At 35.3% G+C, this 72089-nt stretch overlaps 2 protein-coding genes and 1 pseudogene across 2 annotated transcripts; all 3 read right to left on the bottom strand.

Moving 5' to 3' along the window:
* Window positions 1-10972: 10972 nt before the first annotated feature.
* LOC136064282 (carboxylesterase 1-like) lies at window positions 10973-18351 on the bottom strand (annotated as a pseudogene).
* Window positions 18352-30462: 12111 nt separating this feature from the next.
* On the bottom strand, window positions 30463-34385 carry LOC112012133 (uncharacterized). The gene is made up of 4 exons (XM_024044513.2): window positions 33322-34385; window positions 32775-33194; window positions 32635-32682; window positions 30463-32112 (listed from the first exon to the last, which is right to left on the bottom strand). Exons 1-4 carry the CDS (start codon window positions 34364-34366, stop codon window positions 30629-30631), a joined length of 2997 nt encoding a protein of 998 aa, XP_023900281.1. The 5' UTR covers window positions 34367-34385; the 3' UTR covers window positions 30463-30628.
* Window positions 34386-67163: 32778 nt separating this feature from the next.
* Window positions 67164-68330, bottom strand: LOC112012146 (transcription factor bHLH126). Its single transcript, XM_024044526.2, has 3 exons — window positions 68032-68330; window positions 67604-67891; window positions 67164-67491 (listed from the first exon to the last, which is right to left on the bottom strand). Exons 1-3 carry the CDS (start codon window positions 68206-68208, stop codon window positions 67411-67413), a joined length of 546 nt encoding a protein of 181 aa, XP_023900294.2. The 5' UTR covers window positions 68209-68330; the 3' UTR covers window positions 67164-67410.
* Between the last annotated feature and the right edge of the window lie 3759 nt (window positions 68331-72089).

Here is a 72089-nt window from a genome sequence, read left to right on the forward strand (position 1 = left end):
GTGAGATGCCAACCATGAACAGCAGCTAGTGCCAAAAGAGTTCTAACAATAACAAACTTGACCACAGGGGAAAAAGTCTTATAAAAGTTTATACCCTCAGTTTGTGTAAAACCTTTTGCCACTAAATGAGCCTTATACTTCTCTACAGAACTATCAGCCTTTAACTTGATTTTATAAATCCATTTACATCCAATTGGCACCTTACCAGGAGGAAGCTTGCACATAACCCAAGTATGGTTGGTGTGAAGTGCATCAATTTCAGCTTTCATGGCATCAAGCCATTTAGGATCAAGCAAAGCTTGAGCATAAGAATTAGGTTCCTTAGCAATAATTAAAGCAAGGGCAAAGGATTTATGGGAAGAAGAAAGTTTGGCATAGGAAAGAGTTGAAGCAAGAGGATAAAGAATACCTGTATCACCAGAAGTAGCAGTGGAATCATCTGATTGAGGAAGTGAAACTGTGGCAAACACATGTGCAGCTAGGTTGCAATGATAGTCTTAAAGATAACTAGGAGTTTTTCTAACTCTAGTAGACTGCCTAACAGGTTGAACAACAGGAGGAACATCACAGGATGGATTAGAAGAGTCAGAATCATGGTGAGCAAGGTCAGGAAACTCATCATGAGGAACAGCCAGATCTGATGATAAAGAAGGAGTGAACTCTGCAATAGGAAAAGAAAGACTAGACTCTGGTATGACAGGATGGGTAGGAAACGTGGAAGGACAGAAAGGAGAATGTCCTAAAAGTTTCTAATAAGGAGTGATATTTTGGAGGAGTGGACTAGGTGTTCTATTTATCAAATAAGTGGCAATGAGAACGCAATCACCCCAAACCTTATAGTTATTTGAATAACTAAACTGATGGTACACTACTTCCTTCGCTTCAAAGCTTATAAGGCAGCAAGAAGGGGGATTCGGAGGAAAGCAGGACTATCACCAAGCTCCTCGGACCGGGCCGAGGACAAAACTTTGAGGATAATTTCCATTCATCTATGTCGAATGGTGGCAAACGCTGCATTGGTCGTTGTCCGCTTGCGAGGACCTAGTTCTTGAACCCACTCTCTACAAATTCATTGTATTTGGCTAGCTGGGCTTGAGTCCACTCACTTAATAGTAGAAGTGCTCAAACCCAGTCCCTACAATTTTTTAGAATATAATTCCTCAAATTAAAGGATAATATTTAGCAATTGTTTAATTCAGAAAAAACTTATCATTAAACTTCAACAAATTTAAATTATATTCAAACTAAAAGCCTATTATCAAAAATTCTAAACTTGAATCCCAAACAACAACCTACATTTTCTTTCAAAAAAAAAAAAAACATCATTTTGATGTCTACTCCAAACAAAAAACTATTATCAACATTTTACGAATAATTAATTAGTAAATTAATTTATATTATTTTTTATGATATATTTCCTTAAATTAAGAAACAACATTTAACAACTGTTTAATTTAAATAAAACTAAAATTTTATCATCAAAATTTTCTAAACTTAACTACCACACGACTCACAGTTTTATTTATTTATTTTTTCTCTCAAGTTGCTTCTTATTAAATTAATATTTTATTAGGATATAAGCAAAACGATTCTTGACTAAGAATAAGATTTAACAATAATTTAATTTAGATAAAACTTTATCATTTAAGTTTTAGAAATTTAAATTCTACTCCAACTAATAGTTTATTATCAAAATTTTCAGAACATATATATATATATATATACACACACATGCTAAGTCATGACTTTTCGATATAATCACTCTTAACCAATAAAGTCATCCATATAATTAATTAAATCCCACATAATACACCCCATGTGTTTGTATTTTTTTCACTTTTTTCCCAAGAGGTAACTTACGCTTTTTGTTCATCACGCTTATTGTTTTAATTTAATAAATGTATCTTACTTATTGTTTGTACGGCATAAGTGTCCCCAAGCCCACTTGGGCCCTGAACTTCGACCCAACGGTATGACCCATGACCCTAACCACTCTGTCCTACTCCAGGCCCTAAGCCTTTTAGGGCCATAGGCCCAGGCCTTATGCCGGCCCAGAGCCCATTGGGTGAATACTCTTAATTTGTACACATCATGTTTCATCACCTGGGACTTGCCTGGTCAATTATATCCCGAACAAGACAACAACTGCTCGAGGTATCACCTCCCAGTTGTTCGGCAGTACCTTGGGGAGTATCGCTGTCGAGTGGCTTTTCTGAGGTGGGAAGCAGTTCTAATGTCACTCTTCCCACTCCCACCTAAACACCCACTTTGAAACGATGGAATTGGACCCCAATGCCCATTAATAACCTAAAGTAATCATAACCCCTCCACTAATCTAGGGCTATAAATAAGAGGCAAGAATGAGGAATAGGTGTTGGAAGAGATTCTGGAGAGAATATAGAACAGAGAGCACAAGGAGAGCAACAAGAGTGAGAAGGGGGAATCTGTGGGAATAGGAGTGTTCTGTATAGTCTCTGAACTCAAAACTACCCAAGTTAGGAAATCCAAAGCCTACATCACAAATAGATTGTGAGCCCAAGTAGGGACTAGCCCATCAGCCTCATTTTTGGCTTGCACAATTGGCGCTGTCTGTGGGGATCTCCTACAAAGCTGTGGTTCGACCGAGACTCATGACATAGAAATGTCCGAAAGATGTTCAGGGAGTTATGTGGACAGTGCTTCTAAGGGGTCTTTGTGGGGATCTACTAGGCGAGAGAGGAGGCACAAAAGGTGTGATGATAGGGATCGTGAGCAAGAAGAAGAACGATTCGGCCTTGGAGAATGGTCTTACCAAACACACCGGACAATGTCGAAAGCTTCAAGGCACGGACAATTTGACGAGCAAGATGAGGAACTTGAGCGGTTACGTAGGCTGGTGAGAGATTTGGAGTTGGAGGCAGGAGGTAGATGCCAGAGAAGGGAACAAGACGACCAAGAAGAAGGATCTGCTAGTGGGGGAAGTTGTTACAGAGTTGGCTCACATTAGTCTGGTTCCCATCAACACCGGGAACATTCACGATCACGGGAGTACATCGACCGAGACTCAGTATCTCTGGAAGAGCGACAGCCCAAGAATGCCGCCATGGACACTATGAACCGAGCCTTGTGCAGAGCTGCTCAGTCACCATTTTCAGATGACATTGAACGAGCCCCAATGTCGAGCAGATTTACATGCCCACCATTCAACTCTTATGATGGGAAGACGGACCCGATAGAGCATGTCAGCCACTATATCCAGATGATGTCTTTGCACACTCACAATGACGCGCTGATGTGTAAGGTATTTCCTTCAAGCCTCGGGCCCACTGCTTTGCGATGGTTTAATAAGTTATGGAAGGGCTCCATTCATAGTTTTGCTGAGTTGATCCAAAAGTTTGGTGTTCGATTTGTAACCTATAGCCAGGTCCCACAACCAGTAGACGCATTACTATCTATGAAGATGACAGTAGGGGAAACCCTTCGCAACTATGCCAGTCGATATTGAGAACTCTATAATGAGATTAGTGGGGGTAACGAGAAAATTGCAGCGAGCACCTTTAGAATGGGGTTTCCCGAGGATTATGAATTGTGCGAGTCACTAACGAGAAAGCGCCCTGAGGATATGAGGAAACTTGTAAGGCACATTGAGGAGTACAAATGCTTAGAGGATGACCAACTGCAGAATAAAGGAAAAGCCTCGATGATGAGTCGTACATGGCAGGATGGCTTCCAGTCAAGGCCCTGAAGGGATTTAAGGATTCTAGAACCAGAAGCACAAATGGGGGAAGTAAACGTAACATTCAAGAAGCCGGTGCATAGGATCATAGATCGAATTAAGAATGAGCCATACTTCTAGTGATCGAACAAAATGGGGGGTGACTCGTCTAAGAAGAACCAAAGATAGTGGGCACACTACCAAGCAGTGCCGGGTATTGAAAGATCATCTTGGGAAGTTAGTGAAAGCGAGGTATTTGAAGGAGTTTGTGGTGGATTCTAGGAACCGAGGTGCTCGGCAGGGTGCACAGTAGAGGGGGAATCCCCTCTCACCACTATTACGATGGGAAGACGGACCCGGTAGAGCATGTCAGCCACTATATCTAGATGATGTCTTTGCACACTCATAATGACGTGCTGATGTGTAAGGTATTTCCTTCAAGCCTCGAGCCCATTGCTTTGCGATGGTTTAATAGGTTATGGAAGGGCTCCATTCATAGTTTTGTCAAGTTGATCCAAAAGTTTGGTGTTCGATTTGTAACCTATAGCCGAATCCCACAACCAGTAGACGCATTACTATCCATGAAGATGGCAGTAGGGGAAACCCTTCGCAACTATGCCAGTCGATATTGAGAACTCTACAATGAGATTGGTAGGGGTAACGAGAAAATTGCAGCGAGCACCTTTAGAATGGGGTTGCCCGAGGATTATGAACTGTGCGAGTCGCTAACGAGAAATCATCCTGAGGATATGAGGAAACTTGTAAGGCGCATTGAGGAGTACAAATGCTTAGAGGATGATCAACTGCAGAACAAAGGAAAAGCCCCAATGATGAGTCGTACATGGCAGGGTGGCTTCCAGTTAAGGCCCTGAAGGGATTTAAGGATTTCAGAACCAGAAGTATAAATAGGGGAAGTAAACGTAACATTCAAGAAGCCGGTGCACAGGATCGTAGATCGAATCAAGAATGAGCCATACTTCTGGTGATCGAACAAAATGGGGGGTGACTCATCCCAAAAGAACCAGAATTTGTACTGTACTTACCATAAAGATAATGGGCACACCACGGAGCAGTGTCGGGTATTGAAAGATCATCTCGGGATGTTAGTGAAAGCGGGGTATTTGAAGGAGTTTGTGGTGGATTCTGGGAACCGAGGTGCTTGGTAGGGTGCACAGTAGAGGGGGAATCCCCTCTCACCACCATTAGGAGCGATTGAGGTCATCCACGCTGCCCCGAGAGGCGCTGCTTTGACTAAGAGGAAAGGTGTGTCGGTTGTAGTGCCAGTAGAAGATTGCTCGGGAAAGCAACTGTTTGAGAAGAAGATGAAGTTCACACGAGGCCCATTGCTTTCAACAATGATGACTTGGAAGGAACAATTCAGTCGCACGATGATGCGTTGGTGGTGACGACCAAAATAAATGGTTTCATAGTAAAGAGGGTGATGGTAGACCAAGGGAGTGGGGTCGATGTGATGTATCCGAACCTGTTCAAAGGGCTCGGATTAAGGAACGAAGACCTCTCAAAATACGATACGCCCCTAGTCGAGTTCGATGGCCAGGTGGTGATTCCTAAGGGGTAAATTTCCCTTCCCGTGAATATGGAAGGAAAAGAAGTAGTAGTAGCATTTATAGTGGTTTTTCTCCTTATACGGCAATCCTAGGAAGGCTGTGGATCTATGCGATAGGGGCAGTCCCATCCACCCTGCACGTGAAGGTTAAGTTCCACACCGAACAGGGTATTGCTGTAGTGAGAGGAAGCCAACAAGTGGCCAGACAGTGTTTAGTGGCCGCGGATAATTGGAAACACAAACAGGCCAAGCAGAAGGAAACATTCAAAGAGGTCCCTTTGTAGCAATTATAGGAGCTCCGAGGGGGAATGGGGGCTAGTTATGCCAAGGAATTAATTAGAGTAAGAATATTACCGGATGTTGATAGGTACTTTCAAGTAGGGGCAAGCATAAGGGATAAGGACAGGATAGAGACGTTACTGTTTCTTATGCAGAATATAGATGTGTTCGCTTGGAGCCCGTATGAGGTGCTTGAGGTGGATCTCGAATTTATAGTTCACAAACTTAATGTAGACCCATTATACCCTCCCAAAAAGTAGAAGCCGAGAAAATCGGCCAAAAAGCACGTCGAAGCTCTCAAACAAGAGGTTAAGAAGTTGAAGAAAGCTGGGGTAATAAAGGAGATATTCTTTCCAAAATGGCTTGCGAGCACCGTGGTGGTCAAGAAAAAGAATGGCAAGTGGAGGGTTTGCGTTGACTTCACTGATTTGAACCGAGCATGCCTAAAGGATTTGTTTCCCATGCCGAAGATTGATCAATTGGTAGATGCCACCTATGGGCATCCGAGGATGAGCTTTCTGGATGCTTTTTAGGGCTATCACCAAATTGCCCTAGCTATCAAGGACCAGGAGAAGATGGCGTTTATTTCTCCCAATGCTAACTATCATTATATCATGATGCCGTTTGGGTTAAAGAACGCTAAGGCCACATATTAATGAATGATGACAAGGATGTTTTGAGACAAGATCAAGCACATAGTTAAGGTAAACATTGACGATATGGTGGTAAAAAGTAAAAAAGAAATGTAGCACATTGACGATTTCAAGGAGGTGTTTGAAGTACTTCGAAAACACAAGCTGCGCCTTAATGCCGATAAGTGCACCTTCGAAGTGGAGGCTGGCAAGTTCCTGGGGTATTTGATCACTAACCAAGGTATAAAAGTTAACCCCGATCAAATTAAAGCAGTAAAACGCCTTAAACTGTCAACCAATCCAAAGAAAGTTCAAGTATTGACCGGTATGTTGGCTGCCCTTAACCAGTTTATCTCCGAATTTGCAGATTAATGCCATCCATTTTACTAGCTTCTGAGGAAATGGAAATGATTTCAATGGAATGAGGAGTGTGAAAAGGCTTTTCAAGATTTGAAAGTGTACTTAATACAGGCCCTTATGCTAACGACCCCCGAGCCCGGAAAAGACTTACACATGTACCTCTTAGTGTCTGAGCATGCTGTGAGCCCCGTGTTGCTGAGAGATTAGGGTGTGCAACAGCCTATATACTATGTCAACAAAACCTTGATTGATGCCGAGATGAGGTATTTACCCTTGGAGAAGTTGGTGCTGGTGTTGGTTCACGCAACATGGAAGTTACCCCACTACTTCCAAGCTTATACCGTTTATGTATTGACCGAGTATCCTTTACAATCGCTACTAAAAAGATCCAATTTCACTGGAAGAATAGCTAAATGGGAACTCGGCTGGGCTCTTTTGATATTAGGTACAGGGGTAGAAGCTCGTTGAAAGGTCAGATCCTCGCCGATTTTGTTGACGAGTTTTCCCCAAGGGGGGTAGATAAGATGGTTTGCTCTATTGAGGTGGTCCCATGAAGGTTGTTCATGGACGGTGCATCCAACAAATCAAGAGCTGGGCCTGGAATTGTAGTTATCACACTGGAAAGGGTAAAGCAAGAGCACTCCTTTAGAATGGGCTTTAAGGCCTCCAATAACGAATTCGAATATGAAGCCCCGCTTGCCATACTAAGAGTCGTTTCCAATCTAGATGCTAAAGAAGTGGAGATTTACTCAGACTCTTGACTGGTAGTCAATCAGGTGTAGGGAAGCTTTGAGGCCAAGGACCCCCAGATGATGGAGTATTTATAGCTAGTGAAACAAACTATAAACCACTTTAAGAAATTTAGAGTGATTCAGGTTGCCCGAGGGAAGAACCGGCACGCTGACTCCTTGGCCACCTTAGCGTCATCATTAGCCAAGGAAATCCCTCGACTAATAAAGGTGGAAGTGGTGGCAAAACCAAGCGTCAATGTGGGGGTTAATGTTTCAATGGTAGCAACGGTTAGGCCATGTTGGATGGACTCGATCATCGATTTTCTAACTGAAGATCAAGTGCCAACAGATGAAAGAGAAGCAAAAGAGTATGCGAATAGCATCTTGATATTGGCTATCAGCCGATATGAAGCTGTATCGAAGATCTTTTGATGGGCCCTACCTACAGTGTTTGCACCCCAACAAGGTTGAAGAACTCCTGACCGAGCTGCATGAGGGAATGTGCAGTAGCCAAGTGGAGGGATGTTCGTTAGCCTACAAGGCAATGACTCAGGAATTTTGGTGGCCATGAATGCAAAGGGATGCTACTGAGTATGCTAGAAAGTGTGAATAATTTCAAAAGCACGCCCCGATGATCCACCAACCGGCAGGAAGTTTAAACCCTATTAGTAGCCCTTGACCCTTTACACAGTAGGGGCTGGATATCGTTGGTCCATTTCCCCAAGCTACTGGAAACTAAAAATTTGTCTTAGTAGCTGTGGATTATGTCACCAAGTGGGTGGAGGCGGAGGCATTGGCAAACATCCGTGATGTGGACGTTAAGAAATTTGTATTGAGGAACATAGTGACGAGATTCGGGGTCTCGCAGTCACTAGTGTCAAACAACGGGTTGCAGTTTAATAGCAGGGCTTTCCATGAGTATTGTAGCGATCTCGGCATTGTAAACCGATATTCCACCCTAGCATATCTGCAAAGTAACGGCCAAGCCAAGGCTACCAATAAAGCTATTGTAAATGGGTTAAAAATGAGGTTAGAATGATCAAAGGGCAGGTGGGTAGAGGAGTTTCCTAACGTTTTGTGGGCATACCAAACAACCCGTAGGAGGTCCACAGGGGAAACCCCTTTTTCTCTAGCATATAGAGTGGAGGCAGTTATACCGACAGAGATCAGCTTGTGCAGTGCCCGGGTTACGAGATTCACCCCCGCCAAGAACTCGGAATTGATGCTAAAACAGTCGAATTTGTTGGAAGAACGCCGGGAATCAACAACTATACGACTAGCAGAGTATCAGCAGAAACTTGGTCGGAGGTACAACAGAGACATAAGGAGAAGGGAGTTTAGAGTGAGAGACCTAGTACTCCGAAAGGTGGTGGGGAACATGCGAGATATCAGCGCTGGGAAGCTAGCACCAACTTGGGAGGGACCGTATAGAGTTACCGCTATCGCAGGCGCATGGGCATACTATTTGAAAGATTTAGATGAAAAGCCACTTCCCCGACCTTGGAATGCCCACAATTTGAAGAAGTTCTATCACTGATCACCCTTAAACAGGGGTACAAGTTGAATGTAATCTTGAATGTACAGTTTATTGATTAATACGAAGGTGATGTTTGTCCATATCGGTGTATTTAATTCCTTCACTGTTAATTCGTTAACTTTGAACAACAAACATGAGGAAAATTAGAATTAGGCATACTATTCTAAGGACAAAAACTTGTTCCCGGTTCGATCATCATCACCGAGCAAGTGGAAATCTTGTGGTAAATTATTCTAAGGACAGAAACTTGTCCCAAGTTCGATCATCATCCCCAGGCATGTGAAAACATTATGGTGAATTATTCTAAGGATAGAAACCTGTCCCCGGTTCGATCATCATCCTAAAGACAAAAACCTGTCCCTAGTTCGATCATCATCCCCGGACAGGTGGAAACCTTATGGTAAATTATTTTAAGGACAGAAACCCATCCCCGGTTCGATCATCATCCTCGGGTGGGTGGAAACCTTATGGTAAAATTATTCTGAGGGCAGGAGGGAACCTTACGCTAGAAGCTATCCAAGGACGAAAATCGCTTCCCGATTCAGTCTTTACCACCGAGCAACTGGAGACCTATATTAAGCCATTCCAAGAATAGGAAAAGCCTCTTTAGCACTATTATAGCCTTCAAGCACACAAAGGATGCATCTAATCATTCAGGGGGCAGAAAAGTAAACATATATCAGATGTGGTTTTTATTACTGAAGAGCCAATTCTTTCTAGATAAAGATGATCCCTTTCAGACCGATCCTAGTCATCATACATGCCCGGATACAACCTTTACATTCGAAGATAAACGAGTAAGCAATTCCAATCACCGTTCAGAAGCAAACCGTTATTAAACCACCCGGTCACTAGGAGTATATATAATAAGGAGGAAATAAAAGAACGTGATGAAAGGAACAACTTAGTATCAAACATTCATAGATATAGCAAATATTCGGCAACAGTACCATAATCAAATAGAGCCAACACATAAAAACTAAACCAATATTTTGCCACCACCACCTGATGACTGTAGGAAAATTAAACCTGGAAAAATAATTGTTCTGTCACCACAACCCAGTGATGTAGGCAAGCTTAATGAAAATAAAGAAATTACTTAAGCCAAAGAAAAGGAAAAAGCATAAACTTAGTTTGGGAATCAAGCTGAAGGGTCTGCAGACTGAAATTGGGCAACGTCTTTGGGCAGCTGTTGAGTTGCTAAAGGTGGCTGAAGCTGAACATTCTCACTGGGCTGATCACTAGCACAGAGGTTGCTGGTGACTTCCAGGTCAACTTAACTAACTCCACGTGGGAGTCAATTGCCTCAACGAACTCCCTCATGCTAGGAGTTTCTTCCTTATCAATAGCACCAGGAGGGTTCTGCACGGCAGTAGGAGGATCTGGGAAGGGGATTTGATTGGGGTTCCTTAAAGGAGAATCCTTGGGGACCCCCATAACTTACAGGGCAGCCAACCACCCCTCCTCAAACCCAAGCTTCTGAGCCTTATGAACCATTGGCTCCACGAAGTTTTCCACGTCAGCAAAGCCTTCATTATACCATTTAGTTTCACAAGCCTCCAAAGCCGCTTTCAGGTCAACTAACTCCTCGGCCTAAGTAAGGTTTACGCTCTTGGCTTTCGCTAGTTTGAGCTTGGTCTCTTCAACCTTCGCCTTCAGCTTCGAGAACCTCTTTTCTGCCAATGCCTTGGCCTTCTTAGATGCAGCAGCCTTCTTTTTCGCAATCTAGGTAGCCTGTTCCTTCTCCTTTGCAGTCACCGTAGCAACCTCCTTAAGGGCATTTTCCCGCTCGGCGTCCTCTGAAAGCTCCTTCAGCTTCTCGTCAAGGACGTGGGTTAGTTAAGAGGCCCAATAAAGAAATAACGATAAGTACAAAAGCAAAAAGGATGTATGTGTATTGAAACAAGTAGGAAGCAAAGGGACAAAAGTTTACCGCTATGGTATGCCACGTTAACCACTGGGCCAGTGACTCATTAGTCCCATCCTCAAAAATGTGAATGTCTTTAGGCAAGAAAAGGCTTTGCACTAAACTCTGGGCAACGAGCCCCCCTTCACCTTGAGCCCATACCCTTACACTGGCTGATTCAGGAAGGGGCTTGTCATCGAATTGGAATGTAGGCTACCAATTTGCCTTGGATCAAGAGGTGGATGCCATATTCGTCCTGATTTAGGCTATTGGTTCTCGAATAACAATCCCCCCAGATGCCCAGGGGGAGTCCTTATGGGCACGTCGCTCGAACCTCCATGAGTCTGCTCGATCGAGCGCTGTCTCTTCCGAGAACGGCCAGAAGGAGAAGAAGGAGGGGGAGTTGGGTCTCTGCCTCTGGGTTCTTGCTGCTGCAAGGCTAGCCGGGGGCCGAGTACAAAGTGGCCAATAGTCATTGTACGTCTAGTAACCATCTCATCACCGGGATCAGCTTCGGTTCCTAAGGAGTTAACTAATTCGACCGCTGTCAACTCGGCTACCTAAATGAGGGTTTCGGGTTCAACAGGGGCTTTGGGCTCAACAGGCACGTGTACTTTATGATTTTAGGACACAAGTTTAGCCGAAGTGTCCCACATTGATGCAAGTTCATCCAAGGCTGTGTACTACGGGCCGAGACTGCGTGCTTCGCCTACGGTTAGTTTTAAGGGAAGGAAATTTGCATGCTGAACATCAATGTATGAGAGAAGTGGACTATCTACTAACAGAGCTTGACTAAACGCTTGCCAGGTGGGGTACACAAGGTCAATACCGAGGATTAGATGTGATGCTCGGAGTTGTCCATCCGAGTGAACGAAAATCTCTGACCTAAGCACGAAGTTTAGGTCCCGAACGTGCACTACTCTAAGGTTTAGTTTGAACCTTTTGCTCTCTACATAGACTATACAAAAGCTGGTTAATGGCCACTTGGTCAAAATAATCGTAAGTAAAGTACAATTAAAGGATGCTCAGTACAAACCAACATCACGTGGCGAGAGCGGGCAAGGGAGCTTATCGACAAGCTAGTTGCTGCTCACCCGAATGAATTCCCCAGCTGAGTTTCTATTTGAGTCAGGTAGGCATGATATGAGCCGTACTCGTATGTCCCTAGTCTTTAAATAATAATCTGACCTAATGTTTCCACATAAACTGTACATATAGTTGATGTCGTGATGGTTCAGTTGCAACCCGAACAATTGGTTCAACCTGCTAATGCAACTCACACCACTCGGTAAAAATTAGGGGGGAGTTGGTCGGGACAAAGGCCATAAAATCTAAGGGTGCTTATAATGAGAGGGTTAGTGGGGAACCTAACCCTACCCTCGAGGATAGCCATCAGGGGAAAGAACACTGTTTTTAAACCTTGGCGCCTATGGATGTTGATATCGCCTTCGTGACAGTAGGCAGTGTCAACATCTCCAGGGACGTTGTAGGCCTTTCTAAAGCTGGCCAAGGACACTTCTGAACATAGTTGTCAAAATGTGAATCGTATCATGAATCTATTTTTTATTTTTCCGTATCGTGTATTGTATCGTATCATGTATCGTAAGATACACAAACACTTAATAAAATTTATAAAAAAAATATACATATACATATATAAAGAGTATATTCATTATAAATTTTGAATATATTTAGCTAATTACTAATTTATTCATCACTAATGTAATAATATTTAACAAGCTAACTAAATAAATCAAACTAGCACATGTTTATAACATACACATTTAAATTGCTTAAATTCAAAAGTGATAATATATAATAAATGACCCAAAAATTAATTTATTTTCATCATATTGGCTAATCAACCTCATCTAAGTCAATACTATCATCATGTTTATCATTTTGCAAATTTATTTCTTCATTAAAATTTTCTTCATCGTCATTAACATTTACTATCTCTTCTTGTTCTTTTTATTTTAATAATTAAAAAAATTCTTCTTGGCATTCTAGTTTCTTGGACTTATAACAATAGTGAAAAAAATAATAATTATATTTTCAATTAATATCTTATTCATGATATAGAAAATAAATTTGTTAATATTAAAGTGAAGTGTAAGTGTGTACTATGTAGTGTAAGTGTGTACTGTGTAGTCCAAATTTTGTAGAAGAAAGAGAGGGAAAAAAAACTTATGAATATGTTATTTTATTAAATTAAATTAAGTAACCTAATAATTTTGTGTTTAAAACAAGTCTAATTACTTGTAAGATTCAAATAAAAGTACAAATTTTAACAAAAAATCTCATTTTAAAGCATTTGTCTATGTATCATACGATACGTAGGCTTTTACGATATGATACGATTTATACGATACACACACTGTATCGTATGATTCATGAGCACTTACGATACGTTGATATGATACAGAACTTTTTACACACGATATGATACGTATCGCGTATCATACGATACTGACAACTATGCTTCTGAAGATAGAAGATGGGAATAGCCCATTCCTAAACTAAGACTCCTGAACTAAGATTAAGGGAAAATTGAAAGAAGAAAAAAGAGTAAAAGGAAAGGCAGAGGGAACTTACTGTAGGCTCTAAGGAGAGAAAGTGTTCTGGGCCGGAGGATGAACGCACGAAGGAAGTATGCTTGGCAGAGAGGGAGTATGAAGAATGAAGAATGCAAAAAGTGAAGAAGAGATTTAGAGAGAACTATTTATAGGAGCCAACAGAGGAGTAAATAACATTTAATAAATGAGGGGCAGGAAACCATACGAATCCCCATCGTAACTGCCACGCACGCCTCCTTAGTTCACAAACCGTCAGATAATGATAACGGCTGAATCAGACAGCCAGATACAGCGCACCTTTTAAGGGCACATTAATGAGCCTTTCAACAGCCAAATATCTACCCGTTGGACTTCCCAGATAGTTTCTGTCTTTTAGTGTCCTTGATTTGTTCCCACGGACCGAGCATAAATCAACGGGGGGCTAATGTACGGCATAAAGGTCCCTAGGCCTACTTGGGCCCTGAACTTCGACCCAACGGTATGGCCCATGACCCCAACCACTTTGTCTGGCCCAGAGCCCATTGGACGAATACTCTTAATCTGTACACATCATGTTTTGTCACCCGGGACTTGCCTGGTCAATTATATCCCAAACAAGACAACAACTACTTGGGGTACCACCTCCCAGTTGCGTGGTAGTACCTTGGGGAGTATCGCCGCCGAGTGGCTTTTCTGAAGTGGGAAGCAGTTCCAATGCCACTCCTCCCACTCCCACCTAAACACCCACTTTGAAATGATGGAATTGGACCCCCATTCCCACTAATGACCTAAAGTAATCATAACCCCTCCACTAATCTTGGGCTATAAATAAGAGGCGAGAATAAGGAATGGGGGTTGGAAGAGATTTTGGAGAGAATATAAAACAAAGAGCACAAGGAGAGCAACAAGATAGAGAAGGCGGAATCTGTGGGAATAGAATGTTTTGTCTAGTCTCTAAACTCAGAACTACCCAAGTTAGGAAATCTAAAGCCCACATCACAAATAGATTGTGAGCCCAAGTGAGGAGTAGCCCATCAGCCTCATTTTTGGCTTGCACATTGTTCTTTACTTCTAAATTTGCATGAATGATATTATGCCAAAAAAAATTTACTATAAAGAAGCAAAACAATGTGCACCATTTAACTTCCTAATTCTCTTATGTAAGTTTTTTTTTTTTGTTTTTTGTTTAATTCTCAATTTTTGAACTCTTTTGTGTATATTTTGATTTTGGGTTTTGATTATTACATTTAATATGTGAGTGTGTGTGTGTGTGTTTTTTTTTTTTTTTTAATTAGACTATGACTAGGAAAAAAATTTGTATTGAGGAACTATTTTGTTTATTGTTATTTGTGTTTGCTATGGCATAACCCAAATAGGTAGGAATAATCTAACTCATTACATATGATAAACACTGATAATGTCCAAACTCTAAACAATCAGAACTTAAAGTAATTTTTTATATATTAAAATTACTTACTTATTTTAGAATTTATTATTATTTTTTATTTAATAATTTTGTTTTATTTTTATTTTTTAAATTTAGCTTACATATGAATTTTCATAAGAATTTATTATTATTTTTTATTTAATAATTTTGTTTTATTTTTATTTTTTAAATTTAGCTTACATATGAATTTTCATCAAGCCGGGCATCGCACGGGAATAATACTAGTATACTATAAAACTGAAGTTTTTGACTTTTTGTTGACTTTTTAAAATTTTGACCATAGTTGTCAATATCGTACGATATGCGATACGTATCGTATTGTGTACAAAAAGTTTCGTATCGTAAGGTTATATTATAAGTGCTCATGAATCGTCCGAAACATAGGTGCGTATCATATAAATCGTATCGTATCGGTGAATCGTACGTATCATACGATACATGGACATGTGGGTTTAAAATGGGTATTTTTGTTAAAATTTGTGGTTTTATTTGATTTAAACAAGTTGTTAGACTTTGTTAACACAAAATTATTGGGAAACTTGATTCAATCTAATGAAATAGCAATTCCATGAGTTTTTTTTCCTCCATTCTCTTTTTCCTACAAAATTTAGACTATACTCATAATACTCACTTTCATATGTGCAATTTATTTTCTATGCTATTAAGAATGTATTAAATGAAAATATAATTAGTTTTTATTTTGTTATTATTATTTTGAGTCTTAAAAGCTGGAATTTCAAGAAAAATATAAAGAAAAAACTATTAGAATAAAAAAACTAAAAAAAAAAAAGTAAATGTTGATAATAATAGAGAAAATGTCTATGAAAAAATAATTTTGCAAGATGCTGAAAATGATGATAACATTGACTTAGATGGAGTTGATTAGCCAAGATGATGAAAAGATATTATTATTTTGGTTCATATATCATGTATTACTTCTAAATTTAATCAATTTGAATGTGCTTGTTGTAAATATAAGTTAAATTGATTTATTTAGTTAGCTTTGTTAAATTTTATTACATAAGTAATGATTAAATTGGTCATTAGTTGAATATATTTTGAATTTATAATGAATATACATTTTCTATATGTATATCTATAATTATTTTATAATTTTATTAAGTGTTTGTGTATCTTACGATACACAATACTGAAAAAATCAAATATCGATTTACGATACGATTCACGATTTGACAACTATGATTTTGACACATCAGTTTTGCAAGCCTCACAAATTTACACATCATTATAATTTGTTTTATTTTTTAATTTCTTTAATTAGACTGCAATATTAGAGAGACTCACATTAGGATTAGGATTTAAAACCCTACAACCTAAAAAACCAACGTGGAACCAAAACTCAAAAACCATACATCCCAACAAAAATTAACACACAAAAATATTTTTTACAATATTATTTGAACTCTCAAACCTTTGTGACTCTCTTCCGCTATTTCAAGGGTCTCATGGCTGCCAACAATACCACTCCATAACCTTTGGAAAAAGAACAAGTTTGATTGGTTCGTATCTTTTGTTTGCAATAATTTCTAAGATTAGATTTTTTTTTTTTTTTTTTTTATTCTTTTGGGGGTTGGGTGGTGTTTCAAATCCTAAAATTACAATTTTTCGTCTGAATACTGAGTGCTTCAAATATTTATGTTTATGTATTTAAAATATATATATATATATATATTTGGACATGCCAATTGGATCCCAGAATTAGCAATGGTCAACTTGTCGGACTTGACTGTATAAACTCTCAATTCTGCTTTGTACTAGGATTTAGGAATTAGAGTGTTTATCTTTGTCTTTGACATGCAAAACAGTAACTAAGGTATATTTATGATATGTTGATGAATTGAAATTCAATTATTATCATGTTGCATGTTTTTTTTTTTTAATGGGAATTATGTTGCATGACTTGGTTAAGAACTATGCATGAACCGTATATAGTTAATTCCAACAAGTTGCCTAAAAAACAAGTTAGAAAACCTAATTAAGGTTAAAGACTTAGAGGTTAAGACAGTTACATCCTTACAATTCTAACTTGCTTCTGATAAAATTTGGACCATTGCTTTCATGGATATGATTGATTATTTTCTTGATTAACTTTGATATCAAATTCAACTTGCTTGCTTTGAAATAAGAAGTGTTCTCTTTCACCATGAGGTTCTAAGTGGTCTTGACTATTTACGATTAATGGCTAATTCTAATATGATTGCTCGATGTTGGATTATTTTCTTTAAATAATAGATGCAATTTATACAACTAGATATTTCATAAGATTTTTCTTAGCTGTTTTGTTCTTTTTCAACAATGAAAGAGCTTCTATTTAAATTTATTAAAATTGTACAAGTTCTATTCGTTTTATATTTGAAAATTTTTAGGGATTATATTTTTTATTTATTTATTTTCATAGTTTAAGATGATAGAAGCAACAAATTAAAAGAAACTTTTTATGCAAGTAATAGATGAAAAGGAAGAACTTAATCAAAAACCCAAAAACCTAGAAAGCAAACATGTAAATCAAAAACTCAAAAACCTAACGCAAACCAAAAGTCTTTGATTAGCTAAAAACAGATGTAAAAATAATTAACTTTTAGTACATGAAAAAAACAATTTTTTTGGGGTGTTGTTTCTATAATTTGTAGAGTTTGAATGTTTTGATTCTTTAATAAAATATTTTAAAAATAGAGTCATTAATAAAACTTTAAAATGTCTTCCGTAGTATGGCCTCCACAAAGCAAACCTTGGTTTTATGAAGTGGCTTAGGAACTCAAACAATGGACTAGCTTTTGTGGCATCCATTAGTTCCACCCCATTATAATCTCCTTCATTAAACTGCGCCTCGACAAGAACACCCTTCTTATTTAGCATCTCCACCAGTTTCATCTGACGGTCTATCAATGGGTCTCCATCACAGCCTATCACCAAAACCCACCAACCCAACTTTCTAATTTGATCAAAGTGATCAGGTCCACTACCCACCGTTGGATTGCAATACTCATGATCGCGGTCAACCCCATTGGCAAAGCCAATTTCCACTAAGATCACTAACACTTTGTGGCAAAACCGGATTGTTGGCCAATCTCAGCTCTGACTTAGTTCTCTGTGACCCACCAAAGAATGGGTGGTGCAAAACCAACCCTTTGATCGATCATCAACGGCTTAAAATCATCAACGGCTGTAGATGCACGTAGCCTTACCTGATAGGCTATATTGCACCCCGCACTAGTTCCCATTAGAAAACACTTGGAATAATCAACAAAGTCACGTAACAATTTTTCATGTGTACATTTTATCCAATGCAACGCTTCCGTTGCATCATCGTACGCCGAGCAGGAAGGCGGTGCTCGGGAGCGAGGCGGTATTTGACGGAGACGACCACGACGGCGAGTTGAAGTGCCATGTTGGAGCAAAAGTCATTCTTCATAGTGGAAGCAGCACTTGAAGTAATAAAGCCTTCACCATGGTAGTACACAATGAGAGGAAACTTTGTGATCTTGTTGGAGGTACTAGCTAGTGCCTGACTTGGTAGGAATATGCGGAGCCAGATGTTGTGATTGGGGTTGAGAGTGACATCTTTGGTGATGATAGGGGGGGGGGGGGGTACCAGCAATATTGTGATGATCAGTACTGTCATGATTTGGGACAATTTGGAGGTACTCANATTTTTTTCCTTCTGAAAGTTTTAACATCTATATTTTTGGTTTTTTTTTTTTTTTTGGCAATATTTGAAACTATTTGGTATAAATTTCAACAGTTATAGTTATGGATTATTTTTTTTAAGATAGTACATCTTTCTCTTATGTTTCTCTTTGTTGTGTAGTCACACACACACACACATTTATTTCAATCATTTCTAGTCTGTGAGTGAATCTTTTGATTCTTTTTTTTTTTTTAGCCTTTTGAAAGTTTTAATATCTAAATCTTTTAGGGTTTTTTTTTTTGTATGTGCAGATTTTTGCAAACCTATTGCACATTCAAACAATAGTTTCTTTATCAAAAAGTAACATAAAATATCGGAATAATTTATGCAATGGTATAGTTTCATAATCAATCTAAGATTTTATAAAATTTATTTTAGTTTACTACACAAACAGGTAGATTCATGTGCGTAGCATGGATTTACAACTAGTCTTCTTTATAAACTGTAATCCATATATACAAGTGGCATAGATTGCTATCGAGTAACAAGTATTTTATTTTTATTTTTTAAAGTACTATCATTTGTAACATAAATCTCTCATGTTTAACTATTTCTTTAACCACTACATTGAATTTAACATTCTCGGTCTCATTCAAGCATTTACAAACAATTGGAAAGTTAACAACAAATACAATAAAGGGCTTAGTTCCTACTATAAATAAAAAAAAATAAATAAAACAATCACTACAAAAAACGCGTTCAGAGGTTGTGTTTTTAAGCTGCGTTTTTTAAAAACACAGCTACAGGGGGTAATTTGAGCTGCGTTTTTGGAAAACGCAGCTCCACCCCTGAATGTATAGCCATGTTTTCTAAACACGGCTATAGAGCAACTCTGAAGCCACGTTTTGTGATGCTGAGGCTGCGTTTAACTGGAAAGGCCTTAAGCTGCATTTTTAAAAACATGGCTATAGACCCATCTGTGGATTTTTTTTTTCCTATATATCCCAGAGCTGCATTCAATAAACGCAGCTTGTAGGCCTGTCCATGGGTCGGTCCGAGTCGGGTTTGTGCCCAACCCGAAACTGACCCGACCTGATCGGGTCTCCCAAACTTGGACCTGCTGCCGACGGCAGCAGTTCGGGTGGTCAGATGTCAGTGGTTCGCCGGTCGGGTATCGGTCGGTTTCAGACTGTGTAAATGGTCACCGGAGTTCGCCGAAATCTTTGGTTTTTGCTAGATCTGACCAGATCTCGAAGAGATCTCGGTAGATCTCAACGAGATCAAGCTAATCTCAGTGTAAAATCGACAGAGAACAGGTTTTCCGGTCGGGTCGGTTGAAAATCGGGTTTTCATGCTCAAACCCGTCAACCGACCCGTCGATCTCGGGTTTTCTGGGCAGAGACCCGTTGCCAACCGTCACCGGCATCGGTTCAGTCGGTTTTTCAGCCGGGTCGGTCGGGTTGGGCAGGTTGGTCGGGTTCTAGGTCTACTTGGACACCCCTAGCAACTTGAACCTTTATAGAGTTGCGTTTGTTTAAACGCAACTCGAGATCTATTGGAGCTGCATTTAATCAAACACAGCTCTAGGTTTGCTATAAATTATAAAAATAAAATAAATAAAACCCTAAATTTCAACACTGTTGAAAAAAAACCCAAAATTGAAAAACACTCTCAACCTAGCTCCCTATCCCAAACTCGCTGCCGTGCTCTCAACCTCTCGCCGCCGTGCTCTCAAACTTATTATTCACAAGTCAAAACAAATACAAGAAGCCACCCAAGTCCTGAAGAAACAAAACTTGGGAGTTTAGCTTGGAACTCAACGTTGGCCCAAGAGAAAGAGAACAATGGCTACTACCTACTGGTGTATTTTCTTGCCGCAAAACAAAGAACTAGCCTTAGGCGGTTAGGCCTAATTTCAATATGGTCAAAATAATCACCTGCAATAATGGGTTAACACAAAAGAATTCCAACCACAAATTAATATATATGACTTAGCCAGCAAAAAAATTAGTATAAAAAAGGTCCAACGGTAAATAACTCAAAGAAGTCCTAATAGCCACTGCATTTCATTATCTAATAGTAAATCCACGCAATAGACACATTCAATTATGACAAATACACTTCAAGTAAGCTTTCTTCTCATCAAGACATGCTTAAGAAATTGTTGTATGGTGAATCATTCTAAGATTCTAAGAAAGCTGGGTTTTAGGGGGTTTGGAGAGAGGATTTTATGGAAGAGTTGAAGAGCAAAGTGTTTAGAGATGAATTCCACCTATTATTATAGCTATATGGTTTTCTCTCTTTTTCTATTTGTTGTACTTAGCTATATGGTTTTCTCTCTTTTTCTATTTGTTGTACTTGTGCTAATACCCTCATTTGGTAAACATGGAAGGACTCTAAACCAATGAGCTAGTCTTTTGCTAAAGATATAATAAGTTTGTTTTCTTCAAGCTATTTGGTCTCTATTCCTATTAGTTAAGGTATATGCAAACGGTCAAACAAAGTGCATTGTTTAGCATTTAAGTCTTTGTCCTATGGTGTGATTGGTGTCACCAGTCCAATTGTTAGCCAGTCTAATTTGATTTAAAGAGAAGCAAAACCAACATTAGCTAGTTCTTTCAAGACATCAAGTGGGCCATCGTAGTGGGCTGAGCTTCTTTGTTTCTTTCTGTAGCTTGAAGTTTTGGGAATGGGCCGATCTTTTATGGCCGAAGGCATTTTTCCAAGTGAGTTGTGTGCCTTACTTGATTTTCTTTGGGCTTATATGCCTATTTTGTGATGTGATGTGAAGGAAACGGTTTAGCCCATTAGAAAACACTTGGAATAATCAACAAAGTCACGTAACAATTTTTCATGTGTACATTTTATCCAATGCAACGCTTCCGTTGCATCATCGTACGCCGAGCAGGAAGGCGGTGCTCGGGAGCGAGGCGGTATTTGACGGAGACGACCACGACGGCGAGTTGAAGTGCCATGTTGGAGCAAAAGTCATTCTTCATAGTGGAAGCAGCACTTGAAGTAATAAAGCCTTCACCATGGTAGTACACAATGAGAGGAAACTTTGTGATCTTGTTGGAGGTACTAGCTAGTGCCTGACTTGGTAGGAATATGCGGAGCCAGATGTTGTGATTGGGGTTGAGAGTGACATCTTTGGTGATGATAGGGGGGGGGGGAGGTACCAGCAATATTGTGATGATCAGTACTGTCATGATTTGGGACAATTTGGAGGTACTCACAGCAGGGATCAATGGTGGAACTTGGTTGTGCAGTTTGGTTTCTGGACATGGTAGTACTGATTTTGTTGATGAAGGGGTTGAAGAAAGATAGTTTGACAGTGTAGATTATAGATGGTTCATGACTTCATGTGGTTTTTAATTTATTTGTGATACAGTTCTTCATGTCAATTTTGTATTTAATACTTTAGTGGTCTAGTGGATTCTTAGATATATTAGACTATTATTACTTGATCCATAAGTTTATTTAATAGCTAATAGCTAACATCACAAGTTAGGCCAGAGTGATATTATAAAGTGGGAGGCCAAGGCGGCAAGGCCTGCAATATTATTTGTTCAGAAAGTAGTTTTAAATTTGGTGTGGATGTGCTTGTCTAGATGATTACTCGAAGGATTATCATTGACCTCCATAAAATTTTAGTTAAATTATAGATTAAAGAATTTTTTTTTCCCTTGTTTTAGTTAGTCCATTTGTTATATAAACATGTATCCCACTCTTTTTTTCTTTTTCTTTTTTTAAATATTTTTTTTCTCCACTCTCTCCGCTTCTTTTACAACCACCCACATAAAGTTCGGCTTCTACCACCCAAAGCCATTGCCTCATCAACTATGTATTACTTATAGTTTTGAAATTTGGTACTGTTCCCAAAAAAAAAAAAAAAACAGTAAGAGGTTCAAGATTTTTGAAATCGGACTAGAGTTTGAATGTGGTTAAACTATGATGATATTACAAATAATTTTAAATAAATCTAGTCTTAATTGTATATAATTAAATATATTAATTATCCACTTGGCTGATAGAATTTTTTATTTTTTTGTGAATGATTTTACTAACAATAACTATCCAAACGTGCCCCTAAATACTTTCACAATTCTCACAGAAGATTGACAATACAAACAATGCAAGTCAGGTTGATGCTAGACTTGTTTAGAGACTAATGGCAGTTTCGAAGGAGACATGTATAGAAGTCACTGACGCTCATTTAAATTGTAGCAGGGCAAAGACGAAAGCTGTGGCTCTAAATTTGGAAATAAGAGGTCAGTGAAACATTTCTAGGACCACATGATTAGGATGAAGGACAAACTCATAAGTTTGTACCATAATCTCTTGCACTACGTTGTGTAACCATGTCAATTCAATGTAGGGGTGGCAAAATTAGACACGACTTATGAACTCGACACAATATGACACAAAATTAACAAGTTATGAGTTGAGGGTTAATAGGTTCGTGTCATATTCGGGTTGACATGATTGACCCGTTTAATAAATAAGTTGGGTTAGTATTCAACATATGGAACATGTTTAATCTGTTTGGCCCATTTAATTAAATGATATTTTACCAATATACCATTCAAACTCAAGATATATAAACTTATTAGTTGTGGTTTATTTTCTTTGATATATTGTGATTGATTATTTGTGATATTGAGATATATTTTAATTTTGAATGATTATTTGTTATGCATTTACTCGTTAGTTCTAAATTTTATATTAAAATATTTATTTGTTTGTTTTTTTTATATTTTTTTTTTTCATTTTGATAAAATCTAATAAATATGTCAACACGATTGACCCGTTTATTAAATGGGTCATGTTAAGGTTGAGGGATCTTGATTTGTTTAATAAACATGTCGAGTTAATGGTAACTCATATATTCGGCTACTCATGAGTTGACACAACACAAATTTAACACGCGAACACAAATTGACACCCCTAATCCAATAGCAAACTCATAAGTTCCAAAACAACCCAATGATGAATTGTTACCTTTACTTTCTTCTTCTTCTTCTTTTGTATAAAAAAATGGGTTTTTAGTGTGGATTCATTGATCCTGTGATAATGAGTAATATTATGTGTACGACCGAGACTTTGATACCACTATTATTATAGATACAACACATTCATTGAAGTTAGCTTTACTTTTCTTTTCTTTTTCATTTTTAAGAATACTAAATATTTTAATACACATACACAAAATGAAAGAATGTTTTAAAGAAACTAATAATACTAGAGTTATTATTACCCAATAAGTCTTGGATTTATTGGATTTCAACTTTTGAAGACCATAAAAAGAATCTTTTTTCTAGGCTATAGCAGGTGGGCCTAATATTGGGCTGATTTGGCCTTTTGCACTTTTTTATAATGAGATTGTCCAAGCTAGGGCACTAAGCGCATTAAAAAAATAAAAGAGAAAGCTACAAAGTCAGCCCTAATGACCAATATAGACTTTGGCCCGACTACGTTGTGTCTGGTACAATATTTTTACAGCTCTCCACGCACTTGCAGGCTTGCAGGAATTGGGTGCACTTAGCTAACTTTCCGACATTCTAGTGACTAGTGCACTGAATAGAAGCTGTGTCCATTTTTATGATAGTTGGATATGAGGAAAGGGAGGTGGACATAGGACACCATAAAAGCATCTGTAGCAGGTGTGGCAAATGTGCCAAATGTCAAATATTTGGCACATTTGCCACACCAAACACAAAAAACACCAACTATCATACGGGGCCAAATTTCATAATTTTTGCAACATATGAATAGTACCGTTGCAAACTTACAAAGGTACGGAATGAAAATGGTATAATTTTAATCCTTTTTTATTCTCTTTTCTCTCTCCTCTCTCTTCACTTTTTCTTTTCTCTTCTTTCTCAACGGTTCCCTCTCTTCTTAGCCACCGATTCCCTCTATTCTCCCTTTTCCCTTTAATTTAAGATCAGTTTGACGGTGGCCATTATCACCGGAGGCGCAAGCGGCATGGGCGATGAGTTCGCCGCACACGGCATTGATATGGGTTACGATGTGGGTTTTGGGTTGGCGTTGTGGGTGTGAGATTTGGGATGGGTGAAGGTTGATGAAGGTTGCTACGGATGATCTAGATCGGTGAAGGTTGCTGTTGGTGTTTGTTTGATGAAATGATGAATCGATGGCTATGTTTGTCTGTTTGAATTGATGGCTATTTGTTTGTTTGAATCGGTGTTGAATTGGTGTTGAATCGGTGGTGGTTTGGCATTTGCGTGGTAGTTGTGCTTGGTGATTGGTATTTGCTGGGTTTTTTCTTTTTCTTTTTCTTTTTCTTTTTTTTTCATGTTTTGTTGGTGGCTTCTGCCTTGTTGGGGTGTGTGTGATGGTGGGGTGGTGGTGGTGAAGTGGTGGTTGTGCTGATGGTGGCTGGTCAGTGTTGTTGCAGCAGTGGTAGATGTGCTGTTGTTGCTGATGCTCTTGATGGTAATGAGAGGGAGGAGATAATATATTATTTTAATGTGTAGTAGATATTATTTTAATGTATAGAATTGAATTATGATAAAACATCTGATAAATGAGATATTGTAAAATGGTGTGGTAAAATAATAAAATAAGCCTTTAGTGTGGCAAAATGACATAATTTTTGCCACAGCTACTGTGGATGCTCTAAAGGATGCTTTTTAGTATTATCATTGAGCTCTCTTTTGAAACTTGTTAACTTTTTTAATTTATTTAAACATATACTAGTAATCCATGAGATTCACCAGAGAGTTAATGAAAAATATTAATTAATAAGTATCAATAAAAAAAAAATAGAATATATATATATATATATATAAAGATTTTAATTTAAATAGAATTTGTTTAAAAATAACAAACATAATTTATTCACAAATTATTTTTGTCTTATGTTATTTTTGTCTAATACAATGGTGAGTTCTAATCGGTATGCAAAAATTTAACACTCTTTATAAAAAAATATAATTAAAAAAATTAAAAAAAAAATTAATGTAATGTTGATGTAGAATATGTCGGTTTTTAAAAGTTAAGTGACAATAATTAACATATATATATATATATATTATAATAATAATAATAATTAAGAATTTTAAAAACTTATATAAAGATATAATGATCTACACACAAAAAGAGCAAGATTACAAGAAGCACCATAAGTTTATGGTTCAAACTTCAGAGTACCACAAAAAAATATTTATTTTATTTTGGCTCAGACAAAGTAACATAAAACTCATAAGCTCATCGACTTGATTTCTGAATATTCTAACATATTTAAATAGAAAATAGAGTGATGCTATTGATATTAAAAAAATTTAAAACCATGTTACTAATTTGTGATAGATTAATCTTTCATAAATCTAACTCAAAATAATGTTCTCTTTTAAAAGAGACTATTTGAAGATTAATTTTTTAAAAATAATCTCCAAAAATGTATCTTAATTTTCTTGCTGTTTTGTGTTTTGTATGCTCCAAGAAGTAAAAATTATTTTGGTAGGACAGAGGCCAACAACGAAGAAAGTTAAATTATGCATTCAAAAGGGAATCCTCAATGTCAGCTGTCATATGTTGAACTTTTAAGATGCTCTGACATAGCCAGCCATATTTTGGCCGCATACCAATTCAGAAGCTATATGTATTATTGTATGGACTACGTGATTTATTAGCTGATAAAAGTTGCAAAGAAATCACGAACTTCACATAAAAATCCAAACCATGATGGCAAATTTTAAAGGCTTGAAAATGGTTGAGGATTTTTTGGGGCAGTGAAACCATTATGGAAACACGTTGGCCCCAACATGCAGGGCTACGGGGTATTGGTTAGCATATACCACACGACCGACTAATGTACCACTAGTGAAACATTGAAATATTTGCACTCGATCATGATTTATCATTCATACTAGTTAGACACCAACAATTAATACTTGATTTTCAAAAAAAAAAAGACTTCAAATCACATTTTATTTAACAATTTGGTAGAAATAGATCTTTGGCAAGTCTATGAACTTTGAAGATTCAATCTTAGAAATTGGTGGGAAATTTTTACTCTTGGGATGTGTTTTTGAAGTTGGCAGGTAATCATTGTTGTACTAAACTTTTTTTTTTTCCTTTTTTCATTAAAGAGGGTATCTATACTTTTTGAGTACTCAACTATTCTTTGAGTGCGTAGTCCCCCATCCCGCACATAAGGTCTTAGAGCACTTCTAAACAACTCCCTTTGAAACCCTAGGATAATGCTTGGGGCATTTTTGAGACATGATTTCCATTAATGTCACTCTTACCATGATTGCTTGGTTTTGGACTTTGGGGTCATATTATCGGTTGGTCTTTTAACTCTTATAGACCTTTTCTCTTATAAAAATAAAAAATTCTTAAAGATTTGTTCGAGTGAGTTATTCACTTGTCCTAGTCTACATAATATCATATAGGGTTTTACTAACATATGCCCTTAGGGCATACATTAGTAAATCATTCGTTCCAATAAGTTTTTCACTTGTCTGCATAAATTATTTTTAAAAGTAGATGATTAATATATGTTTTAAGGGTATACATTAACCATGACATATATTCGCTCAACAGTGCAGGAGGAGCATAACGCTCAACAGTGCAGGAGGAGCATAAGTTTTGACCTTAGATTACCTAAAACAAACGGATCAGGGACCTATTATTAACTGGGCACTTACAGGCTCGCGGGCTATATATTATTTTTGCCAAAATAAAACAGCAATGAAATAACCATAACAAAATATGTCTCAGCTCTCAAGAAAGCAAACATCTATTTGACTATGACATTTGAGTGACATGACAAAGAAGCATTCTCGTTTTTGAGTTTTTCCAACTCAAACAACTTTTGTTGGTTTAATTAGTTTCTATACGTTAAATATTAGCATTAATACACCATGTTGAATATGCTAGTATGGATGCGAAAGCGAAAACATAAAGTATAAAATACAATAACACATGAGGGTTACGTGGTTCAGCCTAACGGCCTACATCCACAGAGGAAACCCTGGCTACATCAATAATATATTAGAGTGTAGTACAAATCCTGTGTTACAATGAATCATAACATGTGTATATATAGTAAACTAAACCCTAGACTAATAGACTTCTAGTACAAGTAGGAGACTTGGCTTGCACACAAAGTAGAATTAGGTTTGGGCCTATACTAATGGGCTAATATATCTCTAACAAACACGAGATCTGGAGCCCAAAAAAAAAAAAAAATTCTAAATTTGAGAATTTTAAAGGCAACAATAATTTCTTTTGATGCATATATGTGACCAAGTTTTTGTTAAAAAAAACTGATAGATGATTAAAATAAATCATAAAATTTGTTTTGAATTTCTGGAAAATTTTAATAATTGTATTTTAATAATTGTATTTTAATTTAAGTAGTATTTTATATTTCTTAAACCAGAAATTTACCTAGACTAAATTATTTTAATAATTATAGAATCACATAGCGTTAATCTACTTGATGCAACTGTAGAAAGTAAATTTTATTGTGTAGTACATGATCATGCTCTAGCAATGAAGTTGAGGGATTCACACAATACACACTTTATTTCTTCTCGTTTGTAAATTCATGGCATTCATTCAAATGGCTTCCTAACAATTTGAAAAATGCATTTATGTCGTTATCCATAAAGAAAATAACTTACAAATCTGATCATGCATATTAATTCAACTCACAACCCTCACAAAGCTTTGAATTGGTCTGTTATCTAGATCTATGTCATGTTAAAGCAGAACTTTTAGACCAATTTTTGCATCATTGTGAGAAACTGATATTGAGATCCTGATTCATATTTTAGAATGTGATTTTACGAAGTAAACTGACTTTTATTTATAGGCACGATAATTTAGTTTAATAGGATAAACACCAAAGTTACCAGTGTTGAAAGTAAAGTTCAATCACAATTATAATTAATTAGGTATTTAAATTAGGAAATTCTAGTGGTTGAAGTTCAATCACACAAGCACCGGTTGGTCATTGATAATTCATTAAAACTAGCAAGAAAACCCTAGAAGTCATTAAGCCTTTAATAATAATTATGCAGCAGTTGATGAAGATCTAATTTGATGTAAGTTCTTCAAAATTCAATCTCTTCATATCATTCCTTATCTGTAATTGTCCTACTTCAAGCAAATCCAAGATAGAAAAAACACAATCAATTAGAGTTTCAAGAGTGTGCCCACAATTACAAAATCTCTATTAAGCATCTCTAACTTAAGATGTAAATGACTTTAGGGTTTTAGAATAGCATTGAGAAAGAAAATAAAATCAAAGAGAAAAAACTCAGCAATTTCAAATGTGTACATGAGACAGAGAGACAGAGAGAGAGAGAGAGAGAGAGACTCCATGGCATTGTGTTATGAAGGCAATAAATTGGTAAGAAAGGCTTAGAGCTTGTGAAACCAAGAATATTAGTCTCAAAACTCTTGAAAAGATTTAGGCGGTGATTGGTAAGGGTATTTAAACAACATTTTTTGTTGTTTAAACAACATAACACGTATTTTTATAACACTTTTTCACTCACACCTATTTCAAAAAACTTAAACAACGTTACTAGAACAATATTACCAAATGAGTCCTTATTATTTTGTATAAGTACCTTAAATTAAGGGGTTATTTCCTCACAAAACTTCATGAAATACATTAATTAATATGTGTGTGTGTGTGGGGGGGGGGGGGGGGGCTATTAACAATTTACCTATAATATTAAATTACAAATAAAGTATTTTCTAATTACCTTTCAATTTTATAATCCTAGCTTTGACTCCATGGTTGTCTATGCAGTCACTACAACGCATGCGAAAAACATTTAATATGCAACAATCTTGTAATAAAATGTGAGTTTTATTAACGGATATCTTAAGAATATAAGTTTAATAAAATAATTTAATAACTTTTTATGTAAAAGGAAAAAAAAAACGTATTTTTTATATTTTTCATAAAAATTAGTATAAAAAATTTAGTAACTTTTTATGTAAAAGGGAAAAAAAAAAAAAAAAAAAAAAAACACAAATAATTTTTAGACAGTTTTTTTTTTTTTTATATTTCATAAAAAATGGTATAATTTTTTTTAATTGGTTAATTAACAAATACCCTAAAAACACCCATTAATCAAACCATTAGAATAAATGTTAGAATAAAAATCTCATCTCAATTTTTTGTTCCACTTTATGCAAAAAGACTGTCTTAACAAGTGGCACAACTTTTACCACAATTAGCACAAGTTGAGTGGTGAAGACAAGTTAAGTGGTGAAGTTATGAACTCACAATACTATTTCCGAATCACTCACAACTTGTAAAGTAAGCTTGCAAAATTTGTGCCACTGAACCTTTTGGCCTTATGTTTCACTTCAACTAATCATAATTTGCCACATTTTTTTTAAACAAAAAATAACTAATTTAAAATGAAAAGGTAATTACATTTTCCTCTGTTGAGGTTTGAGAAAATGACACTCCGTCCCAAACTTAAACTGAAAAAACACTTCTCACTCAGTTTGACCAAACTTTGTTAAGTTAACATTAAAAATGTTTTATACTAACCTATATTTGGATTTGTTGTTGCAAAAATTTTGGTGTTTGATAAACTATGAATTTTAATTATAAATTTATAAGTTGTGTTTCTATAAATCATGGATAAACTTTGTCAAAGAAAAATTTTATAAAAATTTAGAATATTCTGTTATTAATATAAATCAAAAAGGCCAAAGGTCCGATTGATAATGTTGATCTAATAATATTATTTTTATTTTTTTAAAAATATATATAAATAAAAAAAATGTGTAAAAATAAATATAAAATTATTTAAAAACTTTTGCTTAAAATATCATTCGAAACAACCTTCAAGTATTCAAGTAAAAAAAGGAGTAATGAGCAAAAAACACTATTACAGTTGAGCATCAGTGTATTAATTGATGATTTGACTTGATGGAACAAACCCTACAAATCTAACAAATCTAGAACTAACTTTACCCGGCATCAGCCGCCATTTCTCCCCCAAAATCCCAGACACCAATGCCCCCCACCTTTAAAAGCCAGAACCTTCCCTCCATTTTTAAGGTATCAAAATAAAAAACAACAACCAAATATATTAACGCCCTCCAAAGCCACAAAAACAACATCTACAACAATCAAAAAGTAAAAATATATATTAAAAAAACCTACCCCACATCAATTAAATACCCCTTTTTTTTCTTTTCTTTTTTTTAATCTATCCACCTATCAATCATATCAGTAGTAGTAGTAGTATTCAGAGATTTATCAGTACCCTCCTCCAGAAGAAGCTGACAGAGATGACTGCAGCTGAAGCAGGTGGTGGTAACAGTCGGCTGCAGTTGGCCTCTGCTCTGGGTTCTGATCCAAGCACCGATTCTGAAGCTCTCTCAGCATCTTTGGGACCCCACCCACAACTCCATTGCCCCCTAACCCACTTGTTTTTACCAAATACCCTACACCCCACACGTCCACTTTCACACCATGCAGCCCCCTTCCCATCTCTGGCGCGTGTCTCCCACGCGCCGCCGCGTCTCCTATTCCTCCAGATGCCGCCGCCGCCGCCCCGTGCGGGTATATTTGTGGTGCGCCCACTGCTTCCTCGAACCCGCAAACGAACCACTCGTTCTCTCTGTCGCTTCGCCGCATCACTTTGTCCCATCCCAAGTCTCTGTGCATGAAAGATAGGTCGTGTAGTGCTACCAAGGCTTTTGTCACGTACTTGAGTGCCTCCACGAGTTGGTCACAGTTTGTCGGCTTGAATTTGCACCCTCTTGGCTTGAAAACCAATGCCAAGTCTTTCTCCGATGATCGGAAAATGAATTCCGCATGTGGGATACGTTGGTCAAGAAAATCGTAGATTTCCTTCACTGCAGTCCATCTTCTTTTGCTTGAGAAAATTCTGGTCACGGTATTTGGAGTCATTTCGATGAAATTTCCATTACCCAAATCAAGTCTCTCAAAATCACTATAAGCAAACAGCTGCTTGTAATTCCCACCACTGTTGTTGATGTTATTGAAGCACCGATCAGCTAGCAATGGCAAAAGCCCAGCAATTCTGTAACATGGGACTAGGGCTTTGAGTCTCTCCACCGGTGATGATAGGTCTAGTAAGCATAAATCTGTTCGGATAATGCGGTCTTGTGCACGGGTTAGTGCACAAATTGTTACCAAATAACCAACAGCATAGTAGCCCAAAATGTATGGAAGATCCCTGTACGTCCATAAAAGCTTTTCAGCAATTGAAGATGAGGGGTCCAAAGCTTCATCCCTTGATTTATCAGCTTCCTCACCTCTCCATAAGCAAAAATTTCTAACAAAACCCGTCACGTTAGGCCATTGATCCTGCAACATCTCGGTCGACGCTGAAGAGGGTTTTCTTATAACAACCATTTCAACTGAACAGAATTTAGACACAATCTTATTGATGCAATCATCCCAAATGCCAATAAAAGAGTCTCTACTTGTAAAAGTGGCACTGCTAATGCTAGGGTTAGTTCGGATAATTGGGCTCAGAATGTCGTATATGAAGGTTCTACAGTCTAATAACTCGGTAGAGATTGTAAAGAAATGCTCTTTCCCTAGAGGTAAGTCCCGATAAACATCTCTTCGCAGTGGAAAACGCAATTCTTCAGGTGGTGGTTCTTGTAAGTGTGATGAGAGCTCAAACAAGCTTGGTAGTGTTGGTGGTGGAACTCGCAGACACCCTACGTAATACTCAGTTGGATCTTGATATTCCCATGGAGGAATAGCTGCACCAACACGGACCGTAGAGCATATTGCACAGTGTCAAAAAAAAAAAAGTATATGTTTTGATGAAAAAAAAAAAAAAGTGTATGTTTTCTACGGAGAATGAAAAATCTAATAATATATAGCCCAGTCTAGTTTTACTCAAGGGCACAGAAAAATTCTTGATGCCAGGATACTTCCATAGTACCACATGGTATTTGATAAATTGGACCCCCCAATGAATGCGACCTACTAGACTTATAAAAGGGTCTCACCAATTCCTCAAAGAAAGTGCTAATGTTTACAGTTTTGATGGGACAACAGATGGGATTGATATCCTTCAATATAACATACTGAATAAATGTTTAAATTATTTTTTATACTAAACAAAACATGAATTTGTACAGTTGATGTAATAACATTTGAATAATCCTAGTATTGCTCTTTTTTTAGTCATATCTAATAACATGATACTATCGCTTAAGACTAAAATATATATTGGGAAGTTGAACATATAGCAAGTTAAGAAATTAAATTCCACTTACATCTGATAGAGGGTTCAGTGAAAGGAAGCTGGACTCTCTCAGTGAAGCCTGGCATGAGTAAGAGATTAGTTAGATTCCTAGATGATGTAATAACTGTAAAAGAGGAATAATATTTGACTAATAACAAATTTTATTTGTACCAGAATAAGCTGTAGAGGAAGCTTTCCTCCTGCCAAAAACTTTGACTTGTTGTCCAGAAACGAATCTATCTACAGAGAAGCCTTTAAGAGGCCCATCTTCAAAGGTTTCCATGTTGCAAGGGACCGTGGAATCGTCAAAGAAAGTAAGCTCATCTGCATTTAAAAAGCTTGAACCTTGGAGCCTCACCCTTCCTCTATGGTGCTCGCCTTCTTCAGCCCATAAGCTCACTGATTCTTCCCATGTCATTCGTATCTTTCCAATTCGACGGAGCTCTTTAGATAATGAAGAAGATGAAGCGCCTACAATGTCTAGAGGAGACTCAAACCCTAGTAAGGTCCCTCTGGTACCATGGAATAAAGGTTCATTACCACTGGTCATAACCAATTGTTTTGCCCGAGCTGCACAGATAACAAAACAGCCTTATTTTGTAGTATAGAACTGTAGAACCTAAGTTTTCATTGACAAAACGCATAATAATCCTGGAAACACGAACACGCACACGCACAATGGAAATTTATACTTGATTTTTCTATCGTAAATGCAAACCTGAGAGAGGGAGTTCATCGTCTTTGAATGGAGGAGGTGGAGGCAAAGCTCTTGTCCCAGTGAGAACTGTTCGACTATCATCCCCAGCTACAATTCCTAAGCTTCCTCTACTTTGAGATGATCTCATTCTAGAACCCATGAACTGTGAAAGCTCTTCAAAAACTTCTTCATCAAACGAAGCTGGCAATCGATGGAGCTTCCTTTCATAAGGAGAAAGCCTAAAGTAACTCTTTCCAACTTGCTCTCTCTCACCCCCTCTTTCCCACTCGTACACCTTCCTGAACTCCCCCAACATATTGTCCCACTTAGTCCCAGCAGTTTTAGCATCCCTATTGACCCCATGTCTTTGAAGAAAATCAGCTACTTCTTTATCTTTATCTGCTCTAGTTTTACCTCTACTTTGACCACTCTCTAATTGCTCTGCTCTTGAAGATGAGCCAGACCCTATATCAGATCCACCTTGGTATTGAATCCTCCAAGCTCTAGCCAACCACAACATCTCGTTTGGTTTCCAAACTGGGCTCACATATTTTCCTTTTCTGAATTGATGATGAGCTTGCTCTCCCTCTAACTTGTCTGTGTCTTGGCCAGAGGCAGCAGACATAGAAGGCATAGGAGAGTGAGATGGCGATGAGGCTGTGTCTGAAGAGGAAGCGGCTGTTGTGTGGTGTTGCTGGGTTCGTGGGTTGGTTGCGTGTGTGGTCGGTGATGGGCTTGATTCGGAGCTTAGCATAGCCAACTGGGTCTGTTTTTGTTGTGAAGTTGGAGAAGGTAGAAGCTTCCATTGCCCCGTATACCTAGGTCTCTTTGGATTCACAGCCTCAAATTGTTGCTCAAATGGTGATGATGTAGCACCACTTGGAACATAAAGAGGGACAGAGATGAAGGGAGAAGCTCCTTTAGCAACAACGACCGGAGGGGACTGTTGGTGATGGTGTGGCCTTGACTCTGTCGATTCCTCAAGTGGGTCTTTGGGAGAAGTTGAAATTTGCTTTTGTTGTGGTTGTTGTGGTTGCTTCTTGGTTGTGTCTCCCTTATCACCCATAATTAACAAAAGGGCCAAAAAAGACTTTCTCGCTAGAGAGAAAACTTAGATAAGAACCAGATTGAACTAGTTTGGTTATTGGTATTTATGTTTGTTTTTCTTGCTAAAACTCACAAGGTTTATCAATGCTTTTGGACTTTAGATTGTTGCCATACATCCAAAAGAAAGAGTCGCATATGAAAGTATAGGGATCATAGCCAGTTTAAAGCAACTGCAAAACAAAGAAAAGAAGTAGCAGAAAAAGTCGTGGGTTGTGGAACTGCAATGATTAAGACCATTCAAGTTATTAACCAGTTAATTAATTGAACCTCACAGAAATCTTGATGTGTCATTTTTGACAAGAGAGAGAGAGAAAAAAATTGCATGATTAGGGAGCGTCATGATTGTACCTGGACTGAGAAACGCGGCTCTGAGAATTAACATTGTATTTGTTCAGGGGTATTCAATGTTGTTGATGGCTTCGTTGTTTTGGAAGGAGAGAAATAAATAAAAAATATATATAAAAAAAGTGAGAAAATTCCTCGAGTTCCTGCGCAGAGTGAGGAAGTAAGTCTGCAAGTGGAAACTGCGAGTGTGAAGGAGAGTGTATTTTGGTTTCAGAGGACGATGTGGACTGTTCGAATCGATGGCTCTGCTCCAATTACTCACTTCATGACCCATGAGTCATCACTTAAAGCCGTGCTTATTTTTGTTTGATCCCACTCTCTTTATCCATCTCGGACAATTTTTTTTTTTTTTTCACTTTATACTCTATAGATTACAATTTGTTTGAATTTACTTAATTATGTAACAATCATGTCATTTTGTTTGAATTTACCTAATTATGTAACAATCATGTTGCTTGGTAGAGCATAAAATCAAACATAAGATTTGTATTTCTCTCTCTTTTTTCTTAAGTTTGGTATTAGTACAATATTAAGAGCACTAGTATTAGAAGTTTTAAAACTCCCAAATTGTTATTTAATACCATCAAACCACAAAAAGTGAGTATTATTCGAAGGACTGTTCTTAAGATAATTTATATTTCAGCTATAGTGAACTCTAATTTATAGACTTTACTGTAACATGGTTGGAAAGTTATTTTATTAATTTTTTACTCTCTCTTTCTGTCACTTTTTCATCTCTCTCTCTCTCTCTCTCTCTCTCACATATTGTGTGGTGGTAGCATGATGAAGGCATAGGTCAAGTGATTGTGGTGGCGTGGGTAGGTGGTTATGGCAGCATGGGTTAAGTGTTTGCAGCGGATGTGGGCTGTGGATCACGTGGGTTGTGGGTTGCTACTAGGTTTTGGGGTGGTGCAGTGGTGGCGTAGTCGTGGGTCGTGATGGCATGGGAGTTGTGGGTTACGTGAGTTATGAGTTTTGTGGTATGGGTTGTTGTTGGGTTGTGGGGTGGTTTGGTGATGGTGGCACGATGGTGGCATGGTAGTTGTGGGTTTGGTGTCTAGTGTCTAGTGTGGGTTATAGGTTTTGGTGGGTATGTGGTGTGGTGGCAGCTATGGTGGTGGTGGTGTAGAAGAGAAAAAAATATGGTAGTTTGGGTTTGAGTTTTGGTTTGGGTATTGTGTTTTGTTTGGGTTTGAATCCAAGGCTATGGTGCTGGGTTGCTCAGCGATGGTGGTGGATGGTTGAGAGACAGAGAGTAAGAGAAATAGAGAGGAAGAGAGAGAAGTGAGATATATATATATTATACTATTTTATTGTATAGGTTATATTATTTTAATGTGTTATATGTAAAAAATAAAATCTGGAATATTGGGTATATTGTAAAGTGAGATGGTATAATAGATAAATTAGCTTTTTAAATGGTAAAATAGAACATTTTTTGTGATCTTGGATGCTAATGCTCTAAAATAACAAATGTCTTCCACCGAAATCAATAGGTCAAGAATTTCTTGCAACTTCTTAATACAATTTTATGTTTTGTTTGCTTCATTGTAAAACGTTTTCAAATATAAAATGCTATCAACTTATTCAACAATTTTCAAGTGTTTTATGTTACCTACAATATTTCAAACACAAACCATCAAATCCAACCACAAACTGCCATATCGGCCTAAAATTGACGCCTCCCAACTAGATTGATGCATCCCAATCACCATCAGAGAAAGAAGGGAAGGAGAGTGTGGCGGTATGCTTTGTAAAATGTTTTACCTACTTTTTCTAGTAAAACATTTTACAAATTTTTATAAAGATTTTTCAGTCAATATAAAATATTTTGAAGTTTGATCAAATTTTACAAATAGAGCATTAGTTTTCATTTTGGATAAGTTATTTCATTGATTTATTTATTTTTATTGCTGTATTAAACTAGAGTTAAACCTTAAAAAAAGAAAATATACAGTTTTTTAAAGAATAGTGAAAAGTAAAGGATACTACTACATTTAGAGAATTTTACACACGAGGTGAAAATACCCTCATCCTAATATCTAACTTGTAGGTTTTTTATTTTTGTGGGGGGAGGGGTTGGTTTGTAATGCTACTTCTTTGTGACTTTAATAATAGCTTATACCTAATATGCCAAAAGCCTTCTACCTTACCTGAAACTTTCTAATATTTTCAATAGAAAAGTTAAAGGTTGAAGCATAGGCCTAAAACATTAGGTCACATGTTAAAGAATGCTTGCTTGTGGAACTCACTAAATCAATTTCTCATGATAGGTTCGGCCACCTCATGCGCCACATCATCCTGAATGTTTAGCCACGTCAACATAATTTCATCAACGGCGTATCATCATGCTTGGATCGTGGTTAGCCAACTTATCATGGCAATGCAACAGCCCCTTATATTTGCATTAATCCATTATTCGTAATCAAATAAAAAACATTGTAGGTATTCAAATTCACTTTTAATTCTTTATAATGCAATAGGATAATATCTAACCAAAGTAGCAGTCCCTCTGTCGCTAAGAAAGTGAGTTTTCTCTGTTCTCTTAGATAGTAGAAGATTAGTCCCTTCTTTCTAAAGGAGAGTTTTGTTCTCTAAAGGTAGCAAGTTTACCTCTAGAGCTTGTGGGTTTTTTTTCTTGTGGGTCCTCTCTTGTGCCAAGGGTGCTTGTAGAGCTTGTGGGTTATTTTTCGGGGTACGGGAAACAGAATAGGGTGGGAGGGAGTTTCTTCTCATCTACTATAGCATGGAGGATTCATCCAGAGATTGGGGAAAATTATCCTTATCCAATAAGGAAGAGAAAGGGTATGTACTTCCAAAGGTTCAGCGGAAAAATGAGTTTATGATTGCTGCGAAGATGATCTTTGTCCCTGGTTTTTATGATAAATCGGGGTTGGAGAATGACAGAAGACCGGGGAAGGGGGGTCACAGTAAACCAATGGTGTCGAACAACAGTGATACGGCAGCACAAAGGGAGGAAAATTCAAATATGGAAACGAAAGAGATTGGGGAGGCATTAATGACAAATTTGAATCATGATGGGGCGACAGTTAAACTTGTGGAAATGGCTCCGGAAATAAATGGGGCAGCAAATAATATAGAGAAAATCTCTGATGTTGATAATGGCATATCAATTATGTTATAGCAGCAGCGTGTTTCAGGGATTCCATTATGGACAGCAGTAAGGAATTGGTTGGTAATAAGTCAGAGAAGCATATTCGGGATCTGCTAGGTGGATTAGTGATGACTCATGAGTTTAGGTCAGTTAATATGGTCAATATTCCAGACAAGGAAAAAAGCGCAACAACAACAATGAAGGGTAATGAGCCAGTTCAGTCCGACCAGCCTCCACACCATGCCATTTGGAAACCACCTCCATGGCCAATCCTAAAGGTGAACTCTAATGATGCGATTTTCCGAGAACAAAATTCTATGGATTTTGTTTTGGATATAGGAGGTGGATTAGTGTTGTTTTGGAGATCGACTACTGATGTAATTATGGAGGGTTCGGGCACAAATTATATCGATACAATGTTTCAAGAAGAAGGTAGGGTAGAGATTGGAGTGATCATCCAAGAATGCCAAGGAAAAGGCTTGGCACACATGGTCGGAATCATCCCTCTCCCCCTAACTATCATAGAGCTTGAAACTTTGGTTATATCGAAGGCTTTACAGTTTGATGCTGATCTGAGTTTGGAAGATGTCACCCCAAAGGGAGTTTCAGAGATTGCAATAAACGCTTTGAATGCAAATTCACAGTCTTTGGAATCCTTTGGTTTACTTAGTCGTGATGTTAAATTTTTTGCAAGTTTATTTCATTGTATTAGGTTTACACATGTTCATAGAGAAGGATTGTTGTATTATCACATTAAGAGAAACAACAATGGGGTTGCTCATAGTCTAAAAATGCATTATGCATACCAGATTTTCAAGTATGGATGGAATATGTCCCATCTCATATTGGTTCGATTTTACAATTGGATGTAATTAAATTTTATTAATAAAATCCATCAGTTTCTTTCTCAAAAAAAAAATAATAATAAATAAATAAATAAATAAATAAAACATTGTATATGAATAATGGAAAACTTATCATAAATGTGTTTCATATAGCATATTAGATCCTCAAAATTTTAATGTAATTAAATTTTCTTTTTATTGTGAATTGTATTAGCTATATTGTATTAATTTGGATTCAAATATGGGCAATCTAAATGGAGACATTTAGAATGTAGACTAAAATCCTTGCAGTTCAATTGGTAGGTACATAAATGATGTTTTCAATGAAAACATTCAAAGTTCAAATATCTTATCTCCCAAGTTTCCAATCATCAAACTATAAAAAAAAAAAAAAAAGTATATATATATATATATATGTGGGGCCATAGAATTTGGCGACCCCGATCGATTTCATAATGAGCCCAAGGCCCACGCAGAGGATGAAGGAATGTCTGAGGACAAACAAAGAAAGCCCAAAGTGCCAAGGAGAATAGCTAAGGATAATCCTGTCCTCGGTCAACCAAGATCATAGAAGGGAAGAGTGGCACACCATCAAAGGCAGCCTCCCAAAGCATCCCAAAAAGAAGGACGAGTACAACGGACCAGCCATGGGAGCATGGTGGAGGAGCAATTCATGGAGAAACCGTCACCTCTGAATTAAATGCCCACAACTAACGTTTTGGTCGCATTAATGAGGAAATAACCCCTGAACAGTGCTACCTTGGTTGCTGCAACTCACAGAAGGTTTGGGAAGACGGCTGATGGGACAAGCACTCGAGTAATGACCTGCATTGTTAACAAATAGAGGGCTAAGATCAACTAAAAGGGAGTATATAATGTAAGAGATTCCCCAAGGAGGAGGATCAGAAAAAGGGGGGAGGAAAAGGAAACTCAGTAGCCATTTCTACGATTTTTGAAGTCCTTGTAATCAAGCACCGAAGAAGTAATAATAATTGCAAGCTCCTCAGATGAAGGCCTAGGACAGAATTTCATACTTTAAACCCATGTTCTTGTTATTCAAATCAACCCATAACTGTGCCTAGTTGTTGTATCACTTATTAAGACCTAGCTCTTTGGCCCACTCTCTACAAATTCATTGTACTGGGTCCACTGGGTCAAGATCCCATTCATTTTTTGGCTTAGTCCGAAAATCGAGACCTTACAATATGTGTATATATATATATATATAAGATTTGCTTTACTTACCAGTTACCAAGTTGTTGAGATATTAACCAAATCTTTGGGATGTTATCAATTTCTACATTTTATGTGGCAATTGGCAAGTTTTTTTTTTTTTTTAATAAAGATAATTACAATATGCTGCTAACTCCGCAATTCAAATCCTTTCTCCCCTAAACCCCTAAGCACTTTGTGTATGGAGAAGTGACAACTAGCAAGTTAGCTAGTAGATCATGATATTCACTCTCAAACTTAGGGCCTGGAAGTTTTAAATATATTTTATAAAATTTGAATTTGAAGACGAGCAAGCTATAATTACAAGATCAAATCCAAATGTATATATGCATTTTGTCTTAAGTTAGTAACATATTGTTTTTAAATTTCAAACCTCATAATGGATTACCATTTTTTATAAGTAGATGACTAGCTAAGAGGAGGAAGTGAAGTTCGAACCATTAACACCCCAAAGTATGAAATTACAATTTAACTCCAATCTCAAAGTAGTTTATGTCTATGACATACATGTGTCCATCATATCATTATGAAAGAATAATTAAGGTTTCCCAAATTTATAATTTTAACTTTGAAGATTTGAGATTTCCTTGCTTAGTGTACTGTATGCAAGCTGGTGAAAGTAAACACAAGAATGCATCAATTGAAGATAACATCCTAATCCTCCACATGGATGTCATTGAGTTTCAAAAGAAAAGAATTTAGGAAGGGAATCCATGCCTTTGTCTCGTGCCAACAACGTGGGTATCATTGGAGGATAAAGGGTACATAGTCTAGTATGGACACCGAATACTACGATGAGAGAGAACCTAGCTCCCTTTGGTTAGGTGCTGCAGAGTGCCCCTCATTGGCTCGTACAGGCTTGGACCATTACTCAAGACACGTGTAACCTTCTCCATCTTTGTAGCTTCTCCCTCTTCCTCTCTGGTTGTCCTTTAACGAGGTACAAAGCCTCCTTTCAGCCCACTAGCTTGGCAAACATGGCTTTCTCTCTCGTCCAGCTGAAGGTTAGTACAACAATAGTTGTCCTAGGGTTTACGGTGAGCAATGAGGTTAGGACATCTGTCCTTCTACAACTAGCAACATTCCTCGTACTGTAAGAGAAGAATGTTGCTGAGCATAGGAGAGATCCAAAAATCTGAGTAGGGAAAGGAGAGAAGAAAAATAGCAATAGAGAAGGAGAGACTATGTAGGAACACCGTGTAACACTTTGTTTTTCCTTAGTAATATTACATAGTTTCTCAAGGATAAGGACACAAAGTCCTTCATCTTGATGTGGTTTTTCATCCCTATTCATAGGGTTTTCCACGTAAATACGTTTGCTCTGGGGCGGAACTGTTACTTGAAGTTAAGGGAAAATAGTTTTAAAATCTTAAGAGGTTCAAAACTTTTCTTATCATTTTTATTTATATTTCAATTCAATTTCTATTTATGTATCTTGTGGCTTATGATTTTCATTTTTTTTTTCTTTTTAATTTATAAAGGCAATTGATTACTGTTGATGAATACATTTTCTTGTTACATTGGTATGTTTAGTCATTTGATTATTTAAAGAGGAGCTAAATTTGATGCCAAATGTTTTACTCTTGTAGCACAATGCCACATTGCCACTTTAAGGACAAGACGCTGAGTCCTTTTAAAAAAAAATTATTTTTTATACATGTGCATTGCAAACTAGAAAATTTTTGTACACTCAAAAGGATTTAGAAAGATATGATGCTCTCATAGTACTTTGATTTTTACTTTGAGTGGTGATTCAAAGTAATAGTTTAGTCTCCCCCCCCCCCCCCCCCCCCCCCCCCCCCCCCGGTCTTAGCATTAATTGATTGTGATACCAGAAGATGGAGGGCAAATATTGTTAAGTCACTAGTTTTGCCATTTGAAGCTAGAACAATTCTTAATATCCCAATTAGCTATAATCTTCCGAAGGACAAAATTATCTAGGTTGGCAACAATAAGGGTGTTTTTACCGTCAAAAGTGCCTACTATGTAGCCCTTAATATGGTGGACTCATCTAAGGATGAAGAAAGCTCCTTCGGGGACCCTAGAGACCTTTATGGAAGAAGGTATGGCATCTAAATATTCCATCAAAGGTTGGAATTTTTGCATGGAGAGCATGTGTGGATGCCCTTCCAACAATGGTGAACCTGCAAAAAAGAGGTATTGGGGAAAATGATTTATGTCCTTGTTGCGGAAAAGATTCAGAGTTGATTTTTCATTCTATCATCAACTGTGAGGTAGCTAGAAGGGTCTAGGATATTTGGGAGGTCCAAATCTCTGAGAATTGGTAGGGGTTATATGACATCTTAGATGTTGCAATGAAAATCCTTGTAAAAGGAACATAACAAGACCTTGAATTGTTCTTTGGAGTAGCTTGGTCAATATGGTACAACAAGAATCTAGTTGCCTTCGAATCATCATGCCAATTATCAAGCCAAATATGGAGTTTTGCCAAGAGGTTTCTTTAAGAATTTAGAGGAGCATGGGTGACACTGAACACGAGTCTAGCAGCAAAGAATAGTAGGTGGACTCCTCTGCCTCCTGGAGTTTTCAAGGTCAATGTAGATTGGGCAACTTCTGAGGGTGGGAGAAATTCAAGTGTTGGAGCTATCATTAGAGATCCATGCAAAGCAGTTTGCTGTAAATACCTTCAAGGCAATTCTCAATAGCAAAGGTGGAAGCTATTGCTTGGAATCTGAGATTTTGCTTGCCTAAGACATGAAGATTCCTCAGGTTATTATTGAATCAGATGCTGCATCTACTGTTAACAGTATTAATGAGAAGTTCACTGATGGCAGCCTCGGCCATTTGTACCAGGGCATCCTTGCCTTCAGAGATGGAACCAAGATTTGAACTTGGGGGGGGGGGGGGCAAAGCTTAAAACCAAAAAAAAAAAATTATGAAAATAAAAACAAACATCTATTTCATATTCAACAAAATACTGCATACAAAATAAGTATTTCTTAAACATTTCATATTATAAAAACATCAACAAAGTAAAAAATACAAAATAAATGTTTCTTAAACAATATCAATGTTAAATTTTTAATCATATGTTAGATTCACCAACAAAAAAAATGGACCTCTCCCAAAAAAAAAAAAATCTAAAAGAATGGAACACAATTACATAGCCACGCCCACAACATGACACCAATGTTTCTACTCTTTAAAATGTTAGCTAAAGCTATGATTTAAATAGTTATTTAATGCTATATAATTATTAAGTATTGGCCACACAAAGACTTAAATCACAACCACACAAAGAATTAAAATAAATCACAAGAGATAAACACAAGTTCATATATATAATATATTGGCCACACAGCCCACACCACACAAAGTGACAAAGAGTCAATAACAAAGTTTACTGACTCACTACCAAAGACTTTGTTCTCAAGCTCAGACACAGTACTCACATAAAGTCATAAAGTTATGTCTTTATTACTAGCCAACTCGGGCAAAGTTTTGCAGTAGTTTGACAAAGTTATGCCTTTATAGATAAAGTAATAAAAGTATAAAACCAAAAAAAAAAAAAAAAAGTCACAAACAGTCAAAAACAACCCAAACTATATATGGTCACAACTCACACCAATCCCTAAAAAACGCAGAGGGTAGAGGCAGAGCAATAGAGCAGAGAAAAAAAAAACACAAATATGAATTTGAGAGAGGAGAGAAATTTTTCAGATTCACCATACCTTAGCTGATTCAACTCGTGTGTGAGTGTGAACACCAGCTAATGTAGATCGAGGATCTGAGGAACAACAACAGCAGCAGCAGCAGCAACAAGCCAGCAACTGTAGAACGGATTTGATATGAGGAACAACACAGCAACAATAGCATATGGTAGTGATGAAGGCGTTGAGGTTTTTTCTTTTTTCTTTTTTCTTTTTTTGAGAATTGGAGGCGTTGAGGTTGAGTGGAGGAATGAGGTAGAAATTTGGGACTTGTAATTTGGGTTTTCTGGATTTTATTGTTTTGTGCGTGATTTTTATTTATTTTTAGTTGGGGCATGAATTTTATTTATTTATTTTTTTAGGTCAATATCTAAATATTTTAGAGGAGAAGAGCCAAAAATATATATATTTAAGGGCAAATCTTAATTTTTTGTATACCAGTTTTTTTTTAATAAATTGGAGGGGGAGGGTATTAGGGCCGAAATTTAAATTTTCAGCTTATATGTATATACTAGTTTTTTTTTGTGGGGGGGGCGGGGGGGGGGGGGGGGTGTGGGTGGGGGATGGCCCCCTTTGCCCTACTGTAGGTCCATCTCTGCTTGCCTTGCTGAACTGCTTTACAAGTTGAAAAATCAAACATATGAAAAGGGAATACAACAGAGTTGCCCATGAGCTAGCTCAACTAGCAAGAAATGGTGGAGTTTCACAAGTGTGGGTAGGGGTCTCCCCTCCAGTGGTGCAAGAGGTGGTCCAAGCTGATTGTAGTTAGTAGAACCTGTACTTTACCATGTTGATCTCTCTGGTGTACTTCAATTTCTTTGTTTGATTGAATACAATTATAAGCTTTGCATAAAAAACCTATCTTGGCCCATTCAGCAAAAAATAAAAAAAATCTAGGGCCAGTATTTAACTCAGTACATTCCTTAAAAAAAAAAAAAAAAAAAACACAAGAGAGGGGCCTCACATAATTAATATGGATTGCATAACAATTATTAAGCATTCTTTAATTGATTTATTAATGTTGACTTCAAAGGTCAAATTTGATACCTCTTGTTTGACAAATCGGTGGATTATATCTTTCACGAAACGTTTGATTCGGGTGGCGATAAATGTTTACTATTGTTTTATAAAAATTCCATTTCTCAACCGGACCATGTTTTCTTGGTAGACAATGACATGTTGCATACGTGGACTTTTGTGCCCACGAAACTGCTCTGGCCAAAAAAAATAAGACACCCAATTGCAATTAATGCTCCGATTTATAAATAGGTTAATTTTTTTTTTTAATCTCTAGCAAAACTCATTTATATTTCATTATATTGGTTGAGAGTTTTAATAAAATGAAAAGAGATATTATTTCTTTATTTGAAAGTTTAAGTAGAAGGGAATAACATAAAAAGAAACAATATAAGAGAAAACACTTCATTTTTCTATTTTTCTTCAAAATCTCAAATTTTCATTCTCAATATAACATTTGAAAAGTTAGAAAGAAGAAGGAAGGAAAGGTAAGTAATTTCTTATGTTTGGTTCATAGTAAAAAAAAAATATATATATATATATATATAACTGTGGGGATAAAAGCCCAAATGTACATATTGGGCCGTGGGTCCTATTTGAAGATGTGGGTACGTCCAAAGAGAAGTGAATTATTGGGAAAGGCCCCGGATTGGAAAACCGTGCAAGGAAATGGTAGAGGAATGTAATCCGAGGAGTATGACTTTCTCGGATATGAAGAATATCGGTCAAACGAATACCTGGACGGTTTGGGTGACCTCCCTGGAAGTTCCAACGATGAGGATAAACTTCAGGCACGTATAAAGATGATAAAAACAAAGAAATATCTAAAGGAAAAGCTGCTACCACCGCATTAAATGCACTGCAGCAACTTTTCTAGTTGCATTTATGTGGAGAAGACCCTTGAACAGTGCAGTCTCAACTGCCACCGCTCATAGAGAACCAAAGAAGGTACCTGATGGGACATGTACTCAAGTGCATGCTTAGATGAAGAACAAGTGGATGATCAAGATGGTCTAAAAAGAAAACTATATAAATGTAAGAGACCTCCCATAGAAGGAGGATGGGAAAAATTAAAAGTGAGAGAGAAAGAAGATTAACTGTAGCTCTAGGATTTGTATTAGCTTTTAATCTCTTCGGATATCAATTTATTCAAGTTTGAAGTTTGCACTTGCTCATCTTTGAAGAGTCTTGATTAACTGTTGTTTAATTCACAAACAGCCCAGTTCTTTCACTCACTCTCTACAAATTTATTGTATTGGGTTTATTGGACTTGCATCCTATATCTTTTGAGCTTGAGCTACAAATCTTAACCCTATAATAACAATTCTCCTTGAACCCACATTTTTCAATCCAACCAATTTGAATGAAAATTGAGTAAAAAAGTGGAACAACGTATTTGATTTTTTATAGCCTGGAATTTATATTTTTGTCCATCACTTTCGCCCATCTCTCAAATTCATGTGGACATAAAAGTAAAAAAAAGGTAAACATATTTCATTTCATTTCCTTTTCCTTTGCAAGCCAAATAAATTAAGGAAATAGGAGTATATTATTCACTTTTCTTCCCCTCCCTCTCTGTTACTAAACATATACGAGGGAAGTGTTTATTTTTCCTTTCCTTTTTAATCTGTTTGATAAGTTAATAAAAGAATTAAAATAGAATTATGCACAAATACTAAAGTGATTCTATGAAATATAGAATGATGTTACTATTGTAAGATCTTACACATGGACCAATAAAAAAAAGTTCAAATTAGCAATGGTTCCAACTTCCAACTAATTATTTGTTACAAAAGTACGATTATTTCGCTCCTATAATATCTATCCATATCAAACATGTTTCTCAAAATAAAAAAAAAAAAAAAAAAAAAAAAATCCATATCAAACATAATGTGAATAGTTTTAACTATAAAAAAAATGCCTACAAACCAATTCCTCCCTTGAACAAAAAGTCAACCACTCTACTTCGTAAACATCCATTGGACCCCAAAAGTTCTAAATGCCAGGCTCTATAAGTCATAGGCAACCTCATAATGAATGAACAAGTGGTCAATTGTCTATCAATTCACCGACACATGCAACACCATCCAATTTAGGTAAATCCTTGCCTTATAAGATTATCATAGGTAAGAATCTTCTCCTAAGATGCTCTCCAAACAAAGAATGAGACCCCCTTATGGACCTTAACACACCACACTATTCAAGGGAAAGAGCCAACCAATGCACCTCAAATAGCCTCATAATAGGCTTGAACATTAAAACCATGAATACCTCAAGCCCTTGTTTGGAATGAGAGAATGGAATGGAATGAGAGAATGGAATGGAATGGAAAGGAATTGAAAAAAATAATTTTAGAATATTCTTCCATTCCCTTTTTGGGAATTTAATGAAAAGAATAGAAAGTCCATTCTTTTGTTTGAAAGTTTAAGGGAGAGGGAATAGAATGTGTAAGAGAGAATGGAATGAGTATGAGGGAACACTCATTCCTCTCTATTTTTTAAAAATCTCAAATTTTCATTCCTCCCAAAATTGGGAGGAATGGGAGGGAATGAAATTAGATTTAATAAATTTTTTACTAAACCTCCCAAAATACCCCTATATATTCAACCTTTATTTTAAAATAGGGGTCTAATAATAATTTTCTCATAAAATGAATCCATTTCATTCCCACTGTGTTACTTTCAAATAAGATTACTTACATTCCATTCATTTTCATTCATTTATTTTAAAATATCCAATCAAGGTTACTTAATTCCATTCCATTCCATTTTTTTTCATTCATTTTCCTTACTTAAATACATTCCATTCCATTCCATTCTCTTATGATCTCCCAAACGAAGCCCTAAGGGTAAATTACAACTTACCTTTTTGTGATTTGACCGAAATTTAAGTTGTCTACTTGTAATTTGAAATTTGACAATTTACCCACCTAAAATTAGCTCATGAGTTAGAGTTTCGTAACCTACTTCTGTTAAAAACATAGCTAAATATGTAATTTTACTCCACTTTTATGTTTCCCTCTTCTAAAAACACAAAAAATATAAAAATACAAGATCAAATAAGATAAAAAAGAATCTAGTGGAACACTTGTATCATAAGATTTCAAACCACAGGTAACTTAAATTTTGGTAAAACCTCAGGTGGATAAAGTGTCAAATTTCAAACCACAGGTAGACAACTTAAATTTCGCCCAAATCACAGATAGGCAAATTACAATTTACCTATACCTTAATTTCACTTTCCATATCAGCTTGTTGCACTCTTCTCTTCTATGAGTATTAGGATAGAGAAGATAATTTAAATAATTGACCGACTTCAACTCCCAATCATAAAAACTTTAACGGTGAATGTAATTAACAAAGCATAATGAAAGGGGGGACATAGTTTTGAAAGCCAATGAACTGATTTATAGGCAAACCCAAATTTAAAGGTTCAAAAATGTATCTTAACAAATTTTTTTAAATATATAATTTGAATAAATAGTTTTGATGTTTTAGTTATATATTTTTCATTTTATAGTTTTATTAATGTCATGCATGGACACACTATTATTAGCTATTTAATAAGTCTATACGGCACAATAAACTTAACGATATTTTTCGCAACTTTTTGAGGTGTTAAGTTGTTATTGATATACAATAAAAATGATGTTAACTCATGGTTTTAAAAACTAGACTGGTCAAAGAACCAAAAAAGAGGCCAATTCCCGGTTTAACTCGGTTCTTGACCGGGGTTTTTTGGTTTTTTGTCGGTTTTGACCGAACCATTTCTAGGTTCGGTCTCGGGTTCAATCGGTTGAATCAACTGGTCTAGTTCAATTTTTAAATCAGTTAGCATTAGTCCTTTGTCAAAAAATGATGTTGCACTAATTATCACAATCTAATACCTCAACAAGTCATGAAAAATTTATAAAATTATGTTGAGTTATTATAATCCTATATATACTATACAAAAATTACTACTAGCAATCCCGAACTCATGGCTGTTTAATTATATAATTCTTGTGACTTTAGAGCATTATCATTGGTGGTGGTAAAATAGTTTTTTAGCTATTTTACCACCTCAAACTCCAATTTAGTACCTAACATGGCAACATTGGTAGAGTCAAAGGCAATTTTTTTTGCCTTTTTGCTACAGTGAACTACCAAGACTAGCTGTTTATTGTAGCAAGAAGGCATAAAAAAAAAAAAAAAAAAAAAAAATTNCAAAACAAAAATTTTTGGTTCCACCCCTGCCTTTGCCTCTCTTTGCTTACTTCATTTTTGCTGCTTTTCCTTTCTTGTTGACCATACAAATGTCATTTTTAGCTCAACACAAGAGTGACATCCAAATAAATTGTTAATGATTAGAACATACAAACACTCACATTCTTCCTAGACCTAACTTGCATGTACACTAAGCTTTTATTTGAACCCTCCTTAGACCCATGTAATCACGTACTTTGTTTTTTATACTCATAACACCATCACCAGACTCATGGATGAAATGGGGTCTGGAGAGAGTCTACTATGGGGGTGGTTGAAATTGCAGTTTCATATTTTTAGAAGCTTTATACGACATCCCAACATGACAAAATACAGGAGGTAATTGATGCTATTGATCTGAAGGTTTCAATGAAAAGGCAAAAAAAAAAAAAAAAAAAAAAAAAAATTATCTTCTTTGTTAGGTTTTGTGGCAAAGAGGAAGAAAAAGGAGGTAAGAAAGAAATTAATAAAAAAATAAATAGTATTTGACTGATGTTAAAATTAAGATCATTGATGTAGGGTATATTATGAAATTATATATTAAAATAGATACAATAATTTTTTTGAGACCTTAAATCGGTGGATGCATCATCTTTGTCTTATGTTGCACTCCATTGTCCTAAAAGAAAAACATAAAAAGAAGTTCCTCTCTGTTTCTTTTTTAGATAAGAGTGGCGCTGACTGAATGGAGGATCTTCATTTCATTTATACAATTATCCTTACGTTCTTATAAAGTATGATATATACTCACATAAAGCCTTTTGTCCTCTCTTCCTCAAATGAAAGGTAATAAAGGAAGCTGGCGATCGAGGCAGCATGCTGTACGCTCCCCCACAGCAGAGAGCTGGCATTCAGTCAGTAGAACTGTAGAACATTTTTCCAAAAAGCTTTTTCCATTTCCTTTATAGCTTTATATAAAAGTTCAAGTTACACCTGATATAACTTTAAATAATGTTATATCACGTAATATTTTTTAATTTAGTGCGAATATTGACAAATCTACCATTAGATTACATTCTTCATGCTTGCAAAATTTCATGATAATCAAATATTTATAGCCATGTCATCAATCAATTATTAAAATTAAAATTTTTGTAGTTGAAAATAATGCATAAAAGATGAGTTTTTAGATCAAATAGTAAATAACATCCGATTAATATGAAAATTGGTATACATATTAAAAACATATACAACATATAATTCAACAGTTAAATTTTCAAAAGATTAATTTAATATATATATCGTCCATGATGTACTCTGCTCATGTCTTACTTTATTACCATTAAAGCCATGTCATGTTTCTATCTGGATTTGTTCCATCTTACAAACAAAAGTTCTGAATTTTATCTCTTTTACTATTAATTCCCACCATAAAAAAAAAGGACTTTTGAAAGAAATATCTATGATTTGTTTTAAATGAAAGAATTTGGAAAATAAGTTATTAAATTTTTTGAAATATTCTATTTGAAACCCTATCACCAAAAGTTGTAACAAATACATGAAGTATTAGCTATTAATTCTTCTTACCTGAAGTATTATCTATTTTTATTATTATTTATAAATGTGATATAATTTCAACTTTTAGCATTTGTTTTATGATGATTGCTTATAATGATAAGGTCAAGAAATCAATTAGTTTTTGGTGTAGCTGGGGTTCAAAATCCAAATTTTTTATTCGACGACAAAAGACTCTACTAGTTGAGTTAACTAAAATCCACAAAATATTAGTTAAATTAATATGAAAGCATATTTAGAAATTTTTTTTAACACAATGTATTTGTTTTAAATTCATTTATATTTTTTAGTCTATGCATTGCAATGGTATAATACTAATGATATATATATATATATATGAGTTGGGTTCAAGTTACACGCAATCTTTAAGTAATTTTAAACAACTCAGTATTTTTTAATTGGATGCAAATGTTGACAAATTTACCATTAGATTACATTATTTTCGTATATTTTCCATGCTTGCAAAATTTCAAAGTAATTAAAGATTAATAATAATGTCATCAATCAATTTTTTAAATTCAAGATTTTGTAGTTTAAAATAATACATAAAAGATGACTTTAAGGATCAAATGGTAAATAACATTCAATTGACATGAAAATTGGCATGATTGTTAAGAACATATAAAACATGTAATTTAATGGTGGGATCAAAATATGAATTCTATAATAAGTTATTGGGTGGTGTAACATTGCTTAGAGTTACACAGAGTTATACCAGGTGTGAAGTTAACCTTATTTATATATATATATATATATATCTATGTACATATTGGGCTGGGACCTAATCTAAGGACATGAAGTAGTTTGAGAAGGAGTGAACATTATCATGGGAGTTCGTATTAGTAAGTAAAGAGATTAGTTTTGATCATAAGGGTCCACGAGGGTAGTCCGAGGATGAATGTCTCTTCGGCAGAGTAAAGCCGAGGTTCGAAGGAGTGGTTTGCCATCAAGGACAACGTTCTAAGAAATTTTATTGATACAAATAAGCATCACAGAAGCGTGGGATAGAGGTAAGTCCTAAAATATCTAAAGAGAAAGCTGCTACAATCGCATTGAATACTCTGTACCTAACTCTCTAGCCGCATTAATGAGGAAGTGATACTTGAATAGTAATGTTTAGCCTTACAGTTACTACAATAGACTTCAGGAAGGTGCTAATGGAACAATGATCAACACTAGCAATTTACTCTAGACGTGGAGGGTAAAAATAAAGGAAGGAAGAGAGTATAAAACAAAAAGAAGACCTTGAAGGAAAGGGATTGAGAAATTAAAAAAAAAAAACACTATAGCAATTAAGAGTTGAACTTGTAATCAAACTTGAGAGAAATATATAAGAACTGGTCTTCTTGGATTGTGCCGATGACGATTTTCTTTAGATTAAACTAGTCTATCTTCATTTTCTTGTCATCTGGATCCACGTTACTTGTTGTCTAACTCATTAAAGCTCAGTTTTCCAACCCACTTTCTATAGATTCATTGTATTGGACTTTTTGGACCTAAACTCATCCATCCCTTGGGCTTGGGAGCCAAATTGTGTCCTTACATACATACATACATACATACATACATACATATATATATATATATATCCATGATAGAGTAGCTAATTAAAAACTGAAACCTTGCAAAGCTTGTTTGTAAGAAACGTTTTTCCTTTTATTTTTATTTATTTATTGAGTGAAAATGGAGAAATTACATTTTACTATCATAAACTATACTTTGTATTACACTTTACACTTTAAACTTTTCAAATGCATGTTTTGCACCCTAAACTATGACCATTGTTACACTTTGCACCTGAACGTTAAGTCTGCTGTTAATTTGGACAAAAATTTAAAATTTGGTGCAAAGTGTTATCAAGACTCAGACGTATAATTTAGGGTGGTAAAGTATAATTTTTCTTTTGTTTTTAATTGATGAGAAGATGTGCAATTAGGTATTTTCATACTTTTCTATCCAAATTAACTGCAAACTTGATGTCAAAATGCAAAGTGTAATTGGGGGCATAGTTTAGGGTGGTAAAGTGTAATTTTTTTCAAAATAAAAGAGCAAGAGAGTAGCACCTTAAGCATCTGGCTGAATACCAAAAGGAAAAAAAAAAAAAAGGGTTTATGGGCAAGGCACAACTGGTTGAAAAAAAAAAAAATGTTTTGAGATATTTGTGGAGGCGGTAGAACAGCTTAAAAAAAAAAAGTCTTTTTTTTTTTTTTCTTCAAATGAATGCTCATCTTGAAAAGTCTCCCAACTCCTACAATCTCGCTTTTCCTCAAACAAAACCAGATACAACTAAAAGGAGCCACCATTTTTATGATCATTGTCATTGACGTTTACGTTTAGAGGCATTGCCATGGCTTCGATTATGAGTTTTACATGCTATGAACCTTTTGGAAATTGGTATGACAAAAATTTCTTGTTCTGTCCCCCTCTATCCCATGTGGATTTTTCTTGCCTCAAAAAGGTGACAAGGTAGAGATGAGTTTTTTCCTGCTTTAATTAAAGGTCTATATTTATATTTTTTTAAAGATATATTTAAATTAATTTTATATATAGTATGTGTATATATCTATATATATATATATATCCTACTTATAATTCATTTTTTGTAACTTATTCTATTATCATTTTTCACAATATTTGATTTTTCTTTCTCTTTTATCTCTATTTTATTAATGTCAAAACCATCTTATTAGGAAATAATTTTTAAGTACTTTCGGAACACAAAGAATAATGCTCCCTCTTCTTACATTTATAGTGTAGTCTACTCATTAAATTCTTAGTGAGATTTACTATAAATGTGAGAGGAGAGAGCACAATTTCTCTGTACTTCGAGAGTACTTGAGAATTTTCTCTTATTAGGAATGATAAAATACCTCCAACCTGCATCGCTTTGAACTGCCTTGCTATGATAAAATATAACCCACTTATTTCAAAATTAATAGAGAAAGAACTCTATAGTGCAATCACCCTAAGAACTCTAGGATCATAATCCAGATACAACTACCTAGATTTTGCAATTGAAGCAGACGTATTAAGGTTTTATAAAATCGGCCAAGAGTCTTATAGTTCAACTTACATCTCTTGGTGTTTCCTATGGAAACATCTAAGTTTCAAATCTCTCATCTCTCAACTATCGAGTAATAAAAAATAGAAGATTGTACAGGATTAAAGTAGATATTGAATACTCTATGGGTATATTTAGTACGTTTGAATAAATCCTATATTAAAATAATTATTCATGTGGAATATTATTAGAGATATTTTTGTTGCATTTTCATTACTAACGCTCATGATTTGAATAGTTATATCTTTCTAAAGAGGCTATAATAGTTAATAAATTTTTTAAAAATAGTTTCAACTTATGATGTCCGCTCCTATTGATAATTTTTTATCATTAAACCAAAACACCAATCGATTTTTGGTGTAAGCAGAGATTGAATTCTAAAGACTTTACCAGCTGAGCTAATTAGAACCCACTAATTAATACTTAAAGCACCTATTAACTTTAAAAATCAATATCAATAAACAAAAACTTTTTCTATACACATAATATTTATAAAAATGAAAAATCTTCAAAAAACAGTTTCTCTTACTCAACAAAAAATCATAAAAAATTGATACCTATATATTTATTTTAACCACTCTAATCAAAAGAGTTAATCAAATTCATCCTTTGTAAAGTCGAACTGTCCTTCTCCTCCATAATTTCTTTTTACCTAATGACCTCTACTTTTCAATTTGTCATGTTGCCATCTCTAGATCTCCATGCCATCAACCCCAACCTAAAAAGTAATCTAAAACATCAATCTCTTCATTATCTTTATGAATCTCTTAGTTTAGTTTCCAAATGACCTCTACTTTTCAATTTGTCATGTTGCCATCTCTAGACCTCCACGCCATCAACCCCAACCTAAAGAGTAATCTAAAACATCAATCTCTTCATTATCTTTATGAATCTCTAAGTTTAGTTTCCAAATATATATATGTTTTTTTTTTTTTTTGGACGAGATATGTTTGTTATTATGTAATTGAAATGTGAAAAAGCTTTCTTCCTTCTTCTTTTTTATTTATAAATAAAATTCATATTGATTTGAAAAATGGGCAATGATATTAACTTTAAAAATGTCCATTCTTTTTTTATGAACGAAAAAATGTCCAATTTTAGGACAATTGACTCCCATACTTGTATAAGATATTTAAAAAATACAATTTTATTTATTTATTCATTTGAGATAGAAATACTCGTGTAAAACCGGTCCTTAATTTTCTGAAACCGTTAGCAATGGCCTATGGAAAGTTAGAAACACAGAATGACAAGTAAATTTCATGTAGTGAGGGAAACCTCTGTGAGGCCCTACTTCAAAAACTTCAAAGTTCAAAGACCCTAGCTCTCTCTAGGCCGGCTAGTTCCTTCTCACCTACTCTCTCCAGCTCACTTATACACTATTATCCGCCGTGTTTTATGTTCCTTCTAGCGGGTACAAACTGAAAATGCATTTCTTTCAAAGCTATTCCTTTTCACAAATCCAGCGCTTTTTTGCTTCAATGAAGTCTGCATCGGAGATGGGTAGTCCTATATTTATGTCCCGTAAGTTTCTTACAACCAGAGAATAGGCACCATAGGATGAGTAGGTTTGGTCCCTTTTAACTATAAAACATGCATGTTGGGATTTGCAAAGATTAAAAGGCTGTCGCCAGAGCCTATTCTTTTGGCCACTTTCGAAACCATTTTCTACATTATTTGTCCCAAACTTATGGTTCTACTACAACCTTTATTGTTCTTAAACCCTTTTTTACTCAGTTTTTCTTTTCCTCTTATTACTGATCTCATAAATCGAAAATATATTGTTCAGCCATGGCTAATGGCTATTAGTGAGTTTATGCTTTTTCACTGGTCTACCATCTACTATTTGATGTTAAAAGCTCATCCACCGCTAACATGTGAATTTTGACTTTATGCATGTTTTTCTTTTTAGAAGCCTTTCTTTTCTGATAAAAAAAAGAAAAAAAAGAAAAAGAAAAAAGAAGAAGCCTTTCTTTTTGGGTATCAGAATCTGCACTGTTACTGTTATCTTTTTTTTGGTTAAAAGGATAAGCTGTATCTTAAATTCTACTCCTACTTAAAATTTACATGTGATATTAGTACGTTTACTGTTAATTAAAGGGACCACACGGAGAGTGCTCCACATTTTACTTTATGCATTAGTGCACGAAGCTCCCCATATTGTCTAGGCAATGAAAATGATACTTTCAACACACAAATAAAGACAAAATTGATATTTCCAAATTTGTTAAAAAAACTACATTTGAATGTAATTGAGTAGTTTCATTATAAGGAAATTTTTTTATCAAATCAGTTTATGTATGGGTTTAGAGCATTGAGGCGTAATTTCTTTTTTCACAGAATTATATTTCTGAGTCATTTTTCATTGAATGTAGTGTAGTCTATATAACTATTTTTACAAATACACTAAAAAAAAAACTGACTTATACCGGCGTTTTCTTCCCAGCATTTTTTTAAAACCGATACTATAGGTCACCTATTACAGCGGTTTTAGTAACTGCTGCTATATATAAGCAAAGGCCTATAGCGGCGCTCAAACCCAGGGTTTGTGGAAAATTAAAGATTAATCACTGACTAGCAAGAGAGGCTAATCCACTGGCCCAAAAAGGAAGAGAGGCTATTGTAAATTTGTAATAGCAGTTTCTTTTGTGGAAAATCAACCACTCCAAATTAGTTATATCTCATAGCCCATTTCTATCGCATGGTTAGTGGTCTGACACTAAAACCCAAGCTTAGATTTCACTAATTAATAAAGCCCAAGACTGCCACAATTTGGATGGGCCTCGTCGTCCATACCTTCTCAACGCTCATCAACATCAAAGTGCCGTAACTGATTGACCTTTATTAAATTTATTAATACTTAATAGGCAGTTCTCTATTATTATTATTATTAGAATATTAAAATAACTTGAAATATTGTAAATTACTTGTAAGTGATGTAACATAATATATGTGACCGATCTTAGCTAATTTGTTGAGGTTCTATAACTGACCCTATAATTTTGAGACTAAGATTTTGTTGTTAATGTATAGTAGCTTTTATTTGAATAAAAATTATAATAGAGTATTAAAATAATAAAATAAAAAATATAATATTTTTGGTAATTCAGTTTTAGACTTTTAGTTGAATTAATATTATGAATTTGTTTTTTTTTTTTTGGGTAAAATAATATGTATTTTTTAAAACTTTGGTTATATGGCTTTACTTGAAGCAAATTAATAATAATAATATCAACATTCTTATAATACACCAAATAGAAAAAATACAAATTCAGAAAAGAAAAAAAAAGAAAAAAAAAAAAGTACTTTACACGCAAACACCCTCAATGATTAAGAAATAAAACATGCCCAATATGAATGCTGAAACAAACTTTGATTTCATAATTCTTTTTGGATTGGATTGGTTTGGACCGTTTGGTTTGAAATTTGTTCTATAGTGTGGGTTTCATATTGTTGGAACTTTACTGGAGAGGACCACCATCACTGTTGGCATTGGAGCTGGGGATGGTGAGGGTGATGCCAAACGTTGAAATCGGGATGGTGGTGGGGGAGCCATTGACGTTGGGTGAAGGTGAATATTTTTTATTATTTTTTATGACTAAGCTATTGACTAAGATTTAACTCAATAAATTGTCACACATGATATAATTATATTATTGAGTGAGAGGATCATAGACATTTTTGATTTGATCCTCCCAATGAATTGAACAATTTCTCCTAATTTTCATGAATTAGTGTTCAATTTGAAGATTAATTCTCATTCATTTTATGGTGGAATGATATTTTAAATAACAAGTCAGCACATACACTAAGAGCATCCACACAAGCTCGTGTAAACCTTTGCAAAATACAAAAAGCAACCACTTTTACACATTTTACCCCAAAAATCTTCCACATCAATCCTTCTAAAGTTGTGCAAATTTACATATTTGTTATAGTAATTGTGCATATATGCACAACTACTGTAGCTCGTGTATACCATATTTTATTAATTTCACGTTTTGCACCTTTTTTTTTCTTTCTCTCTCTTCTTTGTGCAACAGAAACTGACTTCTCTCCTTAATCCTCATCATCTTTTTCCTCATATACACACAAACACAAACACACAGACAAATCATCACAGAGGGTGCTGTGGATTTTGGGTTAGGGCTCCGAGTATTCGAAGGGTGCTGTGGATTTTGGGTCCAAGTCTAAAGAGACACAAAGGAGGAAAGGTGTCCTGTGGATTGAAGAAGAGCACAGGTATAAGATTCTCATTTTTGTTTTTGTTTTTTGTTTTGGGGTGATGTGGGTTTGATCAATGATTTGGGTTTGATCGGTGATGTGGGTTTTGATTGGTGCTTCTGGATTGGAGAAGCGTTGTGGTGCTTGTGATGGTTGTGGTGTTGATGGAGTGCTTGTGATGGTGCTTCTGGGTTTTGACCGTGAGAGAAAGAGGAAGAAAAGAAAGAGGAAACGGCAGAGATAAGGAAAAAGAAAGAAGAAGAAGAATAAGTTAATGGATGTCTAAAAATAATATTAAAAAAAGAATATAAAAATATTTTTTATATAAAATATAGTGTATAATAGATGAATTGATGTAGGTGTTTTGTAAAAATAGATGTATAAAATAGAAAAAAAAATATTTTTTTTTGTGTAAAATAGATGATAAGTTTACACGAGCTAGTGTGGATACTCTAATATTTCATAAGAATAGAATCTATGCCATAAAATAGACATTTTCATTACAAAGAAAATGGAGATTGGCAATTTTGATTTTTACCTTAATTGCTATCTCAGCATGATAGTGTGAGGTGAATGGTGATCTCATGCAGGGGCAGCTTAATGCATTTGGGGGCCTTAGGCGAAAACTGATTTGAAGCTTTTTATATATTTAAATATGAATTTTTTTAAGAAATTTTTTTTATTATTACTTGAATTCTATTATCTTGTTTTAGATGCATAACTACTAATTAACCACATAGATTTTTTTTCTTCAAAAAATCTATAGACACAAAAATTGACAAAAATTTTCACAACTGTTGATGTGGCAGATTGGTAATGTTAAGTAAAAAGATGATATTTGTGGTAAGCCTAGATGAAAACTAGTAAAAATTTGTCAACTCAACTGTTGTGAAAAATGTCATAAAATTCTGTGTATTGCTCTTTTTTTTACAATATTTTCACAACAAATCCTAAGTACTCCTATTAAGTTTTTACTAGTACTAATTTTAACCTACTAATGAAATTACCTTTTTACTAACCAATAACAACCAATAACAGTTCTTCAAAAAAAAAAAAAAAATGCAGCCAATAACAAAAAAAAAAAAAAAATAGCAGCCAATAACAATCTGTCACTTAAGATTTGTTATGAAAAATGTTGTATTCGTAGCATTTCTCTATTCTTTTCTTGTTTTTCATTTGATAAAAAATTATTATTTTATTTATTAGCTAATATTTGAGTTTAATTAATACTTTTATAATAAAAAATTACTCTATTGGTTAAAATTTGGGGCCTTAAGTGACGGCATCATTTGCTTCTATAGAAGAGCCGGCCCTGATCTCGTGTTTTCAAAAGTGCCATAGTTAGAGACTTAGAGTAGTTTCACAAACATAATATTTTTAATAGTTGTTTCTTAAATCTGAAATTTAAGCCAAATGCTTCTCATTGGATCTTAAGAATCAACTTCGAATATCTTTCAGGATGAAGTTTCCTACCAATTTCGCACAAGTGGACCAAGAAGTCATTGGTGATAAATAGTAATATACTAATATGATTCTTTTTAATAACCAGAAATCCTATATATTATGCAGCCTAGCAGCAAATACATAAGCAACTTAAAGAAATATACCTGTTCCTTCACAAAGGCAGTGGCAATGTCTTCTAATAGACAATGTTTCCACGCAAATCATAATATATTAATCAAATGGTGGAACATAAAAGGAACCAAAATAGAAACGACGGTATGTACCGTACCTCTTGACCTCCAATCTGTGTCTTGGAAAACCAAGTCATTTTAGGCCAAGAAAACACATTCCAATTCGACAAACTAAATTCAACTTTATCATCTCATTTTCGATTTGGCCCATGTCGTTCTCACATTAAATTTTTCCATTGCAATTTTCTATAACCCTTCAAATCCGTGTCAATTCTGTTCCTCGTCTTCTTCTTCAGCCGTGTCTTCCACATAAGATACCTCTTTTTCCTCCTCCCAACACCACCATCAAGCCACTCCGCCACTTCTATCATGCTCGGCTGGTTCTCAGGCAGGGCCGGCTCTAGACATTTTGAGGCCTAAGGAGAGAATTAAAATAGAGTCTTTTTTATATTTATGTATTAATTAAATTAATATTTATTTAATATTTTTATATTATAATATATTTAATTTAAAATCTATTTTTCTTGGTTTTTGAGATGCAAATTGACTAATTAAATTTTTGTATTCAAGTTCTTCTAATTTCTCATTTTCAATTGATAATATAACTAATCCACTTAATCTTTCTTGGGACATTGTATCATTTCATTATCTTCTAACTCTTTTTGGTGAATTTCTTGTTCATTTGTGATACTTTTATTTAAATTTTGTGTTATATTTTGTTTATTACTAATAACAAATTTATTCATTGATCCTTTTTGAGATTCAATTAATTTTTCTTTTTTTTTAAGTTTTTCATATCCAGATGCATATTTTCTAATAGACATTTCCAATCAAATAATATATTTATAAATAATAAAATAAAAAATAACTTTCAAAGCATATGAGAAATAGAACCTGTTTTATAGAAAAAGTATTGTTGCAGTTTAACCGAATAATACCAAGTTTTTAGCAATTTCAACATGTATAAATAAACATTTATTTATTATATCACCAATCACTAAAATATATATAAAAACACAAGATTAAAATTAAAAAAAAAATAAAAATAATCATAGCCATAACAAAAACAAGCCCAGCGCAGCCAAGAACCTGCCCGACCCACCCAGCACAAAAAACATAAAACAAATCCTAATATCCTATTACATTTACACCTATAACCAAATAAAAAAAAAAAAAAAAAAAAAAAAAAAAAAAAAAAAAACCGCAGCACGGCCCATTACCCAGCCAGAATCAAGCCTAAGCCTAAGCCTTATAAGTTATAAGTTATTTTAAAGCAAGCCTAAGAGCATCCGCATTTGGGTTTCTAAATGCCAAATGTTAAGAACATTTGGCATTTAAGCTCCAAAATCCATCAGCAATGGGAAGGTCATATCTCAAATGCTAAAAAAAATTTGGGATTTTGCTACAGTGCCATCTCAAATGTAAGATGGCACTGTAGCTGGGTTGTAAAAAAAAAAAAATTTTTAATAATTTTTTATACCCGAAATTTTCTCTCACCTCTCATTTTTCCTCTTTCTTTTCTCTCTCTACCTCTCTCTGTTTCTCATCGTCTCTCTCTTTCTTTTCTCTCTCAGCTCTCAAGCTTCTCTCTCAGAGCTCACGCCAAATCACCAAGCCAGCTCGGATCGGCGCGGTGGCGTGGCTGCGATCGGTGCGGTGGCTGGACGTCAACGCGTGGTGGAGATCGGCTTGGAGACCGATGTGGCTGGACGTCAAGCTCGGCGATGTGGCGTGGCTGCGATCGGCAATGTGGCTGGACGTCAAGCACGGTGGAGATCGGCTTGGAGACCGATGTGGCTTGGAGATCGGCGCGGTGGCTGGACGTCAAGCTCGGAGCTTCTCTGGTTTTTTTTTTTTTTTTTTTCGGTGGCTGTGTTTGCTGGGTTTGTGTGTAACTGGTTTCGGTGTTTGCTGGGTTTGTGTTTTTTTTTTTTTTTTTTTTTTTTTTTTTTTTTTTTTTCGGTGGCTGTGTTTGCTGGGTTTGTGTGTAACTGGTTTCGGTGTTTGCTGGGTCCGGTGGTTGTGATTTTCTCTTTTTTTTTTTTTGGTGTTGACGGTAGTTTCTGGGTTGCCGGCGGTGGGGGTGGCAGCGGTGATGGTGTGCAGCGGTGGTGGTGATTGTGGTTTCCTAGAAGGAAAGAGAGAGAAAGAATAAATAATGTATAAATAATGTGTTGTATTGGATAATGGTAATGGTGAGATATATTATTTTATTATGTAAAAATATTATTTTAATAAGTAGGATTGAGATATAAAAGTTGGGATGTTGGAGAATTGTAAAATTGTATTGTATAATTGATAAAGTGATTTTTTGAGGTGGTAAAATAAGATAGGATTTAGAATCCGGATGCGGATGCTCTAAGCCTTTTCAGTTATTAGACCATTAGTTATGCCTGAAGCAGTGAAGTTCAGAAGTCAAAACCCATTACCCAGCGTCCCAGCCAGAATCAAAACGCAACACTGATAGCAGCAGCGAAAAAAAAAAAGGGCAGTCGGCGGGAGGAAAGGGAGCTTGAGCCAGCAGCCAGGCCCAACAACAGTGGGGAGAAAGAATGAGAGAGGCGGAGAGCAAGAGTTGAGAGAAAAAAAAAATGAGAAAGAGATGGTAAAAATTTTAAGGATTTGAGGTTTTTTATTTGTTTTGATTATTGATTGTTTTGTGGTTAATTTTTTAGACTGGATTTATAGTTTATCTTGTTAGATTTTTGTTTGTCTAGAGGATAATGATGTTATTTTTGGGACAATTAGTTTTATTTAGACCAAAAAATTTGTTGTGCTACCAATGTTTAACTGGGTATAAGTGTGTAACAGAAATTTTGGTTTTTGGCCAAAAGGATGTTCCGGATTTTGTTAGATTCATCTGAAACCATTTTTTTTTCTACCCCTTCTTTTCTAAAATTTTGGGGTCTCCTTTCCACTTCGGGGCTTTAGGCAATTGCCTAACTCGCCTAGTGGAAGGGCCAGCCTTGTAGCTAGGTTTAAGAGCTCTTAAGGTTTTTCTCTTGTAACTCTGAAGGCTGAAGCAATATTATTACAAACCCAGAGCTAAACCTTCAAAGAGTAAAAGGAATATGCAGTAGGTTAACAAATTCTCCATTAGTTTTTGAAACAGAGGAAAAGATGGAACTGCGACTAAGTAACACACCTTAGTGTCCAAAATTGCTATGGTCTAGAATGAATTTTGTAACATTTCAAGGGCAATAAACTGTCACAAAAATGAACCCAAACATATTCTAAGTTTTTGACGTCAAAATTTAAATGGGACGAGAAGCATAAAGTTTAAGCTTAAAAGGTTTATTTTGAACAAATACTAGAAGCTGACGCTACTATATAATTCCTGCATTTTTATCACCTATTCTCATTGTTCAAATTATCAAATTATTTTTAAAAAGAAACAAAACAATATCCAACAAAAAATAAAACTTCTAGACATTTGACAATTGGAATTATGTACTTTATAATTAGCAGAAAAATTATCAAGGGTAAGAAACTTTATTTGTTTATTTATTTTTGATAACAAGATATTTTTTACTCTTAAAGAAAGAAGACCATTATGAAACTTGACTATAAGTCATACCAGACTCCAATGCTCTCCCCGCCCCTAACAAAAGGATAAAATTAATTACTTTGCATTAGATCATAACTTTCACATTTGATGCTTTTTAAGTTTAAGGTAATTTTTTTTTTTGATACAAAATAGAATTTTTACTATAGTCTAATATAAGTGTATATGTGTGTAAACTTTCTTCCTAGATACTTGAACCTCAACCCCTTGCCCTTCACACCCTATAAGCATTTATACTTGTGGAGTGACCACCGCACCAATGATATACAGTGGTTGCTCTTTTTAAGCATTTATTTCTTTATTTTTAATGCTTTTTAGGTCAAATTAGGCTCATATTATGATTAGATATTAATTATAATTTATTTTAGAATATATTACTTAATTTCTTATTTGTCAAGTTTTACTAAGCCTTTAAATAAATCTTCAAGTCTATAAACATTGTTGAAGAATTGAGATTCAGTTTGATAAAATTATTGAGTTTTCTTTATTGTTTCTCTAATGGATTCTAGATTCATTTTTATTGTGAATTCAAGGTTATCTTTCAAAAACAAATGTGTTTTGTTTTTTTATTTTCTAGAAGTATAAACATGTTCTATTTCTTTTTTCTTATTGATAAAATACCTCGAAATGGGAATATTAATGAAAATTGGTAATGTGTTAACTAATTCTTTTGTAAAAGTAACATGGTGGGAAACTGTCAAATTAATAGTCGACTTAACATCATTGTTAGCATCATAGCTTTATCATTAGTCATACTAGTGTTGGGTGCACGTGACACCCTTTGGATTCCGGCACACACATTTGTTAAAGCTCATTTATGAGCTTGTTCCAAAAGTCTTCAAGACTAGCTTTTTCATTTACTGAGAAATGACCAAAGCATGAGAGAGGTCTGACTTTTCTTAATGAGAAGTGATGCAAGGCGTGTAGGACACGCTGAAGGAAAAGAAAAGAAAGAAACTAAGGCCATTCAGCCTTGTGGAGAGTTGAAGAAAACAGAGAGCCATTCGGCCATTTTGTGTGAGTTCTAGAGTGGGCAAGAAACACAGAAAAGAGAGAGCTTCAACTTGAGAGGTGCAGTTCGAAAAGATAGAGAGAAACACAGTGTGAGTGTGAGAGAGTGAAAAAGAAAAAAAGAGACATTTTTCTTTACTTAAGTTACACACAAGGAAGATAAATTGATGGAGTTCTCATGGAGTTTTTGAGTGCTACAACCATGGAGAGTTGGAGTATTCAGAGGAAGATTTTACTGTTAACTTTGTGGTGAGATTGTATTTACTTCTTGAAATTTATTTGTTGTATATCCAATCTATTGTAGACTCAAGTTTAGTATAAACTTAATAGTTGTAATTTCTATTTCATAGTGGATATTTTTCGGAATTGCCCCGCAGTTTTTCCTACTACACTGGAGGGTTTTCCACGTAAAAAAAATAAATTGATGGAGTTCTCATGGAGTTTTTGAGCGCTATAACCATGGAGAGTTAGAGTATTCAGAGGAAGATTTTACTATTAATTTTGTGGTGAGATTGTATTTACTCCTTCAGATTTATTTGTTGTATATCCAATCTATTATAGACTTAAGTTTAATATAAACTTGATAGTTGTAATCTCTATTTCATAGTGAATATTTTTCGGAGTTGCCCTGTGGTTTTTCCTTCTACACTGGAAGGTTTTCCATGTAAGATTTAGTATTTTTGTGTGGTTGTGTTTATGTGGTGCTTGCTAAAATTTTTGTTTCCTTAATTTGGTATTGCTTGGTAGTTATATATTTTAATTCACATATACACATTGAGAGGATTATGATTTTTCCCCAACAAGTAGTTGTTGTTTTATTATCATTTTGATTCTTTTAATCTTTGCATTTAGTTCTTTTCATATATATATATATATATACACATACATACATACACATAATTTTATAATCTTCCTAGATTGAAATCTATTATCTTGATTCTGACTTGTTATTGAATTTACCATGATCATTTGACCTCATACTTTTACTTATACCCCTATTCTTTGTGACAAAAACTTGTTCTTGTGTCATCAATGCCCACATCTTTTCCCCTAATTTTGTATTGAATATGTTGTCTTTCACATCACTCGACTACAACACCATTAAAATCAGAGTTATAAATGATACCACCAATGTTTCTTAACTGTTAGGAAGAGTGCTCAATGGTTGCAAACTTGCAATGCCTGTAACTCCTCATCTAATGTTATCTTCCTTGTAGCCAACTGATTCATCAAGTCCACAATTCACTCAAATACTCAACAACAACTATTCTCCCTTTAAAGTCATAAATTCACAAGCTTCCTAACTAACCATTCTTAATTTTGAGAAGTCATTCGCTCGTACAAGCTTTCCTACTTTTTCAAAGTGTATAAACACTAGTCACACTTGCAGTGTGATGAAACGCGCAATCATCTACTCATGACAGATAAACCTGATAGTTTTCCTATTCATCTTTTTCCATCGATTTCTCCTTTGGATTGGTCATAACACCTTCAATAGGCTCATACAAATCCTAATAATAAAACAAATCCTCCATCTTAATAAAACAAATCCTCCATCTTAGGCTTCCAAACAGGATAGGTTGGAATCCATTAATTTATCATGGTCTCAATTTTCTCTTCCATCTTATTTCACATAATAAAACACACACTACATCAGCTAAGCTTTGATACCACTTATTGGGCCTCAATCTAGCCTTATGTATATTAAGAAATTCAACAAATGATTAATTTTAACCAATTCCAGATATTCTAACCAAAATTACCAAACCAAGATTTCAAACTACTCCCAAGTAAATAAGTTTTCTATGTGAAGGGAAAAACCATAGGATTAAATTTGAATAAATCTACTATAACAAAATCAATTACATTAGACTCTAATGTTTATGTCTAAAACTTGAGTTTAGAACAAATTCATCAATATCACCTGTGTAGAAATTAATATAAACTCAATTAAAATCTTCACTTACTCTTAGTACTTTTTTTAGATAAAGTATCAGAATATTTTGCTAAATAATAATTACAAGAAAAACCAAAAGAAAAATGCAATAGATAATGTGGGGAGAGACCATGCACCTAGAGAAAGATTACAACCAAAAACAATCCAAACTTTGTGGTGAAAAACCCAATACGATCTAGCAAACATTTCTATATCTTCCAAGAAAATCAATACAACTTATTAGATATTCTTATGCTCTCAAAAAAGAACATTACAATTTGATTTATCTCATAGACACCAAAACCAGATTTAGAAGAGAAATCCTACTTCATTGTGAAGATAACAGAGCTTGGTGCTAAGAGTAGGAAACCACCAGCACTAGAGAATCCATGTAAAGATCCAACAATCAGGTGCTAAGGAATTCAAATCCAAATAGGTGTGAGTCAAACTTGGTCCACAGACTCCCTTTAAGGGTTTAAAAGGTGGCTCAGCTGCCACCGGTGGACAAGACACGGCGGATCTAGGCTGGCATGTATCCACAACAAAAATGGAGAAAAACACCAATGAGGGCGGCGAGAGAGACACGAGTGTTGAGGAGGGCTCATGTAGAATCTAGCACTTGCAATAGAGCTATGGAGGGACTCAGGCACATGTTAGCAACTTGTGCTCATTGCGAAACTTTCTCTCTCTTGTGAAAGAGAGAAGAGTTCCAAAAATTCCTTTCTTGATTTTGCAATTACTTTAAATACTACAAATCTATGTAATATACTGTGGCTCTCAAAAATCTCTCCTCAGAGAAACCCTTAATTTTCTTTTCCTTGTGTGTGACAAATGACAACTAAAAAAACTCTTCTTATTTTCTTTGTCCTCTCAAATGCACCCCACACTATATCTATTTTTTTTTTTCTTCTCGCTAGCTCTGCCTGGCTCTCAGTGTCTGCCTTTTTCTTTCCTTCCTAATGGCACTCTAAAACCACAAATAAATTCTGTTAATATAAGAAACCTCAGTGACCTTTTGTTTTCTCCTAAGCAAATAAGCAATCGTTTGTCAAATGCAAAAAGCATTAGGTCTACTTTTGCCCGTGATGTGGGCCACTGACTTATAAACTTGTCTTGTGTGGGCTGGACTTTGTGTCCGTACACCCAATACAAAGATCATTAACAATAATATCAACTTACCATCAAATGAAGTACCTATGCAAGTTATGATTTGAGTTTCCAATATAGTCTATTCTCTATATGTTTGTATACCAATTACATAATAAAACATGGCCATTTTAGCGAGCATAAGCTGAGACAAAATAATTAATATGCATGCAATAGTGAGTGAGCTCTTGAAATGATAGCCAATTAGCTAATTAATTATTATGCCAACAGCATATTTTCTAGATGAAGCTGAACTATTCCTCTAGAAACAGTTTCTAAAAAGTTTTACAAGCTATCTCCAACTTTAAAGATTCCGTTGAATTTCTTCACAAAAGAAAAACCCTTAAAAAGATGTGAAAATTCAAGTACTTTCAATGAGTTAACCAAGTTTAGGGTTCAGATCAAGGGAGTGGTTCTCAGCAGGTGGATACAATGTCACTTTCAAATGTATCTCGATGATAAGATGAGATCATTCAATTTCTGTTGCAGCCCAGATAGATCAAGGCATCCCAAATCATTGCCCTGTAATTCAAATTGGACAAACTCAGGCACAAGTTTCTAGCCGTTTGGTACTTCCTAATTTCATGGAAACCCTAAACCTAGAAATAAATGAATTATTATCAAACGTACGTACCTTGGATTGAATAGAGTAAATTAACCTTTCATTTTCTCTACTTGAAAAACAGTGAACTACATCAAGTCCTTCTCTGAGCAAGATTTCAAGCACTTCCGACAGAAGCAAACCTTCATTGACATTGGTTGTTACTAAAATTTGCACCCCATCGCAACAAGGTTGGACTTCACTCAAATTAGATAAATTTTTAAGCTCATTCCTCCTCACACTCAATTCTTGGATCTTATTCTTCAGGTATGTAATATAATTCATGGCCTCGTTTGTGTGATCAGATGCCGAGCGCTTCCCCTAAAAACCCACCAAAACAACAATTATGCAAAGCAAGAAAAAAAGGATGCATAGCCATGTCTTGACAGAACATTGAAATTCTATTAAAGTTATGTGACATATGAAGAAAGAAAATTAAATGAAGGTTCATGAATCCTAACCTTAATCATTTCCATAGGGAGCAGTGACAGAAGTGATGCATTAAGAATGGCCATTTTCTTTCTTCTTTGTCTTTCAGTGTCCCTACGCATGATCTTCTTATTAATAATAGTATTTGCTTCATCATTGTCTAATATTTGATGCGTGAGGCATTGATCCGGTACTTGATATTGTGGCATTCTTTCTTCTTGGTGGGGAATGGATGAGAATTGCCACACCACCTAATCGCTTTGGTGGTAAGGAAACATTATTGGATGAAGACTACTGTTTCTTCAAGCTTTTCCTCTTTGTTGTTATTTATTATATGTGAAAGCTAAAAGAATTAGACAGCCCCTATAGCATAGGAATGATGTTAAAGTTCGTTCGTTGTGGGCCTATCTTTTTTACTTTTGTATTGAACAAATTCCTGCCCATTTTCTTTCACATTTGGTTGACCGACACTTGTCGTTAATCGACGCAGTGAGGATCGGACATTATTGGGCTCGGCAAATTGACACGAAGCTGTAATATAAACCACATGGTTCAAGCAAATAGAACATTAGAATATTGCAAGGATTTTTTAACGCACTAAGAACTATAGAATTAAACTAATAAAATGGTAACATGTCAATTTTTTATTTGCTTTTCCCAACCTTAAAGACACTTTCAGGTAGCGTTTCTCATTCGTCCCCTAGTTTGTATACTATTTTTTAACTGTGTTCCTCGTTTTTGGTCCATTGCCTTAAGTTGTGGATATGTGGATATATATCATTGGTGATTGGTTTCAAGAAGGCAATGAACATGTAATAGATTGGAAGAGCATGAGAAAGAATTAATTATTCCTTCTTGAGTTGGGAAGCCAACTTAAGTACCTAACCCTGACACACACCAGCAACATTAGGATGCGTGTTCTGTGTGCCATGTGTCACAAATTGATGTTGTCACATTTCACAATCTGTTGCTGCCACACAGCTCTACAATGTTAGCTTGCCACGTCAACTACTATGTTAGCACCATGCCATTAGAAGGAGAAAGTTTTTGGTAATACAAATTCAGTATTTGTTTTGGTATTTCTTACCTAATAAATGAATGATATTTGTTTTAAAAAATTACATTAGACTACTCTAATAAATGATTAATTTATCTTCTTGATAGTATAAAAAATTGTAATTAATTTATTGAAATAGTTTGATATGGTTTTTTCAAATAGATGTCACTCATTTATTGGGTAAGAAATACCAAAACAGATACTAAATTAGTATTACCGAAACATGGTATACTTTCTTATGTGCACATCACTCCACGTCATCTACTATATTAGTGGTGGGCGTTGTCCATTGACTATAATAATTGAGAGTTGGCTTTGATGTGGTGTGCACTTTATCCAGTTTTTTGGGCTAATATCAAAATTTTAGTTGGTTTTTGCGTTTAAAATTTTAAAATCACACGAAATAATGTTCTCTCTCTATCTACATTGTTAAAATTTTAAAATATGATTAAAGGATTAAATTCATTATCTTTTAATAATTTAAGTTTTTAAGACAATTAAAAATTTAAGTTTTATTCTTATTTTCATTCAATCTCTCATCATACTGTTTACAATCAGTAATTTAACACATAGTTCTTGATTAGGAGAACTATAATCTTTAGGCTCAAGTTATGTGCTTTTCCTCAAAAGCTGTAAGCTTTAACTTAATGTCACTGAGAAACGTAAAGCTAGCATTTATCAAAATTTTCACTCTATCTCTCATCCTATTATTTACAATCGATAATTTAACACGCATAGTTCTTAATGGTGTGAACTACAATCTTTAAGCTCAAGTTACGTGTAGCTTCCGCAAAGGTTACAAGTTTTGGCTTTATGTCGTTGGAAAACATACACTGTGTTTGGTTGCAAATGGAGGAAGAGAAAAGAAAATCAAAGATTAAGGAAAAAAGAAATGATAAAGAACATGTTCCCTTTGTATATGGTTGGAAGTAGAAAAGGGAAGAAAAGGAAAAATAAGATATTTATATATTTTTTTATTTGTTTGGTTTGCAAAAGTAGAAAAAAGTGTTTTTTTACCTTCATACCTCTATTGGTTGGACAAGTGAGTAAAATAGGCAAAATTGTAATTTCAAAAACCTTTCTCTTCATTTCTATCCAGTTTGGGCGGATTGAAATAGGTGGGCCCGGTGGATTTAATTTCTTTTCCTTTCCCTCCATTTTTTCCAACCAGACAGCTGAAAAATAATCCCTTCCCTCCAATTCTTTTTCCTTCACTCCTCTTCCTTCCATTCCAAACACAGCGGTAAAGTTAGCCTCTTCATCAAGACTGAGAAAGAGAGGAAGTTAGCATGAAGTTGAAGGTTATGACATTGTCAGCTTTTTCCTTGCCATCCCCAACCTTAAAGACGCTTTCGGTGAGCATTTCTCATTCGTCCTTAGTTTGTATACTATATATTGTTGCTTTTAACTTTTAAGTTCTGGATATGTGGATATGTATCATTGGTGATTGGTGCGAAGAATGCAATGAACATTAAATAGACTCGAAACGCATGCGAAAGAATTAATTATTCCTTCTTGAGTTGGAAAGCCAACTTAAGTACCTAACCCCTGGCTTGGGGTTGATGAGTATCTTGGATGAGTTTGTGTAAACAATAAAGTACAAATTGATTAATTATATACAAACACGTGACACAAACTAGAAAATCATCAGAGAGGAATATGTGGCAGGTCAAAAACCTCACAAGTATACACAGCATGGGCAATAATTCTATGCCACTCGCCACATAACAATTGTTGCTCAGAAAATAAGACACTCCATATATTTGGAACGCAACTTTATTTTAATGGCATGGCGTGCTCTTTATATGAGAAGAAAATATGTTTGTTTTAGTTCTGTTTTGTTTAGTTTTGTAAATGATAATTGTGGCTTGGTGTTATCTGAGACGAGGAATATCAAGTTATGAGAAAAAAAGTTAAGAATTGTAGTCTTTTCTCTTTTACGAGAAGAATCAAAGTTTAAATTCTCCATCTTCTATTGTTATTACTATTGAATTATGAAAAAATTATATAAAAAAAAAGATATAAATAATAAATCCAACATTATAACCAAAACCCCTCCAATATATGCATTTTATGGCCCATTCACTGTCCACCACGTGTATTTGTGAATATATAGCACACTAAACTAACTAGTGAAGAGTGAGATGGGTTGGGTTACTTACAAAAATAGAACCGGGGATAGGCACCCTCAGAAGCATGATTTTCTCTGTTTCACTAAAATGACACACTAAAAATTGCTCTGTAAAGCATATGGTGGTACTACATAATGAATTGTTAAACTAATATGTGCTTGATAATGTTCTAAAACACAAGGGAGATATATCCCTTCAAACAGTACAAATTATGCATAACGAATATTGTAATATATTTGTGAATAGTATATCTCACATTGAGGAAAAACAAAAAAAACTAAAGAAATTGATATACAAGATTGGATCTAAATTTTTTAGAATTAGACTTTTAATTTAATGATGTCTTGATATGTATATGAACACTACAATAAAGATTCTCTTAGGTGTTGATCCCCCTAACAAAGGAAAGATAGATGTCATTGGCGGTTGCAAAGAACGCTTTTAAATTTATTTGTTTTTTTTTGGGTTGAGAATGGAGAATAATATATGCTTTGAGCAAGGAGAGCAGCATCACTTACAGTACCAATGCATATAGGGTTGGAATACTTAAACCCAATATAATACAGGCAATCTGATGCTGCACCAAGAACTGTTGTTATAAAGTAACATAAAGGCTAAAGATTAGCTTAGCTGTTTCATGACTTCACTCTATTTAATATACTTCCTAATTATGTTAATTATGTGTTTGAGGATATAAAGGGGTCAATATATTATGAACATATATCTTGTAGGTCCATATTTCCAATTTCTAATTTTTACTCATGTTTTTAAAAGCAATGTTGGACATGGCCCTGTTTAGGTTTTGTTTGGTAAAAGCATTTTTTTTTTTTTTTTTTTTTTTTGGGGTTGAAAGAGGCTCATAAACCTATCCAGAAATTCTTCTCAAAAAAAGAAAAAGAAA

Source organism: Quercus suber, unplaced genomic scaffold (genome assembly GCF_002906115.3).
Source record: "Quercus suber isolate HL8 unplaced genomic scaffold, Cork oak 2.0 scaffold_657, whole genome shotgun sequence".
Classification (NCBI taxonomy): domain Eukaryota; kingdom Viridiplantae; phylum Streptophyta; class Magnoliopsida; order Fagales; family Fagaceae; genus Quercus; species Quercus suber.

Bases quoted from the DNA above. Each gene is read 5' to 3' on its own strand.
- LOC112012146 (XM_024044526.2), bottom strand. From the start codon at position 68,208: ATGCCACAATATCAAGTACCGGATCAATGCCTCACGCATCAAATATTA. The intron at 67,892-68,031 runs GTTAGGATTCAT...GTGGGTTTTTAG, and splicing joins TCCCTATGGAAATGATTAAG to GGGAAGCGCTCGGCATCTGA. The intron at 67,492-67,603 runs GTACGTACGTTT...TTTGAATTACAG, and splicing joins TTTACTCTATTCAATCCAAG to GGCAATGATTTGGGATGCCT.
- LOC112012133 (XM_024044513.2), bottom strand. From the start codon at position 34,366: ATGGGTGATAAGGGAGACACAACCAAGAAGCAACCACAACAACCACAA. The intron at 33,195-33,321 runs GTTTGCATTTAC...CTACAAAATAAG, and splicing joins CGATGAACTCCCTCTCTCAG to GCTGTTTTGTTATCTGTGCA. The intron at 32,683-32,774 runs GTACAAATAAAA...TACTCATGCCAG, and splicing joins TTCCTCTACAGCTTATTCTG to GCTTCACTGAGAGAGTCCAG.